The 71,327-nt window shown below is 36.3% G+C and overlaps 6 protein-coding genes, 1 non-coding gene and 1 pseudogene across 10 annotated transcripts in view; 5 read left to right on the top strand and 3 right to left on the bottom strand.

Moving 5' to 3' along the window:
- The first annotated feature begins 5,188 nt into the window (after nucleotides 1–5,188).
- On the top strand, nucleotides 5,189–8,761 carry LOC147280063 (kinesin-like protein KIN-14F). The gene is made up of 11 exons (XM_086252124.1): nucleotides 5,189–5,279; nucleotides 5,318–5,610; nucleotides 6,398–6,496; nucleotides 6,579–6,632; nucleotides 6,748–6,852; nucleotides 7,087–7,168; nucleotides 7,477–7,656; nucleotides 7,745–7,851; nucleotides 8,046–8,186; nucleotides 8,359–8,498; nucleotides 8,593–8,761. Exons 1-11 carry the CDS (start codon nucleotides 5,189–5,191, stop codon nucleotides 8,759–8,761), a joined length of 1,461 nt encoding a protein of 486 aa, XP_086108250.1.
- A 7,675-nt stretch (nucleotides 8,762–16,436) lies between these two features.
- On the top strand, nucleotides 16,437–16,546 carry LOC147280062 (small nucleolar RNA R71). Its single transcript, XR_015123723.1, has one exon. It is a non-coding gene; the product is annotated as a small nucleolar RNA R71 (small nucleolar RNA).
- Nucleotides 16,547–25,273: 8,727 nt separating this feature from the next.
- Nucleotides 25,274–26,967, bottom strand: LOC147280061 (uncharacterized; annotated as a pseudogene).
- A 3,285-nt stretch (nucleotides 26,968–30,252) lies between these two features.
- On the top strand, nucleotides 30,253–50,032 carry LOC147280060 (chromosome-partitioning protein, putative (DUF639)). 4 transcript variants are annotated; one of them, XM_086250438.1, is made up of 11 exons: nucleotides 30,253–30,745; nucleotides 32,494–32,722; nucleotides 33,912–34,059; nucleotides 34,209–34,307; nucleotides 36,850–37,007; nucleotides 38,972–39,137; nucleotides 39,750–39,886; nucleotides 40,350–41,037; nucleotides 43,768–43,880; nucleotides 45,074–45,329; nucleotides 49,590–50,032. In XM_086250438.1, the coding sequence occupies exons 1-11, from the start codon at nucleotides 30,556–30,558 to the stop codon at nucleotides 49,884–49,886; spliced, it is 2,481 nt and encodes an 826-aa protein (XP_086106564.1). In that variant the 5' UTR covers nucleotides 30,253–30,555; the 3' UTR covers nucleotides 49,887–50,032. The 4 variants fall into 4 exon arrangements, with proteins under 4 accessions (XP_086106564.1, XP_086106565.1, XP_086106567.1 ...); XM_086250439.1 differs by lacking the exon at nucleotides 30,253–30,745 and adding an exon at nucleotides 31,587–31,626; XM_086250441.1 differs by lacking the exon at nucleotides 30,253–30,745 and adding an exon at nucleotides 31,587–31,626 and having other exon boundaries at nucleotides 33,904–34,059.
- A 485-nt stretch (nucleotides 50,033–50,517) lies between these two features.
- LOC147280059 (pathogenesis-related thaumatin-like protein 3.5) lies at nucleotides 50,518–52,408 on the bottom strand. The gene is made up of 3 exons (XM_086250442.1): nucleotides 52,347–52,408; nucleotides 51,497–52,157; nucleotides 50,518–51,191 (listed from the first exon to the last, which is right to left on the bottom strand). The coding sequence occupies exons 1-3, from the start codon at nucleotides 52,405–52,407 to the stop codon at nucleotides 51,056–51,058; spliced, it is 858 nt and encodes a 285-aa protein (XP_086106568.1). The 5' UTR covers nucleotide 52,408; the 3' UTR covers nucleotides 50,518–51,055.
- A 4,414-nt stretch (nucleotides 52,409–56,822) lies between these two features.
- Nucleotides 56,823–59,625, bottom strand: LOC147280058 (uncharacterized). Its single transcript, XM_086252123.1, has 4 exons — nucleotides 59,335–59,625; nucleotides 57,523–58,049; nucleotides 57,079–57,187; nucleotides 56,823–56,996 (listed from the first exon to the last, which is right to left on the bottom strand). The coding sequence occupies exons 1-4, from the start codon at nucleotides 59,623–59,625 to the stop codon at nucleotides 56,823–56,825; spliced, it is 1,101 nt and encodes a 366-aa protein (XP_086108249.1).
- Nucleotides 59,626–61,635: 2,010 nt separating this feature from the next.
- Nucleotides 61,636–62,806, top strand: LOC147280057 (uncharacterized). The gene has a single exon (XM_086251855.1). It carries the CDS (start codon nucleotides 61,781–61,783, stop codon nucleotides 62,579–62,581), a length of 801 nt encoding a protein of 266 aa, XP_086107981.1. The 5' UTR covers nucleotides 61,636–61,780; the 3' UTR covers nucleotides 62,582–62,806.
- Nucleotides 62,807–70,923: 8,117 nt separating this feature from the next.
- LOC147280056 (uncharacterized) overlaps nucleotides 70,924–71,327 on the top strand; it is an 802-nt gene continuing 398 nt past the window's right edge. The window contains exons 1-3 of the mRNA XM_086252122.1: nucleotides 70,924–70,965; nucleotides 71,085–71,165; nucleotides 71,250–71,327. The exon at nucleotides 71,250–71,327 is cut by the window's right edge and continues 398 nt beyond it. Of these exons, the coding sequence (XP_086108248.1) occupies nucleotides 70,924–70,965; nucleotides 71,085–71,165; nucleotides 71,250–71,327 (201 nt within the window). The remainder of the gene's footprint in view (nucleotides 70,966–71,084; nucleotides 71,166–71,249) is intronic.

Raw genomic sequence — 71,327 nt, 5'->3', positions numbered from 1 at the left:
CAATCTTCATTTCCACCACCACCACCACCACCACCACCACCACTACCTCTACCACTACCACTACCACTACCTCTACCTCCACTGTTGGTAGGAGTGCCCGATCTTGTGTTGGAGTTGCTTGATCGAGAAGGATTAGTGAGAACTGGCTCGTTACGATGTGTTGACCTTGGTTACATAAGTTCATCAAAACTTTCAGTAGGGCTCACCTCCTCATTTAGAACTCTGTCCACAATGATACCTTACTGATGTGCTTGAGCTGCAATATAAGGATATGGATTGCCTGCATCATCATCTAAATAGAGGGGCCTGATCCACTGATAAAGCTGGTTTCCCTCCACATCATCATCCTTTATAGCAGCATCATATATATCCAGCGGATCATATTCATCGATGCGATCCTCCTCTGCTTTCTTGTCTCGAAGTGTAAGCCTCATGTTATAGTAGCAATACACCATCTTTTCTAACCTACTATATGAGAGCCTGTTTCGTTGTTTGGTGTGTATGAGTGCAACAGTGCTCCAGTTTCTTTCACAACAGTTTCTTTCACAAGCTGATGATGACCCTGTTTGTGATAAAACTTTGATGACTAACTTTCTCACAGTAGGCGCATCATTTCTATACATGACTTACCATTCACCTGAAATGAAAAATTTCTTTGTGTAAGTGTAACTATAGAAATAAATAATTAAGTTAATCTAACTTATACAAGTACGATGTATACTCACTAGGAGACATTCTTGATCTAGCAGTTTTTGCAGCTCGCTCTTCGAATATTTTCCGCGCATCTTTAAAATATGTTAACGAGATACAAATACAATACAAATTATACAATATCAATTAAATATATAATTTAAAACAATCAAATTATATAAAGTATTAATATTTCTCGTAAGGATTTTTATGGGCCTTATGGCAAATTATTTTTACCTCATTTTCAAATTGGCCAACTTATGGTGAATAGGGATCCAATTTGAAGAATACGTTGTGCACAGCCCGAATAAGTTCACCATAATCTCCAACAACAGATCTATATTGATAGCGAGGATTCAAATAATAGGCTGCAATCATGCATCAAGTAAATATAGAAATACATAATTAGTAATTTAGTAAATTAATTGAAAGCTAAATCAATTAAAAAAAATGCGGAACCAAAATAATAAATAAATTATTGGGTTAACTGCTGCATGCAAATCGTGTTGTAACGTTTTAAACCATTGATCGTTGATGATTTTTATCATCCACCGTGCACTATTTTTTTTTCTAGCTCTTCCTTCACGACATGCATCAACTCTTAAATTGATCCCATTGTAGGATACACTTCTGTGTCGACAATACGTAAAACTACGTAGAGAGGTCGTAGAGTGATCAAGAACTATATTTTCAACCATCAATTCTGCATCTGAACGTCGGAAATTGCTACGACCCCAATCATCACTGGTGAACAATTGCTTTTGCCCCATCATCTTACCATACAAACTATCTAATGCAATATAGTTTGTAGCAAATCGAGTGGCACCAGGACGAACAATATCTCTTTTTGTGATCTCTCGCATCTTTGCCAAAAACCAATTATGGTTGTAAATATAATTCGTGATCATTCTGACTTTTTTAATCACATTAGCAACTTGCTCTTTCTTCCCCATCTTTTCAAACATTAGATCAATGCAATGTGCTGCACACGACGTCCAATACACATTGTATTTGTTCGTTAACTTCTTACCTGCTTTGACAAATGCGGAACCATTGTCGGTCACAACTTGAACAACATTCTCCTCTCCAACCTCCGTGATAACATCCTTCAGTAGCCCATAAATATATTATGATCCTTTATGCAATCTGAAGAATCAACGGACTTAAGGAATACCGACTTCCCTTTTGAATAGGCCATGAAGTTTATGACAGACAATTTGGTTGGGCCTGTCCAACCATCGCACATGATTGTGCAACCATAAGTTGCCTAATCGGTCTTCAATTTGTTAACATGCTCTTGCATTTCTTTAAACTCCTGGTCCAAAAATCTGGTGCGTATCTGATAAGGTAAAGAAGGTTCTACTCCTACTCCTGCCTGTTGACATCCTATCACCAAATTTTTGAAATGATGAGATGCTGTTTTTGAATGAGGAACATTTTCATATATGAAGAACTTGTTGATCAAGCGTTGCATCCCATCTTTGATTGACCCTCTAGAAAAGAGATTTTTAACACTCTTTTGGCGTGCTTCAGCTACCTTGTACAAGCTTGGTGCTACTGGAGGTGTTGGTAGTGATTCCCTCATGCATGATCCTCTTTGCATCTGTGCACCACTACTAGACCCAGAACCTTGTCCCCTATTTGGGACTTTATGTAAGTATTCCCTCTGCCATTTTGCTGTTCTAGATGCTCGAAGTGCAGCTCAAAATTCTCTTATCTCTTGAGGCCCCATATCATCATTATGATCTTCATCATCATCACTCAGCTCAATCTGACCTTGTCCTCGAAGCTCTTCCCTGAGCTCTTCCATCCGTTGTATTTTTTTGCTCTTTTGGTGTTGTTTGTGTTGCATCCATGCAATGATGAATTGTTTCACTTATGGTGGGACACTATTGCATCGTTGCACATTGTTTCTAGGATCCAAACCACTAAGGTGGTATTTCAGTCGTGTCATTTCAGCACCCTTCATTACAAGGCCACAATATTTGCATATTGAACCTTGTTTGCTACCCGGTAGTGGATTGACATGATCCCAATCTAGATCACGTGATCTCCCTCCACTGGCCATTGAATTCTAAATTCCTAATAACAATAACAATTAACAAAAGAGTTAAATTCCATATTAATATCATATCAGTATATCACTATGAAATTAATATCATATTAGTTATTGAGGAAATTACAGATTTGGTCCATTTATTTTATACCTAGTTCAATTTTGGTCCACGATCTTTTTTAAGTTCTGTTTTGGTCCACTAATTGTTTCATTTGTTCAATAAAGGTCCAGATTTGTGACTTTAAATCTTTTGGGTTGTGTTTTCTTCAATTATAATTGAAGTATAAGTTATATTTCATCATTTTTTAGTCATAAAAACAAATTTGGAGTATTATAATCTAAGAGAATTGAGATTTGGTGAAATTTGAAAAATTGGCAGTTTTGGGTACTCTACTTTAGGGTCAATTATCTTGAGTTTTAGAACTCCAATTTGAATGATCTTTATATGGTTGTAAAGAAGAAAGGCATAGCTTTAAAACAAGTACATATTTGCTGAATTTGGGTGAGATTTGATAGGGTAAAAAGCAGGCCAAATTTGAGAAAACAAATCTGGACCTTTATTGAACAAGTGAAACAATTAGTGGACCAAAACAGAACTTAAAAAAGATTGTGGACCAAAATTGAACTAGGTATAAAATAACTGGACTAAATCTGTAATTTTCTCTTAGTTATTAACTTATTACTAAGTGCATATCATATTGATATTACCAATTGGCAATTCCATATTATTAATTTGTAATTTCATATCATATTACCAATTCCATTTCTATATTACTAATTTCATATTAATTATTATTTTCATCAAATACTGATCTTGCATCAACAGCCTCAAATTTAGTATAAATAAATAAATAATCGATTAATAAGAATAATATCTATATCAAATTATCAATATGGAATTAAGTTAATTAACTATATCAATATCAAATAAAAGCTAAGTTGCTCTGCAGCATGGCATACACAGAAGTGAAAGAACACAGACTTTTACCATTTGACTATATACTTGTAACTGAATTTTATTTACTTTTTATAAATGATTTTTTTCCTTTTATTTAAAGAAGGTGAATTTGATGTAAAAAAAAAAGAACAAAACCAGTAAGGTGAATATGATGTTAAAAAAAATTTGGATATTGTAAAGAAAAATATCACTATCCTTATCAATAGATAGTTGATTTTTTATAAACAAATATTAAGTATAAATTGTATAACCCATGTTTTTTATGGCTAAAAAATAAGTATAATTTTTTTTCTCTTCATAAAACTTAAACGTCAAATTCATGGAACACTTGTCCTTTACCATTCTTTTTTGGGGTCACATAAATATAGATAACGAATTGGTTAATTTTTTTTTTGTTGATTGCCTTTTTTAATAGATAATGAACAGATGGGGTTTATTGAGAATTTTGTAATTCCTACTTGAGAAGTCTATATCAATTAATATTATTAAATTACCATATATTAATAAATTAATATATATGTATATATATATATATGGATGGAGCCATCAGCCATGGAGGGAGTTGATGGACTGGACTGAGCCATATATAGACTTTCTAATATAATCTACTCTCTTTCTTGATCAGAGATTCAGAATCACAATATTAAGCATCAATATTCAATCAAGCTCATGTACTTACAATTTACAAACCTTGCAGGGGGTCTCGCCGGGGGAGGAAGTTACAAACTTTGCAGGGGGTCACGCTAGGGAAGGAGGCAAGGGGCTGCCGCAGGCAAAGAAGACAGAGATAAGAGAGAAAACTAGAGAAGAGATAGAAATCTTGTGCGCAGGGGAGAAAACAGAGAGAAGAGAGCGATCTGAGTCTGTGGATGAAAATGAGGCTGGGAGTGAGGAGTCGATCAGTGAGGTATCACTGTATCAATAGTCACAGTGAAATTTATACGAAATTCCAGAAAAATACACTTGTAGAGGGGTCGAAATTTCACCGAAATAATATCAAAAATTAAGGGAAATGTGATAAAATTTCGGGATCCCAAAAAAAAGAAAATTTCGCCGAAATTTTTTAAATTTCACTCCTTGCATGTAGCAGATATTGGGAGCGGGTCTAGCGTATGAATTAGTCCTAGAGTTTCTGGCTGGATATATTAGTCCTACAGCTCTAAATGAGCGGAAATAGCCGGTCTCATGGATGCAGAATCATAAGCTCTTGGGATAGGTACCGAGAGCTTTTGAATTCTTGTCCACACCACGATTTTGCTCCATGGATGCATATTGACTACTTGTATGAGGATTTATTGGATAAAGATCGCGCTATGGTGGATATGTTTAGTGGAGGGGCTTTGAAAGAGAAAACATTTGAGGATGCATGGGCGTTATTTGAGACATTAGCATTGAATTCTCAAGAATGGAATAAGAAGAAGAAAATGGAAAAGAAATCAGCTGTGGAAGTTGAGATGGCTGAACTTAAGTAGATGATGCAAATGATGGCAATTCAGGTTTCAAAGTTATCACAAGAGAAGTCATGCAATGAGGTTAAAGTTAGGCCGAATACACCACCTCCTATGGAACAGAGAAGTACTTATTTGGAAGACATGATTGCTGCATTGGCTCAGAGTACAACTTCTATGTCCAACGATACAAGGTCTTTTATGGACAAGACCGAGGAACAGATGAGTGCCACAACAAGAGCCATATCGAGTTGGAAGCCCAACTAGAACAAGTCACTTCAACTTTGGACAAAGTGGTAAAGGTTGTACCAATTCATGATGAACTTGAAGCAATTACTACTTTGAGAAGTGGAAGGGTTATTGATAACAAAGTGGGCACTACTCGAGTTGAAAAGAATGATGATCAAGATGATAATGGGATCGAGATATTAGAGCCTAAACAAGTTCAGAAGTATAAGGTGGATAAGGAAAAAATCAAGCAAGAGGAGGAAGAGGAACAAAAGTAGCAAGATAAGCTCACAGCCACTGAAGCTAGCAAGCAGGCCGTGACTCCTCAACCCATTCCGAGAGCTCCATTGCCTTTTTCTCATCATAGAAGGAATTTAGGAAATAAGGATCAAGAAAAGAAAATTTTGGAGATGCTTAAAAATGTGGAGATTAACATTTCGTTGCTTGATGCTATTCAACAAATTCCTAAGTATGCCAAGTTTTTGAAGGAGTTATGCACTCATAATTGGAAATTCAAAGAGCATGAGCAAGTGGCTTTAAGTGAAGAAGTGAGTGCTAGCTGTTTTGTTAAGGAATCTGCCACCCAAGTTGAAGGATCCAGGCAGCTTTACAATTCTGTGTTTGGTTGAGAATCATAAATTTGAGAAAGCATTCTTAGATCTTGGAGCAAGCATTAATTTGATGCCATATTCAGTTGAGCTAAAAGACCATTTAGTTCAAAACGAATATGTACATTCAATTGAGCTAAGAGACATAATGCAATTTGGTAGAACCAATATTGCTGTTTTCTTCAGGACGAGAATTGCAGGTGTTCTTCACATATTCCAATTTGAAACTAAGCAGGTTTTGACACCTTTCCAAATTAGCAATTTGTTGATGATCATTTTTTGAGTTTTTAGGCCTCTTCAGTTGTAGTTTTTTTTTTTTTTTTTTTACTTAGTTGCGTTTCTCCGTTCCATGCAGGGTGAAGAAATATGTGTTATTGTACAAACACATATAAATGATGTCATGTTGCAGCATCATTCTTTGGCATCTGAGGCGCAAAACTTGGCAGATGTTACATGCAAGCGTGTTAAACTCAGATCGTTGTGTGATGAAAAAGATAAGACACTTCAGGTTAGTGTGATTAATTTTCTAGGATCATTCTTTGCTCTAAATTTTTCTTTAGTTTATTCTAATTGATTTTTAAATCTAACAGGATGCACTCTTAGAACAAAGGATATATGGCCTTGAAAAGATTAAAGCTGATGAGGTATTGACATTTGAATTTGGTGTTGGGATTTTTTTCTTTTTATTTAAGTTTTTAATTTCTATTCTTTTGGTACACAATAGGTAGACCAGTATCCATATTGAGTGTTAAAGTGTAGGTTGATTTGCTTGAGCAAGAACGCAAGGCATTAAAGCTTCGAGTGTTCGAACTTGAAATAAAGCTTGAAGTAGAAGTAATTGACATTCAGCAGAAGCAGATTGAGGTGAGAATTTGCAATGCTCCATTTCCTGCAAGTATAATTTTGAAAACTGAGGAGGTTGTTCAGGGCATGCTTGATCAGTAGAACCCATTTTAGGGTGGAACTCATTTTAATTATGTTGTCCTGGCCTATTGATAAGTACTATCTTATTCTATTGGTTAATCAATATTTATTTTTTTGGCAAATGGTTAAATCTTACTACCTTGTAATTATTTTGTTTATCTTGATTATCTTTAGGAGCTAAAGTCATCTTTTCATGAGACAAAACATGAAGTCAAACAAGCTCATTCAAACTGGGAGGAGGAATTTAGAAGGCTTGGTAATATTCTAGAGATTTGATCTGCCTTGAGAATATTTTTGTCAAATAGAAAAGGGTTCATTTAGTTGTATTGTGTTACTTTTAAGGATTGGATGATCTTATACTTTTTTTTTTGTTGTCTTAGAGCATCACATTAAAGGTCTTTAAGTGACATCCTCTTCCTATCATAAAGTTCTTGAAGAGAACATATTTCTTTATAATCAAGTGCAAGACCTCAAAGGTATCCACATAACCACATTATCCCAACTTAATGAATTATCTAGTATTCAAGGATATGGAGCTTAATCAAAGAATTTGCTTTTTTACAGGAACAATTAGAGTTTATTGCAGAGTGAGACCCTCATTACTAGGGCAATCCAATGGCCAGTCCACTGTGGATTATATTGGAGAAAATGGAAATATCATGATTGTCAATCCCTTCAAACAAGGCAAAGACGCAAGAAGGGTATTTACTTTTAACAAAGTGTTCAGAACAAATGTCACACAAGGTATTCTATTGTTTATTTTGCAAAGTGTATATCCTAATGTTTTTTTCTTCAAAAATTTTTAATGATCTCTCTTCCCTACTATTTGCAGAGCAAATATATGCCGACACTCAACCATTGGTCATGTCTGTTTTAGATGGTTATAATGCATGCATCTTCGCATATGGGCAGACTGGTTTGGGAAAGACATACACAATAGTAATGCCAACCTATTGTAGTTGTGAAAATTGCTATTAGATAGTATTGTATAACACTAATACATACCTCATATATATGCATCAAGTATTATATTATTATATATGTGGTTTCAAATGTAACCTATAGCTTTCAGTTGATTGGCTTATCAAAACATGATTCTTGCTTGATATGAACTACTTGTTTACCTTACACAGAGTGGCCCTGATTTGACAACTAAAGAGACATGGGGTGTGAACTACAGAGCCCTGTGTGACTTATTTCAAACGTCAAAAGCCATGGTGGACATTATAAGATATGAAGTTGCAGTACAAGTGATAGAAATATACAATGAACAAGTGAGAGACCTTTTAGTTAGTGATGGTTCTAACAGAATATATCCTTACTATTCTTATAAGTTTTCTCCAATTTGAGTTTGAATTTAGGTGTTACAGATTCATAAGCTATATACTGTGTTGTCACTTTATAACCTTGACTATTTGTAAATTAAATATACGAAACAAGTCTCAGTTGAATGACCTTAATGTACCTGATGCAACTTTGGTTCTAGTTACCTGTACTCAAGCTGTTCTTGATTTGATGAAAATTGGCCAAAAGAATCGTGTTGTTGGTCCTACAGCTCTAAATGAGTGGAGTAGCCGGTCTCATAGGTAGATGATTTTTATTTCTTTTTGAAGTTTCAGTAGTATTGTTATCTTAAATTATTCTAACTAGTGATTTGTGGGTTTGCAATTTGTTTTGCAGTGTTTTAACAATTCATATATTGGGAAAAGTGTTGGCTTTTGAATGTATTCTAAGGGGTTGCCTCCATCTTGTGGATTTGGCTGAGAGTGAGAGTGAGAGGGTTGATAAATCTGAAGCTATTGGTGAGAGACTAAAGGAAGTGTATGAATGGTCTAACAATAAAAAATAAAAGATAAAAGAACTATTATTTCCTCCAAATTACAGATGCCTCCAAAATGAACTATTATTTCAACTGAATGTACATATGCCTCCAAAATGAACTATTGTTTCCTGTGGCCACACTTGTAGCAGATATTGGGAGTGGGTCTAGCGTATGGATTAGTCCTAGAGTTTCTGGCTGGAAACCTCTCTTGCGCTTTGCCATCATTTTCGGTTTTTCGTGCTTTAGGAGTTGCTATTGCTTGATGCACCCCTTTATTCTTCTCTTCTTGGGGTATTTCATGGACTTTTTGTTTAACACTCAAACTCCTAATTCCTGATCGCCTATCTTTTTCCATTTGTTTCGCCTTCAATGCCTTATTATAAGCCTCATCAACACTCCAAAAAGTCTGCAAGCCAATCTTGTCTTGAATGGATGGTTTCAATCCGCTGATGTATCTCGCCACCCTCTGGTTGTTGGTCTCTGCAAAATTGTTGCGTTCAGCCAGTTGCAAAAAATTGTTCCGTATAACTCTCAATTGTTTAAGGGTCCTGGTTGCAATTAAGATAAAGGCGATACAATTGCTACACATAATCTTGTGGTAAAAAACGTTCCATGAGTAATTCCTTCATCATACGCCAAGTCCTGACTAGATTCTTTCTCTGTCGTTGTCGACTTTTTTGTAAATTGTCCCACCAAACGGCTGCACTACCCTTCAATCGAAAAACGATCATTTTCACCATCCGATGTTCATGAATGTCCATAAGGTCGAAAAACCTCTCAACTTCGTTCAACCAGTCAATAAATGCTTCAATCTGCATGTGCCTATTGAAATAGGATATATTAGTCTTCAAACGGTAGTCATCAAAAGTTTGTCGCCTCTGTTGATTGTTTCCCTGTTGATTATCTTCTTGTCTCCGATTTGGAATTGGTTCATCTTCCTCATACTCATCTTCACTATCTTGTTGATGTCGATTTTGGCCACGGGCAAATCCCCCAGCACGTCTACTGATGTTAATTTAAACCAACCTAAATAATAGATTAATTTAAATCAAATTAAACTCGCAAACGTACGAATCTATTATAGCATAGACCAATAAGAACAAGGTCGTATACACTGAGATTGACTAGAACAATCTAATTATAAAATTATTGCTCAACTAAATCAATAAGAGATTTGATTTGGTTCGAAATTATAATAACTAAATTAAGAAAACAATGACTAATTAAGATTAAAATTAATGAGACGAACACTAAGGCTTCGATTCCACCACTAATCCTCTTAACTCTAGTTTCTAATTATCAATTTATTAAGTGATGAAAAAAATTTCCACACACATATCCATGGTCAGGTACACATGCAATTAATTTATCAAGAGTATTTAGCTATTCTTGTTATAACGCCCCGAACCTCGGGCCCATAAATATTCTGAAAACCTTTTTCCAAAGAATGAGCCATGCACTTAATATAATAAATAAATACGTTAAATAAATCAAAGTGTGAGCCCAAAACATTTATGTAAAATTCACTGTATAAAATCGGTTAAATCAAATTAAAATGGGTCCTGCTGCCTCGACTTCTCCTCACTGCTTCCTCAGCCTGCTAACCTGCAAAATACCAACAACCACACTGCACCATATCCATAGTACACCGGGTCATTTAAGCAAACAACCCGGTAAGCTCACTAGAGCTCGTATGAGTGAAATGACTTAATAATAATTATCCTCAATAATATTCTTAATTCTCATACTAAAAAATAATCCACAATAAAACCTATAATTACTCAAATCGCATAATAATTTCATCAACATTCATCCAAGCATTAGGATAAACAATAGTTCCTCATATTCACATCAATTTTCACCAATAATAATAATCATCATTCTGGCAAATAAATTGCCTAATCTTCAACTACCAACCTCAACCTCAAATCATTCACATCCTAAATTTAATAACCTCAAACCATAATTATCATCACTTCCATTCTCAAGATTCAAGCCTAGACATTACCAAGTCATAGTCAAACCAAATCCTAGCAACATATGCACGCAAGCACACAAAACAACAAAACAAACTATCAAATTTCACTCACGTCGCTCTTTGAAATCCTCCAGTTTTAAAGCCATTTCTCAAATCCTTTCTGAAATCATCTCAAAACTGTAAATCTATTAACGTGTTTGAAATAAACGCTATGCCTTACTGAAACTGTCATTTAAAATGTTTACTTATATAATTATTTTCTCAAAATGCTCCACAGATTGAAACCTCATGCCACACTAGTACCCGGAGAACTGCTGGTCATATACTGAGGTAACTAAGCTCGCCACATCTCGTGCATAGGCACGAGCAGGTAGGTAAGCTCGCCACTTCCCGTGCAGAGCGAATCAATGCACGGGCAGGCAGGTATGTTCGCCACTTCTTGTGCAGAGCGAATCAATGCACGAGCAGGCAGGTAACTAGGCTCGCCACTTCCCGTACAGAGCGAATCGATGCACGGGCAGGCAGGTATTCCCGCACAATCTCAATCACAACATTCCCAAACCATCTCATAACTATCCTTGTTTCACAATATAACACCTCTTGTATTTCTTTTCAGACTCATATCTACATAGGCATCATCATCAACCCTTACTGTTTTGTCCGAACTACACCGAATCTTTTCCGAAGTTGGTTCCTACTCACGACCCATCACTTGTCTGTCACTCAAATCATACTAACATTTCCTCAATAATTAATTTGATCATTTTGTATAATAACTACCTAATCATCATTCACTAACCTCGACAATAAACATTCCTTTTCTAATTCAACGATTATCCTCAAAGCAACTCTATAATTCTCAATTAATTCTTTTGCATCAAATCCTCATTAATTCATTCTCATGGTCCAAATCCTATACTTAGCCTTCCTAATATATAACAACAAACATGCAAAACAGACAATTCATTAACGGTACTCTACATTAAAATCCGATAAGTATCACTCACAGTTTAACCACGTGAAATGACCGAAGTGCCCTTCACGGCACCATTGCTCGTATATCAAATCCAGTAGCATAACGGCATCCGGAATGAGACTTCCCGAACCCGTATACCTGTTAAGATCAGAATACCAACAATTCGATAAACAGGGTTCACAACTTGGTCGTTCAACAGCCGAAATGGGTGGTAACCACCACGCACGGTGGCTGCCCAGCCCCTAACAACACACAAACACTCACCGATACACAAACAGACCCTATAATTGACCTCTGGATGTCCTCGGGAGGCTAATTGACAAGGAAAACCACCCGAGCCCCCACCACCAGTGGCGGTGCCGACGGCGGCAGCGACACAACATAGCCTCGACAGAAAAATTCAGTCCAAAACAAACCCACATTTAGTCCAACAACTCACAAGCAACAAATAAAAGGTATTAGAACAGAAATTGAGTGACAACAGCTCAACCTGGCCACCACACGTGGAGGAACCCGCGGCGGCAGTGAACTTCAAATAGGGTTTTTTTATTCTAGTGGTAATTGAGTCAAACAAAGTACAAAAACATGTAGAGGAGAGAGAGGATCAATTTGGGTACCTTACTCGACAGAAACACCGCCGGAAAAACCAGAAATTGGCCGGAGAAGACAACTGGCCCTGTGGCTTCGTTTTGCATGCTACGGTGGTCCGATGAACGATCGGGAACCACCCATGGACTCGCCGCGACGAGGGGGAGAAGACCCAAGTGGTCCGGCGTCGCATCTTGGCCGGAGACGACAGATTGTTGTCGCTTGGGTTCGATCAGGTTTGGCCTGGGTTTGAAATTTGGCTGGGTTTCTGGGTTATCCGAAACCAAGGGAAGAGAGAGGAAGGGACGGCGAGCTCGGGGAGCTTTCGTCCGCCTCCCTCCGCCGCTGGACGCGCGACCATGCGCCAGTGACAGGACGGTAGTGCTGAACGGGCGAAGAGAGAGAGAGAGAGAGAGAGAGAGAGAGAGAGAGAGAGAGAGAGAGAGAGAGAGAGAGAGAGACAGAGTATCGGGGAGAGAGGAGAGAAAGAGTGTCCAGAAAGATCTGATTTTTGGGTATTTAAAACCCATTCATGCAAAATTACGAAATTGCCTCTCCCTTCAAACGTCCATATCTCTTAAACCGTAACTCTGATTTATGCGTGCTTCGTGTCTACGAACTCGTGAACTCGAGACCTATCCAACGTGCCCAAAGTCAAAATCAAAAGTCCATAAATTTTAAAAGTCAACTTTTGGTCAAGCCCAAATTAAAATAAAAATTAAAAATTAGATCAAAACCCTTTTTATTTCCAAATAAATTCTCAAAATCCTTAAAATAAATTCTCAAAATATTTAAAATAACTCCTTGAAAAATAAGGGGTCTTACACTTGTTTGGGCATAAACTAAAATTATCTTATTGCAAACATATCTATGGTCAGACATGCATAAACAATAGGAAATTAATTAAGCATGGAAGAAAACCATTCATTAATTTGGTCATATTAACAAATAGCCAATTTTAGGAAAATCACATAGACTATAACATTCATCCATGGTCAGGCTTAATAACCACATACACATCCTCATCCATGGTCAAGTTTCTATTTGTCATTAATAATTGCAAACCTCAATCCAATTAAGGTAAAAGAAATCATAATCATACCCATTAGCCAACGTTATACTGCAAATTTTTTTTTTCAAACATAGCCCCACTACCATAACATCATAAACTGCCAAAACTACTTCTTAAGTTTCATGTGGTTGTTATATGCCTCAAATAGATAAAGAAGGAAGTTCTAGTGAATTGATTCAGAGTAATATTGTTTTCAGTATTTGATCAAAGCAAAGCATACTGAGATTATAGAAAAAGAACACAAAACTGAAATAAAAACATGAATTTAATGTATAACTCTCAGAAAAGAAAGAATGGCCAAAAGCTCACAAGGGTATAAGTCTCTACTAATATTCATGTAATTTTCTAATCCATGCAAATTCATTCACCAAAAATTGCATTAATATGGCTATGTGAAAAGTAAAATTTCTAACATAAACATGATGAAACCTGTCTAGAACAAGGATAATACAGAGAACCTAAGCTCACATCTTTATTAGAAAATTGAAATTTCCATATCAATTTCATGTATTTCCTAAATTACATACACCAAGTAAAATCACATTTCTATCATTGTTTTGGGAAGTAATTACTCAACCTTGCAGGCCTCAAGAGACTAAAAGAAAATCTTTTTTGCTGTTTTTTTTTTTTTTTTTTCAATAGTGCAAAAAAATCTAAGTTTAAATTGCCCTGTCCCCAAACTTAAATCAAACATTGTCTTCAATGTAAGTAATATAGAGAAACATGTAGCCGCAATCAATTTTCATAAAGAACAATAAGGTAGAGTTGGAAAGATAGTATCAGGGTGAATTCCATGAGTTGAATTGTTGGAGCTAGTTAACCAATGGAGTGGGTAGCCAGACTATATGAGCTAGATTTCCTTGCAATTTGTAATGGAGCAGCATCAACACTGGTAGAGTAGCAAACTAGAACCTGAAAACAAAAAGAAACACAAAGAAAACTGAATAGAAATAACTCAAAACAAAAGATAAGCAAAAATTGGGTTGCCTCCCAAGAGTGCTAAGTTTTAAGTCTTCATCCAAACAAGGATATAACTATCAATCAACCAAGATCAGCTAAGCAAATATGGGCAATCACATTTTCAGCCACACTCTCCAAGTACGATTTCAACCTTTGGCCATTAATATTGACAGTGTTGTCATCCTTTGGATTTTGAATCTCCACCTTGCTATCAAGATTAGAAGCAATGATGGTTGATTTGAGGTTGACTTTGGATGGCTCTGCGACAAATGGAAAAAGTTTAAAATATGATGGTGGAAGTGGTTCAATTGTAGCTTGAATGTTTAGAATCGGCATAGAGTCGAGCAATGCATTAACTTCACTAAAGGAACCCTCTTCGTCAAAATCCATGCTAACATGTGTTAAGCAAGCTCCCAAAGGATCAAGAGAAGAATTTTATAGGAATGAATCTTGAACCAAACTTTCAATCATGTCAACATGAAGGCAATCCATGGAATTTGGTGGTTGTTGACAAACTTTAAAAACATTGAGCTCGGTTTTCAAATCCCCAACATACAAATTCAAAACCTCACTCCTACAATGTATGATGGCATTTGAAGTAGCCAAGAATGGTGTCCGAGGAGAATATGAATCTCTCTATTTGGATTTTTCACCGATTTAGTGTCTAGGACAATGAAATCCATAGGAAAGATGAACTTGGCAACCTTAATCAAAACATCTTTAACAACACCACGAGAAATTTTGATAGAGCGATCAGCCAACTGTAGTGTTATTGGAGTTTGTTTCAACTCACCAACGCTAATTGCATATAAACAGAATATGGCAACAAGTTTACACTAGCCTCGAGTTCAAGCAACGCCCTTTCAAATGTATGATCTCCAATGACACAAGGGATTGTAGGACTTCTAGGATCTCTAAACTTTTTGTTCTGAATGATTGAGCTTAGATCCTCAGCAAGAAAAATCTTCTTATGGACATTCTAGTTCATTTTCTGTGTGCACATGTCTTTGAAGAACTTCACATAGGATAGCACTTGCTTAATAGCATCAAGTAATGGAATGTTAATCTGAATCGTCTTAAACATCTCCATTATTTCATTGAAGTGAGTATCTTTCTTAGGCACCTTCAATCATTGAGGAAAATGAGGTTGGGGAACATAAGATGGAACTTGAGTAGCCTTTGACAAAATAGAATGCTTCGATGTAGAACCGTCATTACCCTCAGATTGAACACCCTCATTATCCTTCAAGAAAGCTTCATGTTCATCCCTAGATACCTCCACTTGATTATAAACTTGTTTTCCACTCCTCAATATGATGATTGACTTGGCTTGCTCATGATGTAAATTAGAGCCGATCTCGTATTGTCCCTTTGGATTAGTTACAGGTTGACTAGGAAACTTGCCTTTTTTCCCTCTCACTTAGTGCAGCAGTTATTTGACCCATTTGAAGCATTAGCTTGCAGACTTTGTTGGTTGGGTGTCTTTTTGGAATTGAAGAGAGCTCAGCATACATAGATTAAGGGTATCCTCAAGAGAAGGTGTTTTTGGTTGGGCAACAACTTGTTGGAATTATTGTTGATTGACCGCTTGAGGGTAAGTCTGTATTTGAGAATTTCCAGATTGACCCCCTTCTAGACCAAGAGAAATTAGGATGCCTACCCCACTCTGGATTATAAATATTTGAATATGGATCATTAACAGGATTTCGATAAGATTGCACCACGTGAGCTTGATCAGAGTAGTATTCTGGATAAGATGAACTAGATGAGCAAGACTGAGTAGGATGAGCAGGACTTGAGCATATAGCACATACCTCAAACTTTGAAGAACTTCCAGCAAGCATATATCAAAAAGTCAACTTTCTTTGTCAAACTGTCAATTTTTGTAGAAAGATCTGAATTAACTCCTATCTCGTACAAACCACCTTTTTGTTGAGGTTGAGAAGTTCTATTAGCTTGGTTCGAATAGTCCCATTGCAGCTATGAATTCTCACAGAAATTCTCAAAGAAAGTCCAGGCTTCAACCTCATTCTTTGCCATAAAAGTTCCTACACTAGTGGCATCAATCATTTGACAAGTTTGAGGTGTCAAACCATCATAGAAATACTGCACTTGCTGCCATTTCTCAAAACCATGGTGAGGACATCTAAGTAACAAGTCCCTTAAACCTCTCCCAACATTCATAAAAATGCTCATCCTTTTTATGCTGAAAAGTCATGATTTCTCTCATAAGAGAATGAATCATGTGAACTGGGAAGAATTTGTTCTTGAATTTCTTAGACAACTGATCCCAAGTGGTATAGATCCTACCTCCAAAGAATTGAGCCATGTCTTTGCCTTGTCTTTCAAAGAGAATGGAAATAGACGCAATCGAACGGAGTTTGCTAAGAAATTCTGGTACTGGCAAGTTTTACTGATTTCAAAAAAGTCTTTTTCATGCTTATATGGATCTTCTTTGTCAAAACCATAGAATGATGGAAGAAGTTGAATGATACTCGACTTAAGCTCAAATGTGTAGCCATAGTAGCTGACAATACAATACAAGATGGCGAGGCACGCTAAATCGGTGCGTAGTAATCCCGTTTACACCTTGTTTTTTGGGCCGAGGTCACGACCAAGCTCAATTTCATAAGCAAAGCCCACTTATGGTTGAAGTTGAAGCCCACGACATGTTACAGAAAGGCTTGGACTGTCATAACATGTTTAAAGAAAGTTTCCTTTTCGGTCGAGAATCCTTGGCAGGATAGGAGTACTAAATTAAGATAAGGCAAAAATTCAGTGACTTGGGCATAAAGAAAGGAAAAGATAAAAAAGGAAATAGAAGTCCAAAATCAAGTAGGAGATGGTTTCTTAATCCTAAGGGTTGATCACTATATAAAGCAAGACATTAGAAGGAAAAGCTCTCTATCAACACATCTCACAAGTCAATCACAAGCTTTTCAATAACTTAAGTTCCAGATTTCTCCCGGATTTCGGTTTTCAATCTTTTTCAAGTTCTCCAGGCCTAGTTCTTTGTTTTTTGGATCTGCTAGGATTTTTTCTTAGTATTGATTTTTCTTAGTTATTGTTTTTTTTCATTTATGTGTATGCTTTAGAAATTCTTGTTTTCGTGATTAGGTATGTACTACCTAGAAGTTTGAAGATATTGAGGAAAGAAAATTAAAGATTTATATGGTTAATAAAGTTAAAGTAATTAGACAAGACCAAGTGTTATCAAGAAATGAAGTTCTCATTGATAAAATAGAAATTTTGTAAGATTTTCTCATATCCCAAGGTAGGTTAGCTTAAACTTGCAATTCCACAACCTAATTTATATCACATCTCAGCCAACTATATAACAAATCAATCAGCTTAGGCTAGAAAGTTCTAATTATTTACTGCCCGTTTGATTGGTTGTAGGAGGTGTATATTTTTCTTTGCAAAGAACACTTATATTCAAATTAAAAACTAGAAGATGAGTGTATTCAAATGTAGGAGTATGATGTATGATGGTATGTAATTTGAGCATATTTCCCCTTTTAAAAGTTTTTAAGGTTTTAAAAGGAAAATGACCAAGAATAGGTTTTAAGGGGAAATGGTCTTGGTAGAATACCATATTTGTTAGAAAATTTTTATAATTCTATTATCGCATGAGTAGCTTTATTCACTATATGTACATACTTTGAACAAGCAAACATATAAAATGGAAGATGAGTGGGTTTAAGGGTACACATAGAATGCCAACACTAAATGCTTGCTTTATACGCGGCCCTTGACATATTTGGTTTTTTTTTTTATTCTCCTTTAACCCCACTACAACAAAGTTGACTTTTCATGACATTTGATTAATGGAATTTTAAAAATAAATGTCATGAAAAGGTACTATTATGGCGTTTTAAAACAAAACGCTATGGAATGCAACATATAGGTTGTTAATTATGACATTCAAGCAAAAACACAATTGAATAATGAAACAATGACGTGGATACTGCCCCATAAAAATTTTAAAACATGATGACATTTTTTCAAAGCCATGGATACTTTGACTAAACCATGACCACGCACAAATGTCATAAAATTAATGGCAAAAGGAACACTATGACACCCCGAGAATTTTGCCAAATTTATTTTGGACTTAATTCTATTTTTGGTAATTTTTTAGAATTTTTTCTAGAATTATTTGAATTTTTTGTGAGTTATTTTGATTTATTGGAATTTATTTTGAAAAGTTGGGAATATAAAGAAAGTTAACTTGGTGTTATGTAGCACACCTTGATTGGACGATGAGCCTTGACCCAAGCCGAGCCTATGTCCCTCTCTTTTAGGCTGCACTTTCCCAATTTTTTTGGGAAAGCCCATTATATTTTTAAACCTAAATGGCCCAACAAAAAGAACACTCTAGATCCTTTTATTTTTTGAATTAAATTAATTCAAAAAAAATTATTTTTATATCTGGCCGGATCTAAATTCTTCCACTAAATCCTAGCCATTCATCCTAAATCAATCATAGCCATTGAATTTACCTCACCCACCTATAAATACCTCTCCACTCCATCATTTTCATTCACACCAAACTTGAATTATAAGAGGTTTCTCTAGAATGTCCTCTATTTTCTAAGTTAGAAAGCTTCTTTCTCTAGCTTTACTTTCTAAATAATTTTTTTTTTCTTTTGATCATAACTAAAGTTCTAGAGGTCCGATTGGCGAACCGTTTTCGTTTATGCACTCGTGGTGATGAGCTCTATCATTTAGGAGGTTTCCGTGCCAAAGCTCTGCATAAATTAGGCTTCGACCCCGAAAGCCTTAGGTAATCTTTTAACCCTAGTTGAGGTTCTGTTAAAATTTTCTTAGATTATTCTCTTGTTAATTATACTCTTTTTGTAAGGGTAAAAAGGTCATTTTACGTGACTCTCGAGGAACGGTTCGTTTATTGGTCGATCTCATGAGGTGGTGGTGTTTTACGAGCAAACTAAGGTTTTGCTCGAAACTTAGGTGGGTGAACCACTGGCCTTCTGTCTTGTATGATTTGCAGGAAATGCCTGTATATTTATAATTGAGATATATTTCTTGATTCTGTGCCAATCCAATTATACGGATCGTGTGGTTTGGATTGATACTAAATTACATTACCATTATTGCGTTATTGAATATTCTGATCAATATGTGAATTGATGTATACATCTACACTCTCTGTTAATATTTTAATGTATCCTAATTTGTGAATGGATTTGTATATTGAAATGGTACCCGAGACCGATGTGATGGCACTGTAGATGCCGGATTGCTCTGTTGATTGAGCAGATATGTGATTGTACTATGGACGACATGTTTAGTTGCCGGTTATGCTTTGTTGATGGGGTGGATGTGTAGTTATACTCTGACTATATGAATCGGCATTTGACTTGCCAGTTACGCTCCACTGATAGGGCAGATGTGTGATTGTTATATATTTGTAAGTGATTGAACTGCAAATCATTGAGTTAGGGGTTAAAGACTCCACTTGTTTGACTACTTGTCCCCTTAGCTATTAGGCTAAGACTTACACCTAGTAAACGTATTTATTTGTGTTATTTTTTAATCAAATAGGATTCATAATTAATTTTGTTGGACATTTTGGCTAGTATGTAAACTGGTGTGTACATTGTACTTGTTTGGATGTATTTGGAATTTTAACACACTCGCGACAGGCGTTGATGTCTCAAGTATTTTCAGGGCAAGTGTCTTTGATACATAATTGTTGCCAAGATTGGCTAAAAGTGAATTTTGGTTTGTTTGGATGTGAGTGTGTGGGGCGTGCCACTATTGGGCCTCAAACTAGACTCAATAGAATTGGGATGGTGATATTGGAGTTTTGCGCCTAAATCTGAAATCGAATCAAAATGATTGTGAAGCCGAGCTAGGAACCAATCTTGGCCTAGGTTCTTTTTAAGCCTCGGCGACAAGGCCTTTAATCGGAATCGGAGTCCGAGTCACGTCTCGGCCTCCTTAGAACGGTGTTGTTGAACTCGTGAATGCAATGATGAAATCGGCCAAAAAGATAAAAGTAGCTATGGATGATGAAACTATAATAAAACTCAATGTTATCGTTGCCAATCAAATCAACCTTAATGTTAAAAAGAACAATAAACAAAATAAACATCTATGTATTAAGTAAAGAACTTGGACAAAAATTGAAATAAAAACAATCAAATTGCATGAAACAAAAATGCATAAAATAAATCGATACCACAATGGGCCATTTCTTGGCCCGAAATCATCTTCCTTCTCCTAGTTTGAGTAGGACTCGAACTTCTGATATTTTTTTTTAGCGGCCAATTTTTGTCATTGATGAGGATTGAAATTCTTTTCATAGTAGGAGTCCTTGCTTGATTCGTATTGAGTTCTTGTCCAACTAGGTAACTCGTTCACCAAACTTTCCGAATTCTTTCCAAAGTTGGATTCTAAGAGGATCTTGGATTGAATTTCATCATTAATGAGGATAAAAATCATTTCCATTGTTGAACTCATTCCTTGACTTGGTTCCCTTGTGATCTTGGACTCATTTTTCGGAGTTGGTCGCGTGAATGAGCCGTGAAAATTTTTACCAACCCTTTATTAAAATATGGGCTCATCCATTTCATGGCTCTGTCGTTGGCCTTAAAAACTTTCTTTGGATCTTGGGCCATATCTACCAGTAATCCTAAACAATCATTGGCCCTTAAACCACAAATTAAAGGGAAATGGGTCAAAACACCCATTGGCCCACGATGAGTTAACCATCAATTCTTCTTGGCCATAAACTCTTGGCCAATGAAACAAGGGCATACTGGCCAACTATTTTTTGCCACAAAACGAGTAAAAATGAGCTAACAACATTTTCTTGTCCAAACACGAAAATTGGCCAACAAACTTACTTTTAGGCCAAAATAGCCCAAGTGCTTTTTTTTGGTACAAACAATGCTTTTTTTGGACTGCAAGAACTAAAGAGAATTGGATAATACACTCAATAACTGGATTAATTAATACATAACATTGTTATTTTATGTGTTGTTAATTAATTGGAATGAACTAGGGCACACTCTAGAATTTCATATGAATTTTTGTTTGTTTGAAGTGTGATCCCACAATTGGCATAATCGGACATCATATTTGATTTAATAATTACTCGGTTATTATGGTAATAAATGTCTGTTTGAGAACTATTTGCTGTGATTGTATGCTTTTGCACGTTTCTTAATAAGCTACGTTTCTGGTGTTACTATAGTCAATATATGAAGATCTGATTTTTAATATAAAAAACTGTTACGGGTCTAATCAATAGGAGATTATCTAGACTCTCTGGTATCGTCAGATCAACGGAGGTGTCTTTGGTCTGATATCCACTGTAAAGTATTTCTAAAAAGTAAAAAAGACTCCGTTAATTGACTATAACATAGGAAAACGTTTTTTATTTAGAAATTGTGTTCTCAATGGATTGTTTGGGCCGAGTTATAGTTTGATGGGCTGGTTGGGTCTAGATTAGTTGACAACCTAAGAGTAAGAGGTTACGATGATGACCTTGGGTTTCGATCCCCTAAACCTCTAAAGGGGTATTACGGACAGACTAGTCGATCTTTCGTTAGGGAGGCCAGTCTAGGTGGTATTTAACAAGAAATGAATACTCTCGCTACTAGTTCAGTATTTACTGATGACTTGAGGAAAGAGTAGTTGGCGAACATAGATCGGTCGTCGGATCATGGGAGATTGGTATCCTAGTGGACCATTTAGGTCGGTTGATGGTGCCTTTTTGTTGTACAGGCTATGTTCTTAAGGTGTGATGACTCTGTGGGCCCAAATTGGGTAGTATGTTGGTACTTCATGGTTTCAGGTACTTTGAATCTACTTCAGATAATTCAGGTATGCATCATTCATATGCGTGGATTGTGACTTGTACTTGTTGAGCATTATATATGCTTGTTATGATGAATGTGATAACCTAGGTTTCAAATTCGGAAACAGAATTCCTAGGATTGTATTTGGTTATGTGCATATCTGCCATGATATATGAAATTTTTTGGGTAATTTAGTACATGTCTAAGCATGTGTTGATTTCTCTGACATGAGCTTTATAGCTCACTGGATTTTTCATGTTACTCGGTACATCATTCCATGGTGTAGTAGATTGTTTTGCAGGGTAACTGGGATGAGAAGGCAGAACGAGGAAAATATGATAGTGAGCGCTTCAGTGGGTAGATGTGTCTTGTTTGTTTTATATTTCGACTTATAAACTATTTTACTATTGTTTTAGGCTCATTAACTATTTCTCAAATATCTTTCGAGGTTATTTTTATTTATAAGTGACTCTAAGGGGTTGGTCTTAAATTAATCTTTCAAAATGAGTTTCGACTTATATTCCGCTGCTAATTTCAACTCTGATCCTAGCCAGTTCTAAAATACAAATGTTTAACCTTTGGAAATATTGGGGAATATAACACGAAAATATTTTCAGAATAGATGTCGTTGTGACGTACCCAAGTTTTGGGGTGTCACAAGCATTGTCATGGATACTTGAATTCTAGGGCATTCTTTCAACGCCATGGAAAATTTGGCCAATTAAAAAAATATTAGCCAAAATATTTGTCTCCAATGCGTGCGCGGGACTGCAAATTTTGCTGAAATACAAGCCTTACCTACCACCAAACTAGCCACACACTCTCACAATTTCATCCATCCTCTTCTTTTTCTTTTTCTTCTTCAACATTGAATGTGTTCCTCATTCTCCTTCTTCGTGGTGGTTACAGAATTCTTCGAGGATCTTCCACACCGCCATTTCTGTTCAATATGTCCCTCAGCTCCTTCCTCACCTTCATCGACCTGGCTCTCACCGTTTCTCAGACGATTTCATGTTCACCAACATATATCCATCCTCTCACTATTTCTCTCAAACTCTCATGTTAAGCTTCAAAACCTTTGAATGGTGAATGGTGTTGGAATCTCATGTTTCTATATAGACCCTTAACTGTATAACATATCTTACTTTCATCAAATTTAGAGGTTTGAGACACCCAGTTTGGAATAGACAACGAAAATGTTGTTGTGAAAGTATATTAGGAGAGTAATGTACTTACTGCTAGCACTACAAAAATACTGCACAATAGCAACCAATATTTTCCTAACTCTTAGTCTCCTTAAGCAACTCTTGTAAGTTAGTAATCTACTTAGTACATCCATTAATGTACTGATAGTTGTACAAAATGAGGTGGCTTAGAGGCAATTGGAACTACTCTTTAGCTTTGGTGGCGGCCTAGGATGAAAACTCAGTTTGACGTACGTTGACAAGATGTAGCCCCACTAAAGTGTTAGGCAGGTGCATTTCTAAGGCACCATCTTCATTTTCGTTTGTGTACTAGTTGGTTAAATTATTTAATACTTACTTTGTAGGCAACTAGCAAATAAACCATGCTTATTGGTTGCTTCTATACTAACGAAATTGAAATGAGTTGGTTTTCTTAATCACACTATAACGTAACTAGTTGTTGATGTAAATAAAAAAATTTATTGCTCCTATTACCAGAAACTGAAATTTGGTTTAGTTGTAAAAGAACTCACTTTAATTTGGACTGATTGAGAAGGAAGACTATATAGCATAAAAAAAATTCACACCAAATAACTGAATGAAGAAGTTGGGAATATATATATATATATATATATGGGAGGCTTCCAAATCGGTCCTCCAATTTCAAGTTATAGAAACTAAAACCTTATGCATTTTAAAATTCTAAATGAAATCCAATGTTACAGTCAGCACTCCACGTCAAATAAAAATGGACCATTAGTTTTTAATTTTTACAAAATATGCTACTCACCTCAGAACACCCCAATCCACCTGAAATATGTCGTTCCTTATTTTATGTGTAGCGTATCATGTTTATGGGAGAGGGTTTATGGATAGTGTATTACATTTATGGGAGTGGGTTTTTGGGTAGTGTATCACATTTATGGGTTTGGAAGTCTTCCTAAGAGTGGGTTTTCAATATTGAATTCATTAATCATAGTTTGAAGCTATGTAAGTACCAAACACAATTGATACACCATTTTCATATATGTTGGATCATCTGCAGAGGATTAGGCATGGGTTCAAAAAAAGAATCAAGGCGAGCAGTAAAGGTTTGAATTTTTTTTTAAACCATTGTTATTGCAAAAACGAATTTTTGGTTGTTTATTTGAACTAATTTTGTGTTTTTCTAAAGTATGAGTGTAAGCCGATTTGGGGGTTCAATTAAATTTGTGGACGAAATTATAAGCCAGCTTCAGAAGTTCAAGAACCATTCTATTCTGAATTATGATGGTGTTTGCATTTTGAATGTGAACCATGTGAATCCTATTTTTTTCTTTAGACTAGCATATAAGAAAAAGAATTTGACCTTATGGTAATTTATCGGTTTGCTTTGTTGTAGCTGTTTTGAAAATTGTTGCAAAAAGATGCAAACATCAATATATACAAGTTTTTGTTTTTTATGTGATATCTAATTTTAGTATTTTGCCTTTAATAATTAGGCTTGTAAATAGAATGTAGGAACTTTCTTTGAAAGTTGTCCAAGGAGATTGGAGAACCTGTACTACAATTCCTTGTTCAACTTGAAAGCCATTTTGTTATAGACAATAAATGATTTTTCAGCATATGGAAATCTAGCTGAATGTATTACAAAGGGAGAATTTGCTTGTCCAAAATGCAAATAAGACTGTGTATATGGGTCATAGGCGGTTTCTTGTACCAAATCACTCATGGCGCAACCACTCAAACTTACCATCAAGGTTTTAAATTGCTAACGCGTAGAGCGACGTGTTTTAGGTTAAGCTTTATGAGACGTAAGTTTTTTGAGACTCGAATATTTATAATAAACATAAATATAATAATATAACAAAACATAATAATAAAAGTCACTCAACCATAATTTTGAACTAATTAAAATTAAAGAATCCAAAGAAAGATCATTCACAATCACAAAAGACAAAAGAAAATACACTTCATTCATTCCACTCCTCCTCATCATCAAGAAGAGCACCACCCAAAGGATGAAAGTAAGATTCATAATTCAAAAGCTCGTCCATGAAATTTAAATCATCTTCTTCAACAAGCCTCCCATTTCTTGGGGCCTTGCTTTTCCCTCTATCATTACATAGGCATAAGAATGAAATATGGCAAACTTAAAAGACCATTTGATGTTAAGGTGAAAAATAAACACCCACTCCAAATTTCATACTCACTTGAGCTTTCACCACTTTTTCGTTTATATGTAATAGGAGCACGAGGTTGAGGACTAGGAATACTGGGATTAATGTCACTAGTAGGAATAGGATCACAAGGAATTGGCTCTCTAGTTGGTAGTCTACTTTCATATGTTGGAATTGGCACATTCCTTATGGCACCAACATCTAAAGCTTGTTCTTACTCCTCAAGCTAATTAGGTTTGATTGGAAGAACGAGTTCTTTTCTCTCGGTTATCCATTCATCATCAGAGTCAATATCATCCACTAATATGGGATCAACATTTCTTATCCTTCTAATGTTTTGTTCCCTCAAAGCAAGATTGTACTTGGCAAAGACTAGAGAATTTAGCCTCATGTGTTTAAGTCTATTTATTCTCTTTGTATGGATCTAAATCAAACATTAAAACATAAAAATTATAAACGTACATTTAAGGCTAAAAAAAGTGACATGTTCACTTTAAGATTTGGAAAACAACTTTACCAAGTCAAATGTGCTCCAATTCCTCTTACACCCAAATGCACTACAAGTAAGGCCAAGAACTCGAATGACAAACTTCATCAACTCAGGTGTCTCCTTCCCATAATGCATCCACAAACTCACTAAATGAATCAAAGAGTTATACTCTTAAGTTCTTATTTCTTAACAATTAAATTACTAAAAGTTAAAGAATATGCTAGAGAATTAAAACCTGGTTAGTGCTTTTTCTTAGATTTCATTGCCATATCACTTCCAAATTGTTCTTCTGCACGATCATACATGTCCAACTGGTAATCAGCATTAACACGGTCATCTCCTTCATCTAACATCCTATCTATGCAAGCATATAACCCATTCCTCACTTCTTGAACGTTTGAGAAAGATTCTTCATAACACAATTGTGGATTCAAATAATAACCCGCTACATGCAAAGGTTGGTGAAGTTGTGGAGTCCATCTATTGTCTATTCTCTTTCAAATTGGTTTATACTTTTTTTTTCCACTTTGCCATAATTGAATTCAATCTTCTTTTTTGCAGCATCCATAAGTTCATAAATATACCTCATGGATGGTCTTTCTTCTAAATCAACCTCTCTTAATATAGAACTTAGTGGCACAACACTTTTGATGCAAAAGGTAATATAAGGCCAAAAGTGTGCATCAAATAGTATATTCTTACAAGCCACAATACCTTCATGGGTTTTGGCATACTTACTCTCACACCATTCTTTGGAGGAAAACATTTGAATAAGAGCTTGTCTTTGCTTGTACGTGCTTTGAAGAGTGAGAAAGGTAGTGGCAAAGTGTGTTACAGCTGGACGAATAATCTCCGTATTATTGGTGAAGCTTCTCATCAAAGCAAGAACCCATGCATGCCCGTAGATGTACTTCGCTACATTCTTAGCTTTTCGAATAATATCATAAAAAACTTTCATCTTGCTAATATCTTCTAGCATTAGATTAATGCAATAGGCTGCACATAGGGATGGGTCGGTAAACCAAAAAAACCAATGCAACCACCATTATCGGCCATTTCGTTCCAACAGAAACCGATCCGATAGGTGACCGCATCGTCAGTGTCGGTAAGTATACTAATTCGACCATAAGCGGTGATGAGTGCGGTGTTAAACATTCATTAACGTTGGTAAACCGCTACCGACGGTATATATGTATTTAATTTATTTTTATTTATTGCTAGATGTTTTAGTCAAGAGCAAGGTGTTGATTATGATGAGACTTTTAGTCCTATGGTTAGGCATACCACAGTTAGGACCATTCTAGGATTGGCAGCTCATTTTGGATGGAAATTACATCGATCAATTAGATGTTAAAAATGCTTTCTTACATGGTCTGTTGAAGGAAGAGGTCTATATGTGTCAACCAGGGGTTTTGAGGATTCCATTCATCCTACTTATGTGTGTAAGCTGGCAAAATCATTATATGGTCTTAAGCAAGCCCCTCGAGCTTGGAATGAGAGATTCACAGCTCATTTACCTTCTTTGGGATTTAGTCCTTCCTATGCAGATCCATCATTGTTTGTTAAAATTGTTGAGTCATCTCGAGTTTATCTACTCTTGTATGTTGATGATATCATCATTATTGGAAATTCTGAGAGTGATATTCAGCTAGTTAAACATGAGTTACAAAGGGAATTTGATATGAAAGACCTTGGGGATTTACATTATTTTATGGGCTTGCAGATTCAATATTTGAATGATGGTTTGTTTGTTTCTCAACAGCAATATGCCAAGGAAATCATACATAAGGCAGGCATGGATACTTGTCATACTCATGTTACACCTTGTCAATTTGGTGTGAAGCTTTTAAAAGATGAGGGTGCTTGTCTCTCTGACAGTGACATATCTCTTTATAGGAATTTGGTAGGGTGCCTGCAGTATTTGACATTCACCAGGCCAGATATTGTTTATAGTGTCAATAATGTGTGCCAGTTTATGCAGAATCCTACAGATCAGCACCTCATAGCAGTCAAAAGGATCTACATGGTACATTGACCTATGGGATTACATACAAAGGAGGAAGCTCAAGTTCTGCTACCTTACAGAATGCTACCTTGCAGGGCTACTATGATACAGACTGGACATGTGTTTCTGCAGGATTGTTTGATACTTTGCAAGCCTATTGTGATGCAGATTGGGCATGTGACCCTAATGACAGAAGGTCTACTACAGGGTTTGTCATTCTTCTTAATGGCTCTCCTATTTCCTGGTGTAGTAATAAGCAAAATGCAGTCTCTCGCTCCTCCACTGAGGCAGAATATAGAAGCATGGCAGATACTACCTCAGAGATCTTATGGCTTAAGAACTTGCTTGCAGATTTGCAAATTTCTTTGCCCTCTACACCTATCTTATATTGTGATAATATCTCTGCATTGGCACTTACATCAAATCCTATTCATAACTCCAAGCTTAAACACATTGAAGTGGATATTTATTTCACTAGGGAAAATGTGAAAGCTGGTTCTCTGGTGTTACAATTTGTCTCTTCTGCTGAGCAGCTTGCTGATGTCTTCACCAAGGGCCTTTGCTCACCTCAACATTCCTATCTTTGTTCCAGCTTAATGCTTGGACCCAACCATCAAGCTGAGGGAGGGTGTTAATATTAGTTAGTAATTAGTTAGTTGCCTTTATTAATAGACTGCCAGGTGTAATATTTTGGTTGGTTCTGTTAGCAAGTCTTAAGAATCAGTTTGGTTAGCTCTGGTTATATACCCATCTTATGTACAGTTCACGCATTATTCATTCATTCATTACAGAAAATATATCAATACACTTTCAGATTTTTCTCTCTAAATCTCTCAAGTCTTTACAAGCTTTTAATCAAAAGCCCGTAACTCGGATTGACGCATAGTTTGCGTCTATGAACTCGTGAGCTCGAGATCTTTCCAACGGGCCCAAAGTCAAAATCAAAAGCCCAATAATATGAAAAATCAACTTTAGGGTCAAGCCCAATTTAAAAAAAAAATTAAAAATAAATCTAAAACCTTTTATTTCTCAAATAAATTTGCAAAATCTTTAAATATATTTTTTGAAATAAAACTTAAAAAAATATAGGGTCTCACACCTTTGAATGGAATGGTATTGGAATTTCCATTCCAGCGTTTGGAGCAATTATGGAATCGAGGTTAGGAAATGACTTCGATTCCCATTCTGGTGTTTGGTATGTAACGACCTAACCCAAATTTCATAGAAAATTTAAATTCTTATTCGTAATGGCCATTTAGAGGTGTAGTGGGAAGTTGAGTTGTGAGACCCCGTATTTTTTCTAAGTTTTGTTTTGACAAGTATTCCAAATATTGCATGTGTTCATATGTTGTTGCATATGTTCTTGTAGAGAGGGTCTTGGAGAGTCAAGGAGCTCTAAAGACTAATATAAGGACCTGATTTAATAGAATAATCGTATATTTATAGTAGTGTTTCTCTGTTTTAGACTAGAAGTCCTCTAGTTAAAACCAAAAACTAAAATTTAAATATGAACTAAAGATATAGAGAGTTTTTGGAAAATGTATTGGTAACTGGAAATTTTATTACATAAATGGTGTATACAAAGTATGAGATACAGTTGAAAGCTATTACAAGAGATATCTGATGACTTGAAGAATCGTACTGAATAATGAAAAGCTTCCCCTATTTATAGATGCTGAATTACAACATAAATTGATGTTTTATGCATATCTGCTCCCTTGTTTTCTTATATTTGCTCTTCACGTGATATGTTGTTGCATATAGGCTGTGTTTGCATCAGCACTTTTTATGTTGTTGCATGTGTTTATATGTTGTTGCATATGTTCTTGTATTTGGCTTTTTACTAACTTGTTTTGCTGCTTTTGTAGGCTCAGATAGAAGTGAGGCTTTACTTATCTTCTTGCACGTGTGGTCTTCACGTGCTAGTGCATCTGTAGGAGTAAGTTATAAACTATGTGAAGTAGTAGGGAACAAAAAAGTTCTTACTTGATAAGGAAATAAGTGCAAAAAAGGGTAGATAAGGAAATAAAAAAGTTTGTGTCACTATCAGTGGGTTTTATTTGTAGTGGGCTTTATTTGTCCATAGACCACTGCAGAGGTATTCACCCTAAAATTGTAAAAGGGGCATTTGATTGGGTTATTCAGTGAAATTACCCGTCTACCAAGTGGGTAAGGTTTGGGGTTAGCTCGTAATTGACAATCTTACGTTGGAACTTGGAAGCTTGGAAGTTGGAGCTATCTGCACCCGTTAGTCCATTATTTAATCACCAACATTCAGCCATACAAAATCTAGCGTAATTTACTATCTTATGCACACCACATGGTGCAATGTTTATAGGCCAGGAACGCAGCAACAGAGTTCGCTCGGTGTATGCTAAGCTTCACTCTTCATCTTTCTTTGTCTTTCTGTCCCACTTGCCCAATAGTTTGCTCAAACAGTCTCACAGTAAAAAGAGTTCCTAATTGACCCACAAAAGTTTCTGCGACTTCTGAAGTTCTGTGAAGAGTATAGACCACGAACTCAAAGCTTCAATCCTGAAAAACAAGACCCATTTGAGAGAAAAAAAAGAAAAAAAGAAAATGCTGTCGAAAATCTCAGCTACCCACTTTAAAGCATCACCAGCTGTACCCAGTTCTGGGTTTTCTTGGCATGGGAGTCTGAATAGGTTTGGATATTGTGCAGGGAATTCTTCAGAGTATCATAAGTCTCGGTTCAAGATTGTTGGACAGTCTTTGGGGGATAGGTGGAAGCTCAACGACATTGATGCTAGTGAGTTTTTTCTTTTTACTTGTTAATATATATTTTGTTAATTTTCTTAATTCCTTGATGAAGCAAAATTGCGGGACTTAACTTAGCCTTGGTGAAGTTATAGCTAAATGATATAAACCAGAATCCAGAAGTCACCACTTCTTGATCCACTGATAAGTGGATGAAAGACAAAGACTGAAAATCTCATACAATGCAATTTTATGTCCCAATTCGTCGTCCTAGATAGTGAAGGACTATAAACTATTGTCTTCACGAATTCCCTTCAAATTTGAGTAAATTGTGATTGAACTGGAAGTCATAGAGAAGCGTTCCGATAAAAAGAAACAAAAAAAAGAACAAAAAAAAACTATCGACAAGCTCATAGCTTTCTCATTTGTCTCAATTTGACTGTTCAAAAGAACGATTGAACTGCAAGACACAGAGAAGCTTCCTGCTTTTTGACAAAGAATGAAGAAAGAAAAAAAGAAAAAAAGAAAACCAATCTGGGTGTCTGTAGCTTAAGGATGTGGTATGGTGCTCTAAAAATAGTGTATTAGTTAATAACAAAAGCTAGCATGTAAGTGGGCGTCTTTGGGGTAGCCACTTACCATTTTGCCTGATTTTCTTCTTGCTCTGTTATGGGATTGTTTTCTGAATTGTATGCTGCTCTATGGTGAGCTGAGTAATTTATACTTGCAGAATTATAAGTTTTCGAAGAATACTTGACTAGCTTTTAACATTCTGTTTGCTCTTATTTTTGTGTAATACATTTTTGGGACATGAATGAACTTAGAGTTTTGCAGCATTTGCTTAACCATAGGATTTTGTGATGCAATCTAACCCAAGGTGTGATGTCTAAGGTATCTAGGAGTGATTCCTAGAAGCCTACTCATGTGACACTAGTAAGTTTTTTCTGTACGGCATGTGATGCTAGTAATTTCTATCATTTTCTTGTAATTTTCTCCTACTGTCTTTGAATTTTCCTATTGTTCTTTACCTATGAACAATTTACAGCAAACATAAATCCCAAATTAATCAAACAGTAGCATTCTCACACATTTATCCTTCTTGTCCTACATCAGTATGTTAAGTCTTAACTTCCTATGGAGAGTAATAAAGTCACAGGAACCTTAGGCAGAGGATTTCTCACCTTTAGAATGGATTGTAAAACCATTTATCCTCAGTTTTCTGGTGGATCTGTGGTGTGTCTATGTAGCCACTTTATGTCAACCTGTCATTTTCATGCTGACATAAGAATAAAACTTGAAGCATTCCCAGTTCCTTTATATACTAGAATTTAAAAAGTGTGCTCATTCGTGTTTTCTGCACACCACTGAGCATGTCTCTTAAGGGATATGATTTTCCAGGGTAATGCCAATAATATTCCTCTGCCACTGTCTCCAGCTGATTGTCAAGGCATAGATTCATGAACCTTCTGGTTTCATAAAGTGTATTCTATTACAAAACAACTTTTTATTGTCGTTGTGTTTTAAAAAATAATATAATATAGAATATATAAGGCTCCTGAATGATGTAAACATCTTCTAATTTAGAAAATATAACCGTAAAATGAAAAAGAAAAGAAAAAGTAAGTAATTTGTATGTTTAGAATGTAAATGAAAGTATAAGGAACAGAATGCACTAGTACCTTTTTTTTTTTTTGTTTCTTTTTGGTCTAAGTAGGATGCACTACTACCACTTATTTCTTACCATACGATTTTTTTAACTTGTTTCTAGTTTTAGCTGTCTAAATTCTTTTATCTTGACAGATGCCGTGCAAGAAAAGTTGAATTCATGGCTACTGAAGACCCAAAACTTTTTAAGTGAAGTGACTTCTCCACTAGTAAAAACTGGTCAGACTAGGAAGCCTATCACCAGTGATGCCTTTGAGACACAAGATGTGGAGGACTTATTTATGGCAGAACAGACAATTAACAGCAGAACACCAAATGGAATTCTCTCTTTAGCTGCTATTGTATCTATAGAGCAATTTAGCAGGTGATTTTGTTTGTTAAGTTATTTTTGCTTGAATTTTTTACAATTGTGACTCCCATGTAACTTGGTTGTTCAGTTGCAATATGAATTTTATCCTGAGAGGAGAACTGATTCAGTATAATGATTACAATTCCTTTTTGCAATATGCAAAACGTTTTATTGCAAAGTTTAAAAGGATAAAGAGCCATCATACTACAATGCATTTTGTTTTTGTCAATTACTACAATGCACTTGAGGATCCCGTTTAAAAAGCGGACTATATACATATATAGATTCGATTAGGTGTGGCCGAACGGATGTGCGAACATGCCGCCAAGCGCTTAGTAGTATGTTTTTTACAACGGCCAAGCGCTGCACTGAGCGCTCCGCACGTTCGCACCCGAATGGGCCTATATATGTACAGACCTCTTCCATTAAGAGATCCTCCAATAATTTTATTTAAGGGATCCCTCATGGGGCCTACTCCATATAGTATTTCAAAAATCCGAATAGTCTAATTTTAGATCTCTATTCAAAGATCATCCTTGCAAAAAATTAGGCAAATCGAAAACCATTAAGCTATCTAATAGTTTTTCAATGAACAAAATATTTTCGATAAACAATTGAAATGATGTTAATCAAACGGGTAAATGCTTCCTGATTTAGCTAATTTTTTGCAAGGATGATCATTCAATGGAGACCTAAAATGTAGACGATTCCGATCATCAAAATACAATGTAGAGTGAGCCCAACAATTGATCCCTTAAATAAGTGTTATTAAAGGGATCCCTCAATGGAAGGGCCTTATAGTGTAATGTTCTCTTGCCAAATATCTGGCATATAATTTTACCAGACTCTCAATTTGGACCCTACATTCAAACAAGACTCCACTGAATCCATGGTCTAGATAGGCAACATAACAAGCGAGACTCTCTAGCAAGAATTATTTTTTCTATATTTAATGTCTGTATACATTTATATGTACTACTGCACAGCATTTGTATACATGACGAACACACTTTTGCTTTCATATTTCCTGCCTCTGTTTACTCTTATATGGTTTATTCTCATATTGCCATAAGTTTTTACATGCATGGCTGGATAACCTTTTCATTTGTCTAGAACTTCTATTATTATGCAAGAGCTTGGTTTTATATGGTTATCATACTGATATAATAATTATCATTTGACTCTTTGAAGTTAAGATCTGCAGGATGAATGGATTGACTGGGAAGAAAATGCAGAAAATATTTAAAGCACTTGTTTCTGAGTCTACATATAATGATGCCCGTAATTTGGTTGAATATTGCTGCTTTAGGTTTTTGTCAAGGGATAGTTCTGATATTCATCCTTCCCTCAAGGTTGGTAGTACTTAGTGCAAGTGAAACTCATATCTTATGCCATATTTTTGCACTAAATAAGAATTGGTTTATCCATGTCGCTTTCTTGAATGTCTCATATGAGATTTGGATTTTCTTATTGTTTCTGGATGATATTGGTCCATCAACAGGAACCTGCATTCCAAAGACTGATATTCATAACAATGCTTGCATGGGAGAATCCTTATCGAGAAGATCTTGCTGATGGTTCGGAGAAAGCTTATTTTCAGGTTCATTTCTTCGGTTCATCTATTTATTTAAACTAACCTTTAGAACATAGTGACTTTTCTATGATCGTATAGTAGTTATCAAATAAACAGTTGCATTACGCTTTGATTTGAAAATGCATGGTATTTTGACTATGACTATCAGGAGTTAGAGCAAAATAGTGGATGTGAACCATTTTTAGTATGGATCTTTTGCATATATGTTTTGTTAGTATGTCCTATTAGATTATATAAGATATGAATGATATCATGCTCTGTGAGACAGTTAGGATAGGTCAAGAGGGACATGGCATTCTCAAAGTTCACAATCTGCTTGGAACTTAGATAGCTATTTATCCGATGAAGATGATGGTGCTAATAGTTTCAAAATCAGTGTGACTCATAATGATTGTCAACTCCAAGGGCATGCTAGAGGAGTACTTTATGCGCAAATGGTTACACCTACATGGTTCTATCCCGTGTAATACATAAGAACTCTGCATAATTCATGATAGGGGTTTTTGGTGATTTCATAAACTATTTTGTTTTTTTTTTTAAGGAACTTTTTTTTTTTTTTAATGATTATGACTATTTGCTTATCTTATTCCTTTTTGGGTTTAATTATGTTATTGGCGAAATTACACTGCCTTCCCTGCTATGATTAGGGTTTTTAAGCCTTCCAATCTGGGGCGAACTATGTAGATCCTGCGTTTGTCTCGTTGTGCTTGGTACTTGAAAAGATTTTTTTTAATTTTTAATTTTTTTTTGGTGATTGCTTTCGCTTGTTGGTGTGTATTTGGGCTAAGGAATTGGGTAGTTGAACTCGAATTCCACTAACTGCTGTGATACCGGTTGTTAGGGAATTTACTGCACCAAAAACCCTAGCCCAAGATCACAAATTTAATCACATCAAAACAGTAATGAAGAACACCAAAATATTAAGCACAACCATGACAAGAATTTACATAGTTCACCCCAAATTAGGCTATGTCAATGAGGATGATACTCTAAAAGAGATGATGAAGATTACAATTTGAAGAAAAAATAGGCTCTTCCTCACAATAAAATATCCTCTCTTCCCTCAACCCAAATTCTTAGTAGAGAATCCTCAGTTACACCTAAGATTCACAGGCTAAAAAATCCCCATCCCTGTCGCTAAAAGCTCTCACAAGAGCGTCTCTCTAAACTCTAAAAGTCTCTCAATGACCTCTTTTAAGTGGTGTCTTTCGACTTTAGAACTAAAGGCCCATTCACAAGCCGCAGTCGGAGTCCCAAAATGATAAAAGAGTCTCAAAACATTAAAGAATCTGTTAAAAAACTGGAAACTTGAATAATGAGGAAACGTGCCCAGGCCGTGCGGTTCAAACAGCTTGAGCCACCGTTCATATACTCATGCAACACAAGCTTTTTATGGAGATGAACAGGGCATCTATTTGAGCTTGTGGTTGACGTAGGGTTTCATTGTGTGTTATTTTACTAACCTTATGTATTTATATCGTAGTTCTCTTATAACTTTGATAAGTTTAGCAATTGATATTATGTTGTACTCATGATCATGAAGTGCAAATAAAAGGGCTACTTTGTAATGTTTGAGCCATTAGTACATAAATCATTTAAAATACCCAAATTAATGCACTTAGAAATTAAAAAAGTCATAACTTATGACACCTAATATATTGATTATAGGACATAAAGAGACTCAAGACGATAAATATAAGACTCCAGAACAGTGGACCAAATGCATAAATTGCATTTATTAAGTACAAAGACTGAAATCATGTGGCACTTGGATGGACTATACTTTGAACTTGGTTCCTGGCCTCCTGCATTATCCTTGAGATATGTCGTTCCAGTTGCTTGTACTTGATCCTCTCACCACTAAGTTTGCATCCCACCCGTTTGCTTGCAGCCCATATTTTCTCCTAATGACAGCATTCCATAGTGAATCCCTTTCTGATGGAAATCTCCATAGCCATTTTCCCAAAAAGGGTGTTATTTCTCTTCAGAAAATTAACAATCCCCAACCCTCCTTTTCCCTTGGTTTATACAATCTTGTCCCATCTGATTAAATGATCCTTTCTACCCTCTTTTACTCCAGCCCACAAGAAATCTCTTATCAAATTTTCTACTTGCCTTTCTGCTCCCACTAGAATCTTGAGTAGAGGTAAGTAGCATGTAGGTAGGCTGTTTAACACTGATTGCACCAGTGTTAATCTCCCTCTCCTGGAAAGAAAGGCCTTCATCCATCTACCCAATCTCTCCTCAACCTTTTTCACCACCAGGTTTTATGGGCTTTTGTATCTTCAAATTCAAGGAAAGTTCTGTTTTGGTCATTTTACTATACTGGAAGGATGCAATGACTTAGGGTAAATCACATGTGTTAGGGTTTCTCCTTTTTTTTTTTTTTTTTTGGAATATGAACATGTCTTTGTATGTGTATTAACATTGTACTCTGATTGTTTGTTGAGTGGATCTTTGTCCGCTGAGATGTAAATTTTGTTAGTATATATAAAAGTTTGTTTCTTCTAAAAAAAAAGTATTGACTTATTTCTTGCTGGCATTGCAGAGCAAGCTTGTCAGAGAAGAGGCTTTTGTTCGTATGGCTCCTGCTATTTCTGGTGTGGCTGATAGGTCGACAGCACATAATCTATTTAAGGCTATTGCTGGAGATGAAGAGGGCATCTCTTTGAGCTTGTGGTTGACTTATGTTGATGAACTTCTCAAGTGAGTTTCATTGTTTGTTATTTTACTAACCTTATGTATTTAAATTGTAGTTCTCTGATAATTGCGATAAGTTTAGCAAAATATATTATGTTGTATTCATGATCATGAGGTGTAGATAGATTAAAATTCTATGTGTATGTACAACATTGTAAAATATTTTCACTACTTTTGTAAAGGAAAAATTGCACTTTTGGTCCGTGTAGTTTGAGCCAAGTTCCACTTTTGTCCCTATTCTTTCAACTGTGCCGATTTTGGTCCTGTATTATACAAAGTATTGCAATTCAAGGACACGTCAACATTTCCGTCCGTTAAGTCGTCAAATCTGTCCTTGGATTGCTAACGATTTGTAAAGTACAGAACCAATATAGCGACCATTTGTAATGTACAGGACCTAATTTACAACAGATTTGACGACTTAATGGATGGAAATGCTAACGTGCCCTTGAATTACAACGTTTTGTAAAGTACATGACCAAAATCAGCACAATTGAAAGTACATGGACGAGAGTGGAACTTGGCCCAAACTAAAGGGACTAAAAGTGAAATTTAGCCTTTTGTAAAATATGAGCTTTTTATTTTGCCTTTTTCTTTTCTTCTTTTGTTTTTTTCCTGAATACCTAAAGTGGTAGAAGAGTCGGCTCAAGAACAAAAAGGTATTTTATCTCTTTTGTATTAAAAAAGGTCTTGAACAAAACTACCTGGCTTCTATGAATAATACCTGAATTATGATTTTGGGATCAATTTTCTTCTATGGCTCTGATGACATTGATAGAAAGAGTTGTCTTGTGATAGCCTTAGTCTCTTACATTCTTTCTTTCCCTCCTTTATCATTTGGCCATGCTACTGGAGCCCTAACTGATATCATTTGGCATTCTTTCTCCCCCTTCTGTTTTACTATTATCTTGTTTAACTTTTATACCCTCATAAACCTCTGAATTGGTGGTTTCTACTCCGAGGATGGAGTTACAAACAAACCTCAACAGACGTGTTGTGATTGGCAAGAAGTCTTTTTTCTTTTTTGGCTCTTTCAAGCTTCTAAAATGCTACAACTATTTCTTCCATTGCCATTCATAGGTTTACATCATGTTGAAGCCCTTTTCTTGTAGCTTCAACTATTTCGCGAATTTTCTCAATAATAGGAGTTTGTGCATGACAAATTTATGATTAAATTTTGAGGGTTTGGTAAACTTTTGTTACTGGAAATTATTTTTCACAGATACATTGAATAAGTTCTTGGTAAACGAAATATTTTTCACAAATGCATTGAATATATTCTTGTTGTGGGCTGCAACTTTTGTTACTGGCTTCAACTATTTGGATAATTTTCTAAATAATAGGAATTCGTCTATGATGAATTTATGATAAAATTTTGAGGGTTTGGTGAACTTTTGTTACTGGAAATTATTTTTCACAAATACAATGAATATGTTCTTGTTGTGGGATGCAACATTTTTTTGCAAATGAATTTGTACTGTCTGTGGGCAGTGAGTATATAAATTATTAGTCTTTTATTTTATTCATTTTAGGGCCCGTTTGACACTGCTTCTTAGGAAGAGCTTATGCTTAGTAGCGCTTCTTCTTAGAAGCACATATAAATTTTTATAAAATTCTAAGTGCTTCATGCAAAACAACTTGGAAGGGTTTCCTGAGGAAGCACATATTCTCAAAAAACCACTTAAAAGAGCTTGTATAACTCAGAAACACTTTTATTTATTTTTTCCAAACGCTACCAAAAGCGCTAACACTAATCTGAAAGTGTTTTTGGCAGTTCTAAAAGCAGTGCCAAACGGCCCCTTAGTCTTGTTGTGGCCTATTATCTGAGTTCATACCTCTTTTTATTTATTTATTTTGTGACTTTTATGCATTGTGTTGTGATGTCTCACTCTCACGTGTGCACCTGTTAAGTTCATAGACTAATTCATTTTGATACACTCTAGGAAGGTCATTGTATTATTTTTATGTAGGGTTCATGAAGGAAGAAAATCATACCAGATTCGAGAAAGTCCCAACCTTTCTGAGGAGAGAATCTTATGCATTAGTTCCAGCAGGAAGCGGCCTGCCCTAAAATGGGAGAACAATATGGCATGGCCAGGAAAAGTTACTTTAACTGATAAAGCAATGTATTTTGAGGTAATTAATCTTTGTAGGAGTTCCGTATTCTTGCATTGACAATTGACACGACACTATTTAATTGGTTTGCTATATTGGACCAAGTGTTGGCTGATTTGGTGTTGTTAGGTTTAGTGGGGCTTGTTTGTTTTCCAGATGCCGTGTTCCTGGTGGAATTTTTGTCCATCTTGTTTTTGTTTTTTCTTCATTAATAAAATTGTTGTTTCTTATAAAGATAGGCGGTCATTTCCTTTGACTTGTACCTTTACTTTGGTGATGCCAGAAATGTAAGTTATGAATATGCAAAATGGATATCATGCCAAAAGTTAGAATTATTCTTCCTTGACTTAAATCATTTTTTCCCTTTTGACATCGAGAAATATATGTTCCAAGTTCCCATTTCATTTTTCACAAAATTGGAAGAAAAAGCCCTTGTCTGTGCTTGGTAATTGTGAAATTGGGAAAATAATATTCATTCTCGTTCAAATTAAATCTTGTCCTACAGAATTATGACTCTGATTATGCTTTCAAATGTTTTATCTGCTTCTAGTTGTGGTTTCTTCTTTATTTCTATATGTTCAGTTGGAGCTTTTCTCATCTAAAATCATTCATATTTTTAACTCTCTGTTGCAGGCAGTTGGCTTGTTTGGGCCGAAGGATTCTATAAGATTGGATCTTACAAAACAAGGGTTACGGGTTGAGAAAGCAAAAGTTGGACCTATGGGTTCTGTTCTCTTTGACTCTGCAATCTCTGTATCATATGGTCCCGAGTGAGTAAGCTTCTTCAGACTATGTTCTATGGTTGTTGTCTGATCGTTTTAAGCTTTCTTGATGTGTCTTTGAAAGTGGACTTCTTGTCCACTATTATGGAATCTCTCTTTTGCATAGTAATAAAATCAGTGTTCCTTCTCTCCCCCTCCTGATATTGAAGAATATTTTCCACAAATTCAAGTTTTATAGAGAATGGTTATGCAAAATGAATGTTATGGTGTTTTAAAGTTTGAAAACAATAAATTGGCAGTAGTAGTTTGACAATTACAAGGGTATTATTTGTAGTTTACAAGGGTATCTTAATCTTTTATGTAATTCTTCTATCAGCCAAAATCCTAAGGTTTGAATTTCTGTTAGACCCGTTGAGGGTTTGTGTAATCATGTAAGTATACAGATTCTTTTTCTTCATTCTTTATATTCTTAAAGAGCTATATCATCTATTTGCTAAATATGTTGATACAGATCACAAACATGGGTGCTGGAATTTGTTGACCTGGGTGGAGAAATGAGGCGAGATGTCTGGCATGCGTTTATTAGTGAAATTATTGCTTTACACAAGTTCATCCGTGAGTATGGACCAAAGGAAGTTGATGAATCGATATTTCATGTTTATGGTGCTCACAAAGGGAAGGAAAGAGCTATGACCAGCGCCATTAATAGTATAGCTAGACTACAGGCTCTTCAATTTATGAGGAAGTTACTAGATGATCCCACCAAACTTGTTCAGTTTACATATTTGCAATATGCACCCTATGGTGATATTGTATCTCAGACTCTAGCAGTAAATTATTGGGGTGGACCACTGATATCAAAGTTTATTGAGGCAGACAACCCACCGGCTCAGGGAGCAAGGCCATCTAATGGAATAATTGAGAGCAGTAATCACGTGTTTGACATAGATGGTAGTGTTTACTTGAAGAAGTGGAAGAGATCTCCATCTTGGGCTTCAAGTGCCTCTGTTAGCTTTTGGAAGAATACTTCAATCAGACAGGGGCTAGTATTAAGTAAAAATCATGTTGTTGCTGATTCGGCTCTTGTAGAAAGAGCAACACGAACATGCAAACAAAAATGGCAGGCAGCTGAAACAACTCAAGCTACAATTGATGCTGCAACCCTTAAGGGTATACCCAGTAACATTGATCTATTCAAGGTTGGTAATAAGTTCTGTCTCCATGACTACACCCTCTACTTTCCCTTACTTTCTTCACTGCACAATGAACAACACTTTTTGGCTTGGCAATAGTTTTTTGAAGAATTTTTGTTTTATAATTATATGAGCAGACTCCTATTATTCTATACTCTTCTGGGATTCCTATGTTCACTTTATTCTTTTTCTTTTGGTAAACTACATTTTTGGTCTCTGTGTTTTGACACGAAATCAATTTTGGTCCCCATGGTTTAAACCGTCAACAATCTTAGGACAATTTTTTATTTTTTCTCGAATTCGCATCAAATTACAATTAAAAATTTGTTTAAACTCAAACTCGTGGTTTAACTCAAGGATGACTGAAAATCATGTAAAAAGACTTGAATTTGATTTTCAAACAAGAAATCAAAGAAATCTCAAACTTGGAACCTAAAACCTCAAAATTTTGTGACCCTCGATTTCTCTATCAAATAAACACGGAAATGAAAATGAAAATTAGTTTTAGAAGCCCATAAGATGGTCGTTCAATCCCCCATTGAAATTTTCCCAAAGAACAAACAGATCATTATTTCCAAATTGAAAAATATGGATTTTTTGAATTAACTCATGAAATTCCATAATTGTCCTAAGATTGTAAGCAACATGAAACACAAGGACCAAATTGATTGTCAGTTTTTAAACCACAGGGACCAAAATTTATTTCAGGTCAAAGCACAGGGACCAAAAATGTAAGTTACCCATTGTTTTTGGGCCAATGTTTCGCTCTAATCGGAAGCTTGTAATTTTTATGTAATTTGCAAGGATGTTGTGTTTGGAAATATTTTCAATATATTTTTTTTTTTGGTAGTTTTTTCTAATCATTTTTCTCACCCATTGTAAACTGATTTATCCTTTTAGAGTAGGGTTCTCACCATCCACATTGACCACTATTGAGCCATAGTTGATGTGAAACCTCTCAGTGCTAATTATTTTGTTTTCCACTTGAATTAGCTCTTTCAAGTCTTTGTATGGATTCATTATTATTATTTCTCTCTATCGTCTTGTGGAGTGTTGGCTGTGTTGTGGGTGATTTGGTTGGAGAGAAATAGAAGAATCTTTAAAGACTTTAAGGGGTGGAGTCCTCTTGGGATAACGTTAGGTTTTGGGCATTCTTATGGTCTTTGTATCGCCAATATTTAGAGAGTTTGCGGTATCGGTCATTTTGTTGGATTTGAGAGCTGCAGTTTGATAAGGTTGTTTCGGTTTTTTCAGGAGATGTAGTTTCTGTTAGAGTTACAATCTGTGTTTTGCTTTGTTCTTTTTGAGAGCAAGGGTTTTTAGGTGTCTTGTTGTTTTCTAGATGTAGGTGTCTTGTCAACTTTCCTTGTTTTTTGTAATCTGATTTTGCTTTGATAAATTTTGTTACTTATCAAAAAAAAAAAAAAAAAAAACAAAGTAGCAGTTCTTTCTATCAAATTCACTTAATTAGATTAATCTGAAGATGGAGATATCTGAGAGTAATCCTGTGCAAACATGGATTTCATTTTTCTTTCCTTTGTTTGGATTACAAATGGCATTCCTTATTTTGTTGTGGCTTGACTTCTACTTTTACATTTCAGTAACATTATGTTGGGCTGTAGTTGATATAAATGTAAGGTCTGATAATATAATATGCTAAGCTTGTGATTATCAGAGAAGTATTAAGACCATTTATAATTCAGCTTTTTCTCGAATTTACCAACTTTTCAACTTGCTCTTTTCTTTTTTCCTTTTTTTTTTTTTTTTTCTTTGGCTTGTTGCTCTGCCACTCAATGATTCTGCTTGGTAGCTCTGTTCAGAGTCCTTCCATGGATGCACTCTACCACCCTGGATCCCATTGCAAAACATGATTTTGGAACAAATTTAAAATGTTATTGTAGAAGTCAACCAGAATGTTGAAAAAAAAAAAAAAAAAAAGATGAGTATTTCACTCATCTAGTTGGCTAAAATTTTATTATATATCTAATTAGAAGTAGTTAAAAGTTGCAAGAACATTCTTTTATGTTAATGATTATACTAAATAAATTATTTATGTGACAATGTTGGAATCCTATTCCTAGTGGAAATATTTTGAAATTTATCTATGGATCTTATATGAATATCTAGATCACAAGCATTATATGGGTTAGGGTTTAACTTAAACCAAAACAGTACACTTGGTCTTCCACTGCCAAGAACTCCACACGAACAATCGCGTTGTTCTCCACATCCAAGACTCCTTACTATCTTGTTTACTACTCATAGGATTAAGAGCCTAATGTCCTTATCAATGTATGGAGGCAGTGTTTTGATTACTATTCTGATTATGTTTTATTTTAAGTAACAAGCATTTTTGATTCACACGTCCCTCATGTATGTAATAAATAAACCACTTTCTTTACTTAAAGTTTAACATAGTTCCCATGCTTTCCCTTTATCTCATCAATATTCTACGTCCACAGTATGAATCATAAAGTAATTTCATTTAACTAATTGTTTTGAGGGCATACTCTCTATCTAACAATAATCTGTTGCATTGCAAGTGATTAACATGGTTTGATTAATGACAGGAAACGATAATTGGCATTGTGAAGTTGCAGCATGTAGTTTTTCTATTTTTATTTTTTATGGCATATGTTTCTGTAGACAATTCTTTTGGTTGTTTTCTTCTTATGTTTGAAACATAATGTAACAATAAAATAAACAATGTTGCTGATGGCATTTTCCTTTCTGCAGGAACTTCTGCTTCCTCTTTCCATAACTGCCATGAATTTTGAAAAACTTAGGCGCTGGGAGGAGCCATACTTGACTGTTTCTTTTCTTGCATTTGTCTATACAATTATTTTCAGGTAGGTACATTTTCTTGGAAAAGTTTCTGTATGCATTATCCCTAGAAAGTTGAGGAGTGTATATGGTTGTACTTATATTACTTGTTATAGAGATGTTGATCTATATTTCTTTATGTGACCATTGACAGGGAGATGTCTGATGACTATGGTTTTGTAACGTTATCCCTAATGTTTTCCTTGTAAATTTTTTGTATTGATAACTTTTCATTTTGTTTTAATTTAGGTTTGATTTTTTAAATGTTTGTTTCTAAATTTGTGTCTAAGGCCCAATTGGTAGCCACACCTCTCTTCTAAAGAGGAGATTCCAAGTACAAATCTCCCTTCTTATAAATTTGAACAGATCAATTTCTTATTTGCTAATATGTTTGAGAAACAAACCTGTTTCTAGATGCCACTGGTGTGACCACTACCAATGTGTTCATATATTCCTCTTCATGGGGAATTCGAAGACAATTGTGTTGGTGCACCTTTCCTTTTTCTTTATGCAATTCTGCATATTTTTGTTGTGGCGATTAGATCCTATATTAATTTTGAAGAATACATGATTCTATAAATTGATATAAAAACACCTCCATTGGCTCTAGAAGTTCGTTAATTTAATTTAGATAGTATCTTTTGTGGAGTTTCTTTCTAAGAGTTTTCTTGTAAAATATATAGGGTAATGTTCTTTGTCCGAGAGCTTTTTGTCACTATCTTTCTTCCTTCACTCTAACCTACTTTTTGAGTACTCAACTCAACATGAGATTAGAGTGGACAATTCCTTAATGTGTCAAGCTCAGTCAGCTAAATGTGCTCCACATCACCTAATATAATTGATCCATGTGTTGGGCTTAGTCTGGCCACGCTCGAGGAGGCATGTTGAGAATATAAAAAGCCCAAATTGCTTATGTAAACCTTGCACCTCTTTTGAGCCTCCTCACTCATTGTCAATTGGTGGAGTTGGATATCCAACTTTAACATGGTATCATGTAGTATCTTTTATCATATAAAATCATTGTTTAGGTGAAGCGGCTGTCTTTAATAAAACACCAAACCTACTTTCTAAAATCTCTTATCTTTCTTCCTTAAATCTAACATACTGTTTGAGTACTCAATTCAACTGGCCGGTTTTTTCGTATGCGTTCTAAATGGTGCCACTAAATTTTGCACACTATGATTTTACGTTGAGCTAATCTGTTGAGATACTTTTCCAGGAATTTGCTGTCATATGTCTTCCCAACAGCATTGATGATTTTGGCAGCTGTCATGCTGACATTTAAGGGGCTAAAAGAGCAAGGCCGCCTTGGACGATCATTTGGAAAAGTTACTATCCGTGATCAGCCTCCTTCTAATACTATTCAAAAAATTATAGCTGTAAAAGATGCCATGCGTGATGTGGAAAATTATTTACAGAATCTGAATGTCATGCTTCTGAAAATACATACAATTATCCTTTCTGGTCAGCCTCAGGTATGTATTTATCATTTGAAGTTTGCAATTAATGCAAATCGTTAGTGTTTTGATGTCACTAAAGATCTCTCTGGCGCATTATGGTGTTTAGATCCCTTTCAACAAAATATATCATCTTCCATGGTCTTCCTAGAATATATATGTATATCTATATACACATTTATATATAGGCTTAATATTTGTTTTGCCACCTAAAGTTTAATTTGAATCTGACATTACCACCTGGAATTTATTTTGTCCCACTTTACCACCCATAAGCGGTTTCCGTGTCCCATTTTACTCTTTTCCATCAATTCCGTTAGCCAATCCGTGAAAATTGGTGACATGGCATCTACATGGCCATTGTGGGCCTATTTTTTGCCTATGTGATGTCACTTGTACAAAAATTTAATAATTTTTTTTAATATTTTAAAACCTTTAAATACAATTGAAAATAAAAACTGGAAAAAAAAAAAAAAAAAAATCCCAACAGCACCCTCTCCTTCCTCCCTCCTCCCCACCACTCCCCACCCCCACCGAGCACCCCCCACCCCGTCTTTGAGGTGCACATCCAATTGCGCCCCTGTCGGAGAAGAGTGCAGCAAGCAAGTTTGAGTTTACGAAAATGAATTGCCCCTGTAATTTTAGTGTTCGTTTTGGGTTTTTTTCACCCATCGTTGTCCTTCCTTTGACCTTCCGTCAAATTTGAGTTTTGATGCCTGGGTTTTGGGGTTTTATTGTTTGAAATAAGTAATTTTGTGATTTGTATTCTATCTTTTATGTTCTTCCCTTCTGTAACAAAAGCTTCAACATTTGGGAAGCTTTCCATGGTTTCTCTGCAATGGTGTACTCAATATGCAGAAATGGGGAACCTTGGTTTCTTCTTCTTTTTCTTTTTCTTTTTTATTCTTTTATTCTTTTTATTTTTCTTTGGAGGATCAGTGAGAAATATGGTAGCTCAAATTAGAAGAGGTAGCAGGGGTTATTGCCCCTGAGAAAGTGGTACCAGACGGGAGAAGGAAGAAAGTGGTTCTCACAGGCAGGGTTGTCCAAGCAGTGGGTTATGGGTTTTTTAGTTTAAATCGGGTATGGGCAAATTGGCATTGTTGAAGTTGGGAGGGAAGGGTGGTGGGGTGGGGGAGGGGAGGGGTGGGGAGGAGGAGCAGGGGGCTGCTTTTGGGGTTTTGTTTTTTCTTTCAATTTTTTTTTAAATATCATAATTTTTTATTAATTGTTTTTGTCCAATTGGAAGAAATTGAATGAAAAGACAAAAATGCCCTTGCCACGTCACCAATTTTGACGGATTGGCTGACGGAATGGACGAAAAAGGGTAAATTGGGCTATGGAAGCTACTTATAGTTATGGGTGGTAATGTGAGACTTGGATTAAACTTTGGGTGGAAAAACAGATATTAAGCCTTATGTATATTAACCGGAGCTCCCGACTATATTAACGTCAGGATCCACTGCTGATCTATCAGCAGAGGACTCAAATCGATCGATGTGCAATCTTTCAACTACCAGAAACTTCTTGCTTCAATTGGCAGCCAATTTGTATGAATCTTTTTCCAAATTTAGATTCCATTCTCGACATGGTTGCTTACTTTAGGATGTTGAATCACTGTTTAAAACTTGGATTTTTCCTAACATATAAGTGATGAATGGGTGCCGATCGATCCTTAAGAGAATATATTGAATTTACACTGGCTGATTGATTGACAGCCTAATCCAGATAGTTCCCAATATTAGCATCTGGTTAAGAGAAATTATATATATATATATATATACATATACATATACATATACATATATACAGACCCCTTCTATTGAGGGATCGGCCCGTGCTATTGAGGAATCCCTCAATGTATACAGGCCCCTTCTATTAAGGGATCCCTTGTAGGGTCCACCCCAAATTGTATTTAGACAATCTAAGCCATCTATCTTTTAGGTCTCTATTCAGAGATCATCTCTGCGAAAATCACCCAAATTGAAAATCATTAAGATATCTAGTTTTGATCAAATAAATAAATAGATTAACATAATGTTTCAACAAACACTTAAAATGATGATCATTTAATCAAATGGTTAAATGATTTCCAATTACCTAATTTTTTGCAAGGTTAAACATTGAATAAAGACTTAAAAATATAGGCGGCTTTGATCATCGAATAACAATGCGGAGTGGGCCCACAAGAGATCCCTTATTTACCCTTTAATTGAGGGATCCCTCAATATATATATATATATATATGTCTTTCTCTTCTTTTTGTCTCACCGTGCCTTCTCTTTCTCAATGTGTTTTCTTTCTTCTTAGTCCTTAACTCCTTATTTTTGGAACAAGCTTGGCCTATATATGTGGTGTTAATGGTATTGAAAAATTCTATGCATTTGTTGTAGTATTGAAATTAATTCGAGTCTGTATATCCTTTACTTTTGATTCATGTGCTGGTTGATTTTAAAACCAAAAACACTCATTTCAGTTTATCTGCTCGTGAGTTTTGAAAGCCATTGCAGTCATGGATTAAATTTTTAGAATACAATTTTATTTCCTTGTCAACTCAATTTTAAGACCCATCGCAGTTTTAGATTAAATTGTAGGAATAGAAGGTTCTTTTGAATTTAGTTTCTCATGAACTTAAAATCCCATATCAGTTCTGAATTTCAGATGTTTAAAATAGATTTTGGGTATTGTTAAAATGGCCAGCAGGAAGCACTAGTGGAGAAATATGAAGGAGAAGAATAAATAATAGAAAGTAAAAACCTATTAGAACTTGTACACGGAAGGCAAAATGGAGATATTTAAGAGGGAGAGAGATCGAAGCCATTGTGAGAGACAACAAAAAAAAAGAAACGAAGGCGGTCTTTCTAAAGCAAAAAATGAGAAACTAGGCCCCGGCACTGGCTGAAGTTGCCGACCCGGCTTCTGCCTCTATCAGGCGGCGTTAGATATATTTACCATCCGAAAGAGGAAAAAACGGGGTCTTTGTCTAAAAAAATTCCGGGGTCGTGAGAGAGCAAAAAGATGCACACCTATTAGAACTTGTACACGGAAGGCAAAAGGGAGATCTAGAGAGAGAGAGAGAGAGAGAGGCTGTCAGTTAGGTTTTATTTATCTTTTAAGGATGCAAAGCTATAAAGCGTAGGATACATCCAACAATTTAGAGTTAAGAGCTGGTTCTAAGTAAAATACGGATGTCTAGAAGTGAGAATCCCCCCTAGATATACATAAAAAATTCTCCAAAACAGACATCCGCATTGCAGACGTCTTGGCCATATGAATGCCCCTATACTTTTTTTGTTTTTTGTTTTTTTTTTTAATTTTATTTTATTTTGCGGTTGTCTTTGCTTTAGGACAAGGTTTATTACTTTTGGATGAAAAGTTGGGTTTTGGCCCTAAAATCCTAAAACACCCTAACAGGGGAAAAAAAAAATTTGTGTGCTGTTTGGACTGCGGATGTCTCCTTAAGAGACAACTTGTGTATATAAATATATATACATATACACACACCCGCACCTTCATTCTTTCTATTTTCTCTTCTACTTCTACTTCTTTGTCTCTCTTCTTCCATCTCTTTTTCCATCTTCTATTTTATCTCTTTATTTCCCTCTTTTCCTTCTTAAAATTTCTTCTCAGTTCTACACCTCCTTGCATTATGTGAGTGGATCTATGCTATGCTTCGGGTCCATTTTTTTAGTCATCTTTTTAATTATGTGTATATCACCAATTAATGGCCTGGTGGCTAGTTGGCATTGGTTCAAGCCTTGCTTTATCTTTTCCAACCAAGAAAGAAAGTGCTATTATCTTTGCAACATGAAGTTATGGATGCTTCTATATGAATCATTTTTCCAGACAAATAATAATAAGAGAAGCTCAAGAACTCTGCCCCTTGTCAATGCAAACATGCCATTTAGGAAAAACAGTTAATGCAAATGAAACAGTAAATTATATTAAGGGCAGGAAAGGGGTGGGATTAGTTTCATGTATGGATGGTAATTGTACCATTCTCTTGGTACTTTATGAAGAATGGCCTGGTAACATTGTAAGATATGTTTGATTTGACAGATACTCTAGGCGACCTTTCTGACTCATTAGATATTGTAAAGAAAAAATGGTTAATATAAATATTTAGATCGTGTTAGTAGGCATGGATGTGTTTGGTATGGTTAAGTTGTCATGTGAAATTGCTTTCATTTTGGTTCTTTTATGAGTAAAATTATTTTAGTGTTCAGTTTTAACTCTGGTTGATCAGTAACGACTCATGTTGGTTTAAACTTTTATCAGATAACCACTGAGGTTGCACTGGCGTTGTTATCTTTTGCGACCGTTCTCCTCGTTGTCCCATTCAAATATGTTCTTGCCTTTTTTATCTTCGATCTGTTTACACGGGAGCTTGAGTTCAGGAGGGAAACGGTTAAGAGGTTCATAAATTTCTTGAAGGAGCGTTGGGAGACAGTGCCTGCAGCCCCTGTTGTTGTATTACCTTTTGGAAGTGATGAGTCCATACCAGAACCTGATAGAAAGGAAAATAAGGACCCAGAAAAATCAGAAAAGAGTCCTAGCAGCAACAATTCTGTATAGATCCTTATTATACGTGGTAGGTTCATAAATTGAAATTTAATACTACCTCAGTTATGGAGAAAGAATTATGATGACATTTTTCTCATTCCATTATTTGTACCGAAAATGGAACACATTTAGTGTCAATTTATTTCTTCTTCACTCAATTGCATTGTTTGAGTTGTTTACATAATGGCTCTGACTAGATCAGTCCTAAAACCTGTTATTTATTCCACAAGAGAAACATGAGAGAGAGAGAGAGAGAGAGAGAGAGAGAGAATCATGTACTAATTAAGCTTTCATCATCTTACCATGCTGCATGAACCTAAATGCACAGCACAAGAGAGGATTTAGATTGTTTGCTCAGGTTCAGATTCTTCTTATCATCTTACCATGCTGCATGAACTTAAATGCACAGCAGGAGTGGATTTAGATATTTGCTCAGGTACATAAGAGAATAAGAAAACTATCAGATTCTTCTTATTGCCTCAGTATGTCCTTGTTAACATGGCCAGCTGATTTGGATCTCATCCAGGTGAAACCTATAAGCTATTTTCTTTTGCAGTGTTTCCTTTTACAGTTTTGTAAGTTGTATTTTGGTTATGCCAGTGAGGTGCATCATACATTTTCCTTATGCCACTCATGCATCACACATATTTTTTTTTTTTTTTTCTCTTATGAAATGATTTGGCATTTTTGTATGGTTTTGGTTGTTTAGCTTCTTATGAAAGGGTTTGGCATCTTTGTTTGGTTTTCATGCATGTTACATGAAAGACGTGTTCTGGGCATCTACTGGAATTGAACTATCTGAGTTTAGCTCTGCAAAATGATATGTCTTCGAGCTCTATTTTATCTTTTGAAGTGTAGTTTAGGTAAAATAGTGTATCTAACTGCATCTTTTTTCTAATATGCTCATGGTGGAGACATTCTGTAATCACTTTCATGCCTAGTTGACCTATGCCTGTTGTCCAGTTAGCATACAGATGACATATAATAAGGTAACATATCATATATCACTTAATTCACATTGGAAAACTTTAGATGTTTTCTCTTTGAACTTGTGTGGTAAGCTCAACACCAAAAAAAGAAAAGAAAAAAGAACTCAACACGAAACACAAAAGGAGAAAATAATGTAAAATACAGCTGCAAATTACAAATAGGAAAAAGTGAATGACAGTCTGCAGAATTTGCTAAAACATAGTCTGGAAATTAAAAAGCAAGGGTAGTGCGAGCAGTAATGGCCACCATCTTTGAGAGAGTGCTTTTAAGTCCTTTGATCCATTACAAACAAGCTGCTTATCATGGTAAGTGCACACCGTTTGGTTCCTAGGTCCAATTTTGATAAATTAATGAGAATTGTAAGTGCATGCAATGTATGAATCTGGCAAATATTCTTTAACAGGTACTGTTATTTGTAAGTGCTTAAACATAACATGTGTTGTATTAACCATGTGCTTAAACATTTTAAACGCTTGGATGGAACATGTGTTTTATTAACCATGTGCTTAAACATTTTAAACGATTGTCATCCAAGCTTTTAAAATGTGATAAATCTGTTATTAAACTATTAATTGCCTAGTGTCAATAAAGTACTAAACCATTTTCATTTGGTTTAAATGTTATCTTCTTACCTTGATGCACAGAAGGTGATAGTGAAGTCTCCCCCAGAGCATGTTATAATACTGGCAGGGTCATATGCAAAACTATATGCTGCAGGGCAAGCTTGTTTAAAACTCCTTGAGTAATTAGTTGGTAGACATGTCTCAGGATTTCCATACATCCCTCTACAGCAGTACTCGTCGGTGTTGAACACATTGCATGCGCTCCGACAAGCAATGACTGTTCCGTTGGCCTTATCTGCAAGCTCTGGTGGGCAATTTTGCCTCAAATCTCTTTCGCAACCAGCAGTGCTGCAATTTCCTTTGCCATTAGTAGGTTTAACTAGTATAGGCAAATTAAAGCCATCCACCAGGCTAACATCATAGTAATCAATCTCCCCAAGAGTAAACTCTGCAATTGAGGCAGGTGGGCTACCAGGGTCTGTACAATTGATGGTGGTGCCACAGCTACCTGTTTGGCATGTGCCATTACCATTCTTGTCAAAATTGCAACCAGTTCTAGCCCATATTCGGCCATTCCAATCAGCCGCAGCAGTATAGACTGCAGATTGGCTTGGTTTCAATGTAAAACCACTGCCACTGAAGTTTTCACCGTGTGTTATCCCAGGCCATATCGTCTCCTTGCAGTAATTTACTACGGTGAAGGTCTTTGCACTTGCATATAATTCACCCCCTAACCGACAATGGGAAAGAAGTTTGTAAGCCTAAAAGTGAAAATAATAGCCTTTCACAATAAGAAATTGCAATCCAAATGTTGAGGCAAATGATTGTGCTCCAACATTTTATTCCACAAAGATAAAAACATCCCTGAAATTTTGTTGTCACTTAACAACTAAACTGGGCAATAGAAAGAATATTTCACCTGATGCAATAATAATGTAGATGAACAAGGATCTAAGAAGAGCATTGACATGGTAAGCCATCTTTTGCTTCTTTATGGTGGTTTGACAGTACAAGAGTGAGAGATGCATATGTGTACACACACACATATATATATATATATATATATGAACTATAAAGTAAACTAAGAAAGAATGCGTGTGGGAGAGAGTGAATCCCCAAGTAGTGACAGCCAAAAAAGGCTTCCTCATATGATACCTTGCCTCAACCTAATGCTATACTGACCTTTTAATTTATTTTTCTTTTTTCGACCAAAAAATAAAATCTATTTTTCTTTGTGTGGAGGGACTTCACTTTGCACAGAAACAGACCAACTAAATTTGTGTTGGTTTCAGGAACAAAATTTTGTAAGCGGCTCAAATCCATCGAAGAGACGTTAAAAAAACCGCATGCAGCAAGAGTCCTGCTCGAGCGTGAGGGAAGGATGCTCGAGCATCCAGAGAGAGTAATAGAGATTTAACTGAGCCCTTGAATTACACCACTTCATGGACTTGAAAGTCCGTCGAGGACTTGGGTTGTATGACTAAAGAGTAAAGAGGCTAAGTAATTTTTTTACCTTTTACAAACTAAGCCTTATGTCTTTTAAAATTATAACTAAACTCCTATAAATGTATGGCTGCAAAAAAAATTTCACACATTCCAAGCGCCGAGCGCTCAGCATTTCATTTTTGCTTCTCTCTTGAGCGCTCGGTGCTGGTTTAACATACAGTCTCCACAGACTTCATTCTACACTCTAGAAGGGTAAGAGGTGAACCTGTACTCTATACCCTCAAAAAGGGAAGAATGAAGCATTGACAAGCACTTGTTGCAGCGCCCAGCTGTAATAAAAAAAAACAATGCTGAGTGCTCAGAACCATTGTCAAGCGCTCGAAATTGGATATTAAAAAAAACAGGGAGACGTGACAGTGGTCAAAGGGGTTTTATTTAGAATTTTTAAAGTCATAAGTCTTTCGTCTGTAAAAGGTAAAATTAAAATACTAAAATGAAAGTTTTCCTTAAAATTTGGATTAAAAATGTTAAATATAAGGGAGAAAAAACCTTTTTTTTTTTTTTTACTCCATGAGGTGTACAACAGTGGACCAGTTACCTCCTTCATTAAAATCACTTAACGTATTTCTATTAACATTCCAATCAAACTTTTTTCTGTAGTTAGTTAACATACTGATATGTTGGAATGACTCGATCGGCTTCAAATAAGAATGTATATATCAGAAAGTATTACTTAGTGCAAATGAAATAATGATCCAAACAATTTTTCTCTTGCTTCTGTGAGCCCTTTGCCTTAACCCCCAGAATCCTACGCAACAGGAAGAAGTTCAACTGCAAAATCAGAGCACAATCTTCAGCTCCAATATTCTCTGCAGCTTGTCAAGTTGAAAGCATTTCAAATCATTATTCACAGCAGTTTTTCATCAGCAAGAAATGTTTAGCTCAAGATAAGAAAACAAAAAAAAAATCCAACAAGAAAAAATAGACGATACCAAACAAAAACAGAACACTACCACAACCTACAAAACCAAAAAGCACATAACAAGCACAAAAGCACAGCTACTTAGTTTTATCAGTGTTCACAAGAAACCATACAAAGATTCTTGGAGCTACCTTAAATTAAACACAAAAGTTAGAAATTAGATGAGAATTTAAAAGAAAGTTCTGAAACATACACCATATACTTGGGGATGAGTTCGTGGGGAACTCAAAAGAAAAAGTTTTTGGAGAAAGAACTGAAGAAGATTCAAAGAAAGTTAAAAAATAAGGAAGAGAATATAAATTGGGAACATAAAATTAAGAGGAGAGACTAACAACGACAAAGTTCTACACTCGTATTATAGTCTAAAGAGTGAAAATTGGTTTTGGTACTTTGGCCTAATGGAATGACTAAAGCCTTGGAAGGGAATGACTAAAAGGATAGTGTGGGCTATTAGGCTATTTTGGGCTAAAATACTACCTATTATATATGGGGGCTATGCCGACCACCCTTTTGTGCTGAGTTGACCATCCTTACTTAGTTCACCACCTACACTTAAAATTTTTTTAAATTCTGTAAAGTTAACCACCCTAATATGACAGAATACCATTAATTTTACAAAATACATCATTTTTACTATCTAAACCCACCTACCCCACCCAAACAAACACACCACCAGTATACCACACCCCTGGTCTACACAGACCATCTGAAACTAACGCCGCCGCTTCCTCCTTCGCCGGTCCTCCCCTCCGTCGCCGGTCCTCCCATCCACCGCCGATTCCTCCTCTGCAATTTCAGGTGCTTGCTTTCTCCCTCTTACTCTCCCTCACTCACTCTCGGTGTCAACCATGTTTAGGCTTATGCAGATCTGAAATTTTCGGGTTTAGGGTTGTGTAATGCATTAATATATATTTTTGGCCTACCAATTACACATATATTTGATATTTTAGAGAAATTAGAATAAGATTTTGAAAGTGGGTGTCTGCAAATTAGAATCTAATTTCGAATTTCATTCGGTACTGGTGTGTCGAAATTTCTTAATTTGTTCGACATCTACCTGTCGAATTACTTCCAAATATTCGACAGTATACTTCCGAACAGAATTTGGTGGAAATGTGTTTACAAATTCATTCCATAGTTCAGTTCCGAATTATTTACATGCATTCTGTAGATATCCTCCGAAATATCAAATGTTATTCGGTGGGTCTCTGTCGAATGAAGATGTTGATTTAACTATTGTTGGTTTCATTCGACGGGCATCTGTCGAAACTTTGATATAGGTTCGGTGGGTGTTTGTCGAATGAATCTTAATATTTCGATGGACATCTACCGAATGGATTTGAAATTTTCGGTAGACATTTGCCGAATGGCATGAATATAAAATATTTTTACATACGCTTTTCTCTTATTCTATATTTCATGATAACTTATATGCTCTGTATTCTAAACATGATTTCAATTTTTGAATATAGGTATGGATAAGAAAGGGGCATCTAGAGGTAAATCTTCTCGAGGCGAAACTTGTAGAGGTAGATCTTCTAGAGGTGGTGCTGCAAATGAAGATCGAACACGTCCTACAGCTTCAGAGAGGCATAGGAAAACGGGCAAAACTATTTACCAAGAGATGAGGGATGATGTCTAGCCGGAAGAGAATGTAATAGAAGATAACAATAATGATCTAGACGAGCCTTTCCCTGGAGGTCCCACTGATATGTCATTGCTTAGGAGCTTCAAAAGTCACATTGCTGCTTCTATTTAGAAAAATGAGGTATTAGAGATTATACATAATGACTTATATAATTTAAAATTTTTAAACTATATAGTTTGCGATATTGTAATTGACTTGTGGCTTGTTTTTGAAAATAAGAACGTGAGCCCCTAAGTTGCATGTCCAAAACAACAAAGCTGCGCACATGGGACTTGTGGAGTAGAAATGATAATAACAATGTGAAGGGGTATGTGAGAGGATCTGGGCTCGAACCAATGGTGTCATGCTCGTACCGTACTGTTGATAAGGTAGTGGTCTCAACCTTTGTTGAGAGGTGGCAGCCTGAGACTAATACTTTCCATATGTCATTCGATGAGATGACCATCACACTAGATGATGTGTCAAACATTTTGGGAATTCCGGTTGTGGGTTTATCACTTTCTACACCCCTTCATGATCATATTGCATCAAATTTGTTATTGAGAACATACTTAGGGGTGAGTGAGGCAGATGCCACATCGGAGTTGGATAACTATTCTGGTGAGTATGTGCGTCTCGAGTGGTTACGGTCGAGGTTTGGCCATGTGTGTGATACAGATGATGATGAGCTAGTGAGGTGTGCTGCTAGAACCTATTTATTGTTCTTATTGGGATGTACCCTTTTTGCCGATAAGACTGGCACAAGGGTATAAGTCCAGTATCTAAGATTACTTACTAATCTCGACACCGCTAGCCATTATGCATGGGGTGTAGCGGCCTTATCTTGCCTGTATCGGCATTTAGGTGTTGCTTCTAGGTCTAAGGTTAACCAAATGTGTGGATATATGACCTTGTTGGAGGCATGGGTGTACGAGCATATGCACCATATTGTTAGTCCGGGTTATGACATAAATTACTTAGAGAGTAGCGCCGCACTCGGTAGTGATCACCCGCTTCCATGTTTAGAAATTTTTTTGATATGGCTGTCATTTTATGGACATGAATTATAATTGGTTGGCAAACATGGATTATGGACAAGTTGATTTTAGGTAAATGTAAGAAAATGGTGGCATGTAATTTGTAGGTAGCATGTATTATAATGAATTATAATGGATGCATCAGTAATTTTTAGGTAGCATGTATCAACCACAAGGGCCAAAAGCACATATTATGATTGAATGGGACAAAAATTTCAAAACCACATATTATGATAATATTGTGCATGGGTACGTACGCCATAAAGGTTAAAAACAAATCACTAGGTTTAATTAAGTTGAAATTCAATCATTATCAAGAGACACAATTTCCGGCGTAGGCACATCACCATTAATTCGCTTGAACTCCTCAAGGCGATTTTGATATCCAATGTACCAACCACGTGCGGCATACGCGTCGGCATTTTTATGCCAATCTTCTGAAATAGGTGGCATAGGATGGCCCGGGGACAAGTGTATCTACGCATATTAATTAAGTGAATAACTTAGTAATGAAAGTTTTTCTACTATAAATTTACAATTATACAATATATAGCCGTACCTGTACAAAATGATCACGGTTGACAAAACCAATGCAAATCTCACGAAGCTCAACGTCTTGATGTGCTTGTGAGTGTGCATATAGTGGGAGACACGTAAGGCATAACGATCTACATAAATGGATCACGGTTACACCATAACATGTGGCGATAATATATCCCATCTCGGGCATGGTCATCCAATGATCTCTGGGTGCATGAGTGTCATCAAAATAATCAAGTACCCTCTGAAACTCAATAACTCACTCTCGCACATAAAAAACTGACTCAAACAAAGCCGGTATATGTAGTAGTGTCTTGGATAAGTCTGTGCGTAGCTTTCGTCAAGCATCCACTCCAAAACTCATAGCTGCAGCTACAACTCTATATCCACAATTACCATCTGGTAAGACGTCAGTTACACCAGAAATAACGGTCTCATAATGGGTTGAAACTGGTCTATATACCGATGTGGCTGAGCAAATGGAATGGGCGAACTCGTCTTCACTTTGTTGGCCCGTTTTTTTAGTTTCTTTTTTGGCGAGCTACAACCAACGTTGCCAATGGACGGTGAGGGTGATTGACTGTCACAACCCGAAAGTACGTACTCAAATGCGAATGACAAACGCCAAGTAGAGGTTTCAGCTTTACTTGGGCGGCCCCTAGTCTTGGTCTTCACTTGTGGTTCTCTTTGAGTAATGGAACTTGGATTCATGAGCTCTTCTAACTTCAAACTTATGTGATTCTGGGTGTCTGCATCTTGCTCTTCCATCCATTTTATTAGTCTATCTACTGTGGCATTAACTGGAGGATTCGAGAGTTTTGTGACCTCCGGTTCCTTATTGTAATCCAACTCTCTCCAATAAGGATGAAGGGAGTCAAGTGGAATAGGCCGGTTACGTCGTCTATACGACAAAATCTCATGTGCACATGGCAACTCGTGTATCCGACGAATGGTGCAATCACATGGTAAGGCACCTCCAATCCATCCAGGCTTGTAGAATATGAAAGAAATGAATAAATTATTGGTAGGAACTAAATAAGTGTTTAATGCGTAGAATTAAGGTTAGTTAGTGAAGGTACCTCCTTATCTCACAACCAATTATATTTAATGTTGTATCTGATACATAGCCTAACAATTCCTTCATCTCCTCATGTTTCTTTACACTATGTTGGATAAAACAACGGCTTTTCTCAAAGGATGCCTTAATGTGTGTATGCTGCAACTCTATCAATGTATGAATATGCTACCATGATAACTCAAAACTAAGCTGATTGGTGCCAAGTTCCTTCTTTAGCCATGAATGTGCACTTTCAGCCCTGTTCTAATTACAAGAAGTTAGCTAGTATGTGTGTCTAAGCATATAACAAGTTAATGATAACAAAAATAGACTACCTGTTCGAAGTGGTGTTACCAAGGTGTATACAAGCATCTGTCTATGCAGCCACAAACCTCTCCTTATAAGGTATCAACCAACTATCCTTAATGTACTTAATAGCTCCCGCGTATGAACAAAAGTTAGTTTCCATGTCACACAAATGACTCACATACTCATCCTCACTCTCCGATCCAACTAAACAATTTCAAGCACTATTAAACTTCTCCCAATGGTCAACCATACCAAACAACTTCTTGCAATTTTTCAACACATTTTTGCTAATGTGTCATCTACACAATAAATGTCTGGCACTAGGAAACACTTTAGGGATTGCAGACATGAGTGCTAGTTCTTGATCCGTGACAATCACGTTAAGAAGACAGTCATCATTCAATAAAGACCGTAATCTACCCAAAGCCCATGTATAATTATCCTCATTCTCAGAACATATATAAGCGAATGCAACAGAGAATGTCATGCTAGTGGAAGTCACACCCATAATCTCAAAAAGTGGCCAACGTTACCTATTAGTCTTATAAGTGCAATCCATTATCAGTACATGTGGAAATGCATGTAATATATCAACACTCTCAGGATGAGTCCAAAATAGGTCAGTCACAACATCACCAGAACTTCTATGCCACTCAACATAATTATGTTCTCTCAGCTTAGTTAGCAATACTTGCATCTCTGATCAACCGGCCCTCTCGATGACCCTATGTCTTTGTCTGGCATTGTATACTGTTTTGATTATTGATGTATTATGTGGATTCTTGCTTTTATGGTCTTCAATATATCTTTTGGTTTCACCAAAGTCTTGGACAAAGCCACTAACAATGAATTCTCTTATTCAGTTAATCTGCCTGCGAATGAATGCCCTTCAATATACTCTGAAAGTACATGGTTATGCACTCCACATGCAACCTCCAACTCCCATTGATCACCACATCCAGTGTTCACCGCCTTCAACGAGAATAGACATCCACATTTCTTCGAATGAGTGTCCTTAGAGTCATCAGAAACTGGTTGCTTACGGCGAGCAGGATCAGATGTTTGGTTGCCTGAATCTGACTTTGTTGACTTTCTTGATCTATTTGGCTCATATTGACCATTTCTCTCACAAGCAAATTTGATCCAAGCTCTCTTACCACGAACCCCGCCTGCATCAGACCTTCTAATGACAATTACCATATTGTTCCTTTTTCCTTGTGAACGAATCCAACTAACCATTGAATCCTTACTTTGAAACACCTACACATGACAATTATATTATTTACAATTCAAATTTAGGTATGCATAACTCATAATTCTCGCATTTTCCTTCAACTATACTGAGTTTCGTGGAAGCACCCACTTGCTGCTCCTATTTAGAAAAAAAAAAAAAATTTATTTTGGTCCCAGTATTTGACGGGAAACCACCGAAAATATCATATATATTAGGTGAATAAGTACCAAATATACTAACATAGTTCGGCACTTAACTACCGAATGAAACAATTAAAAAAACCTATACATTGGCCATTCGGAGAAAAAAATTAGTTGTGTCCCAGTATTCGACGGGAAACCACCGAATAAATCATATATATTCGGTGGATAAGTACGGAATATACCAACATAATTCGACAATTGCCTACCGAATGAAACTATAAAAAAACTATACATTTGCTATTCGGTGGCTATCTGCCGAACGGTTGTATAAACTTCGGTGATAAACCACCAAATAGATTGCAATTTTTCGACGGGCATCAGTCGAACAAATGTGTAGAAAATTGACATTACATTTATAAACGGTGGATACCTACCGAAATATGTATATTTATTCGGTGACCATCCACCGAAATATACAATAGATTTCGGTACTGGTTTACCGAATAAAAACGCGAACTGATAGTTTTTCAGCCATGAAAAAATACATAAAAACTAAAAAAAAAAAAACCCAAACTTACTTCATTTGATGACTCCAAATTGTCGTTCTGAGTGTCCATCTGTCAAAAGTGGGTGATTTGAATACAATAAATTTGTTTACAGGAACAATCTATGTCTAGAGTTTGGTTGAAGATGGTGGTGGTGGTGGTAGAAGAGAGTGGAGTGTTGTTTGATGATAGTGGTATACGTGGGTGGAGCCAGTTGATGGGATTGTTTAAAACAACAATCTATATCTAGGGTGGAAGGTTGAAGATGGTGTGGAAGGTTGAAGATGGTGGTGAAGATGATGGTAGAGTCAGCTGGTAGTTGAAGATGGTAGGGGGTGTAGGGAGAAAATATGTTCTAAAAATATTAGATATCCTTTATGGTCAATTTGCTATAGGGTATATATGTTTTTTACTAAATTACAATTAGGGTGGTTAACTCAGCATAAAAGGGTGGTCGGAATAGCCGCCGTCATTATATATATATATATATATATATCTTGTTTCAAAAAGCACAACAGGGTTAACAATATATTCCTTATCCTGAAATTAAGGATCCAAACTTTTTGTATTTTCGATCACATATGTATAATGAATATATTGTTTGATTATGTGATTAATGAAAACTCACATTCACAAAATCTACATTGGACTAAAGTTGGGAATAGATCACCAGATGCTGACACTGTCTCCACTCTCCACTACTTTGTAATTTGTTATCTATCAATGGTGGAAATTACCACGTCTTAGAGTAGTTAAAATGATTAATTTGATGCGCGGTGGTTCATAATTAAAATGAGCACAACAGAAATCTTAACTCTAGAACGACAATTAATATCCTTAATTTACTTTGTTGCTAAAAAGAAATTTCACAAAAGTAGAAGTAGAAAGCTACAAATGTATATATACTCTACTTTTAGACGTTCAATGTAACTCAACCACTTGATAAATTTGACTCAACAAGTGAGACCCCAACTCATTAAAGGCTACGGGTACATATAATTTGAAAACTAGCTTGCCCATATTTGTTACGTGTGGTGGAAAAACTGGTGAGAGCTAGGGTTTTAAATAATTTTATCAAACAGAAATAAATTATAATGGAGGGAGGTCGATCAGGTAGCTAGGCGTTGGTTAATTCATAAAGGTTTTATTACACTTACTTACTGCAGAACCAACTGCTGCAGAGCTGCTAGCTGCCTTTGGGCCCCCACACATCATTTCAGAAGGATGGCTTGTGCTACTACTTAGCAAGCACAACACTGGTCCTATGCTTCCCGCACTTCAACACTATCACTTGTCTAGTTCTTCACTTCAGCTCCTCCCAATAAACCTTCTAAGTTGTATGTTTCAACCACCCTCTTAATTTCTCTCCACCACCACCACCACCACCACCACCGACAGCCGACAATCTACGGCAGCTGCGCGTGAGGGTCACCATGGACGCGAACCTCAAAAGTACCTTCCAATATTGGCTGGTGAATCACCCAACCATCCTCCACTTCTCATTTAGCCCAGGTGAAACCCCATTCTCCACTCCACTTTTTCTCACCCTCACAGTCCTCTCCTACCTCTCCCTCACTTTCCTCCTCTCCCACCTCCCTCTCCCTCTCATCAAACCCCGCCGCCTCAAACCCATCACAGTCATCCACAACTTCAACCTCCTCGTCCTCTCCTTCATCATGGCCGTCGGTTCCCTGGTCACCATCTTTTCCCACGCGCCCTACCCCTTCTGGATCATCTGCTTCCCGCCCAAGACCCCACCCAAAGGGCCCTTCTTCTTCTGGGGCTACATCTTCTACCTATCCAAAATCTACGAATTCATGGACACCTTCCTCATCATCCTGAGCGGATCTTTTCAACGGTTGACATTCCTTCACGTGTACCACCACACAATGGTGTTGGTCATGTGCTACATTTGGCTTCACACATCACAGTCCTTGTTCCCGGCGGTGATCGTAGCGAACTCGATGGTGCACGTGGTGATGTACACGTACTACTTGCTGTCCACGGTCGGAGCTCGGCCCAAGTGGAAAAGGTGCGTGACAGAGTTTCAAATAGTGCAGTTCTTGGCCAGCTTCGTGGGACTGGTTTGGATGCTCATCTACCATTTTAATAGGGAAGTCGGGTGCTGTGGGATCCGAGGGTGGTGGTTCAACTTCGTCTTCTACGTCTCTCTTTTGCTTTTGTTTTCCGACTTCCATGCTAAGAATTATCGCGCCTCCAAGAAAGACTTGTGATCATCTCATCCATATTGTTATGATCGATGATCATTTCATTTTAATTTATTTTATTATGTTATTGATTTTGCATTCAGATTTCAGTTCGATCTTTTTCTTTTTTATTTAACAATGGGAGTACTTGAACTATAGATCTTCGATCCTCTTTTTGTTTTTCTTTCTATATATTATAGATAAATATATATATATATATTAATGGATTGAGTTGTCTAGTATCCATCCAAATTTCTTGGCCATTATTGATTTTTTATTTTAGTATTCTGATAAAAATTCAAGCATTATAATGTATTTTTTTGAAATTTGTTATTAAATCCTGAACGGATATAAACGACATAAATTAAAAACCCAAGATTGTGAAAATGAAAAGAGAAGCCATGCACATTTATAAATGAAACGACATATAGCTACCATAGTTATATGGATCATTTATTCTTACTGAATGTTGTTGGTGTTGTGATCATTTATTATTTAACTTGTATATATGTAACTGACGCTAGCTTCCAAATTGCTAGCTTTTGGGATGTTTTGTTTCATTTTGAGGTGCATGTTTCGCTTGATGGTGTGGGTGCAGTTAATTAATTAACAAATGGCGCCACCAGGCCAGCCATTTATTGCTTTAAACTTAATAATATGGAAGATGCTATTTGTCCCATGCAACTATTTTTCCTAATTTGTGCTTTCTAATTTAATTACCTGTCATCAATTTACTTGAGTTTATTTTTTTATTTTTAGGATTTTATTATTTATTAGAAAATGCTAGAGAAACCGTATCTTTGTACCATCTCTCTGATATATATATATAAGTGGGCCCCACTTGTATTGGTGAATCTCACCTTTATTAGAGAGATGGTACAAAGAGACAATCTCCCTAGCTAGCACTACTCTTATTTATTTTGACGGGCCATGCATGAATTATTTCTTGTTAAATATCCTACATCGTCAAGATACAATTGGTTTGTACAATGTACAAGTTTGGGGCAATCCTCCCTTACAAGCCATTTTAAGGGTAAGCTAGGCTCATGAGGCTTTGATATGGTATCAGAGCCTATATATATATATGGTGTGTATTCAATATAGTTGATTTGTACAATGTATAATCCTTGGGCAATCCTTTCCTTACAAGCTGATTTTAAAGGTGAGTTAGGTTCATAGCCCATTGTGTGTATTCCTAGGCATTTTGGACAAACTTTTGGGTAGCTAAAATGTCTATCAGGGCCTTATTACTCATCACCTCCTAATTTATGCCTTGATAGTTGCTTAGGTATATAGAATAGAATTGGGAATTGAAAGATCGAGGTTGGAAGTTTTTTGTACATAGTTTATACTTGTTTAGATGAGTATTCCTGAGACTGATCGATACTGAGAGTATATCTTAAAATGATTAGATAGGTTATTAATTTTTTGGTGGTGGTGGTGGGGGGAGCCTTTTTTTTTTTTTTTTTTTTTTTTTTTTTTTTTTTTTTGAGAATAAAGCAAATCATTGTATTAAAACAGCCAAAAAGGCAGAGAGAATACAAAATATGAGCCTAAAGGCTTACAAGAAAACAAAAACCCACAAAAGTGGAGCAGAAAAGCCCACAGAAATTCGAAGATCTCATAACATCGGCATCGAGCAGATACTGTAGCCATCAAACGGAGCCAGAGAGGCACCGTAGGAATTAGCGAACTAGTCGCGTTTGGGTTCACGATCCTACCAACATCTCTAAGTCGAGGCTGACAATAGCGCAAAGTGGCGGATGTGGCAATAGTAACCGGTGGAAATATGACCGGTACCGGCGAAAATAGTGACTCCCTAACACCTTGTGATGAGCGCCAGAGAAAACCTGAAAGCATCAAAACACAAAACAAACCAAAACAAACAAAATCTGAAAAACTCTCACGAAGAGAGGTGGAAAAACTCTCACAAGGAGAGATGAAAACACTCTCACTTATTGGGATGAGAGTATCCCAAAGGACAAAAATAAAAACACAGAAAAAGGAAAAGAAAAACAAAAGAGAGAGGGGCGAGGGGAGGAGCAGTCTGTGAGAACACAAAGGCCGCCCCTCCCCCATGGAGAGGTTAAGGAGAGGAGAGAGTTTTTTCTTTTGGGATGGCGGCTAGGTCATAAAATGTTTTTTCTTTTGGGTGGTGGGGGGAGCCTTAACGACCCAAAATGTTTTTTCTTTTTCTTGATAGGTCATAAAATGTTTACAAATTAAGACGCATTCCTTTTATGAGAACACATACCTAGCTACTATTAGTATTAATTATAACACAAAGACCCAAAATGTTATAATTGCACACGTATGATCTCAACTGTATATTCATGTACTTCACCTACTCAATTTTTTTTGGCCACTTACTCCACCTACACATTGAATGACTGGATCCGGGTAGTGTAATTAGTGTAGGGCATATGCTATGATTTTTATTTTATCTTTTTATCAAAGGGCATATGCTATGATTGATACTATTTTTTCTAATATCCTTAAAATATTTCTTATTTATAATATTTAAATGAGTCATTTACAGTTTAATTCATTTTATGAAAAATCTATAAATTAATATTCTATTAAATTATAACAATTGATTTTAAGGTTCAAAAATATTGTCCAGCTATCACATTAGCGTATTATATTCCAAAATTACCCATAATATTATCTTCAAATATAGGATTTTTTTTTTTTTAAAGTCTAGTTCAGAAAATAAAAGAACAAGTCGGCCCACCCTCAACAAACCAGTGACAAGCCGCCACTTTAATAAAGCGCATGTGACACAGAACCCACTTAGCACTCGGTGAACAATACCAAGTGCTCGGCAATTGTCACTGTGCAACAGTGACTATTTGAAACTGTATAAAATAATAATTATAGATATACCTTTTATCAATCTAATCTTACATAAACATGTCAAAAACTAATGTAGTAAACATAAAACACAAAATTTAAGCTTATAGAGTCACATTACTCGCGTTATAATGTAAAAATAATTGTTACTAATTGTCACTATTCAATTGTGGCAATCTACCTAGTTTTAAAAAAAAAAAATACGCATAGCGCTCGGCAGGATGGCGATGAATAACCTTTGGGCTTACTAAAGAAAAAAAAAAAGGAGACATAATAATAAAATTCAGCGATCAAATTAAAAATCAAGTAATGCCAAGACATTGTATATCTTGCCTAGCTAATTTGAGGCAAAACTTAACCATATGCTTTTGATAGCACTAAAAAAAAAAAAATTATATATATATATCCTTGGATAATTTATTTAGTAGAAGAAGAAAATTAGAGATATATTGCTCTACTCTATTTGGAATTAGGGAGTGCAACGGCACCAACTGGAATTATTCCTACCAATTACCTTAAATCTAGTTATGCTTTCTTTAATTTCCAGAGATTTTTGGCACATATATAGTAATCTTTTAATTCTGTGTGGTGGCATATATGAACCATTAATATATAGTTAGTGATATATCGATCAGTACGATTCAGTCATTACTGTGATTATTTCTACCACCATTACTTATCAGACCCTCTGTGTTTACTGATCAATATATTTGTAGTTCATTTGAAGTCAACAAGATCAAGGCCCACCATTACATATATATTTAATTATGAGTTTGAATATGATGTGAGAGTACTTGCACACTCTTAGTCGAGTACGTTGGGCAGATGGAGAGGTTAGCTAGGATGCATTAATTTATTTATAGCAAAACAAGGAGAAACAGCCAAACAGGTCATGATGTATATGTAGCTAATTAAGAAGCATAAAGAAAAACACAAAGAGGTAGATAAGGTGAGGAATGAGGAAATTATTAAGCATATAATGCATGGCAGCGCATGCACATGCATATATGCATATTTGGATGACTCTTCTGCATCATATTGAATGATCTCCACTAAGTCAATAAAAGGTTGCTTTCACACATGTTACGTACAATATCCCTTCAGGAACTTAATGCTGGCTTGTCAGGTTCGATCGAGTAGCAGCTGCAGCTAATTACACTTCTACTATCACTACAAGAAAAACATATTTGGGCGATCACACTTTGGACGACGAACATATATTCGTCGCCCAAAGCAATTTAGGGCGACGAACAAGAACATTTGTCGCTCAATGTTATAAAGGTTTGGGCGACGAACACATCAGTCGCCCAAAGAAGGTTTGGGCGACGAATAACACGTCCCTCGCCCAAAGTCACTTTGGGCGACGAACACATCTCGTCGCCTAAACATACGCGACAAACAATTAATTGAGAAATACATTGGGCGAGGAATATACATGTTCGTCGCCCAAAGTGTCTTTGGGCGAGGAAAACGTAAATTTGTCGCCCAAACATACTTTGGGTGACAAACTATTTCGTCGCCCAAACTCATTTTGGGCGAGGAATATACATATTCCTCGCCCAAAGACTCTTTGGGTGACGATATTATGTTCGTCGCCTAAACTATGTTTCGGCGAGGAACTTGTTGGTCGCCCAAAAGGTCATCCTGTTTTGTAATAATGGTTTGGGCGAGGAACTTCACATTTCGTCGCCCAAAGTTGTTTTGGGCGACGAATTGTGAGGTTCCTCGCCCAAGATAACTTTGGGCGACGAAATTTGTAGTTCCTCGCCCAAAGTAAGAATACTTTTTTGTTTACAATTTTATATACGTAATAGCATACGATACGATTGTATTTCCAAAGATCATAACCATTCATTTTTTAATTCCTCACTCAAGGATTATCCATGCAAAAAATTAGCTCAATCGGAGATGTAGAAGTTAGATAACGGTGGTTGAACTTATGAACGATTGTAAATTTTCTAATACGAATCGAAGTATGAGATGAATTCCGATTTAGCCGATTTTTTGCAGGGATGATCTTCCAGTATAAAAGAATAGAATGAACGGTTCCGATCGTTGAAATCACATTGTAGTCTTCACAAATTGTTGAATCGCCAAAATTTCTACCCAAAAGTTAATATAATTATACTCTTCAAGTGTATTTGTATGTAGAAGATCACTTTTGTATTGTGTTTTTAACGATCCGAACCGATCATTCCTTAGTGCCTCACTCAAAGATCATCCATGCAAAAAATTAACTCAATTGGAGATGTAGAAGTTAGGTTTAGCATTTAGGATGTATGAACGATCTTGATTCTTATAATAATAATCGAACGGGTAGATGAACTCCGATTGAGCCGATTTTTTCCAGGGTTGATCTTTGAATATGAACATATATGAAGAATGGCTTTGATTGTGATAATCACGTTGTGGTCTTCACAAATATTGAAGCTACAAGGTTTTAACGAAAGAGTTGATATAATTTTATTCTTCAAATGCAAAAACCACTGATTTATATGTAGAACCTTATATGTCGATTGTGTTTTTAACGATCTGAACCGTTCATTTATTAGTTTGTCACTCAAAGATCATTCCTCTAAAATATTAGGTCAATTGGAGATCTAGAAGTTTGGTATTGGAGCTCGAACGTATGAACGATCATGGTTCATAAAAAAATTCAATTTGGGCGACGAAATGTAGCTTTGGGCGACGAACAGTGCGTCGCCCAAAGTATGAAATTATGGCGGGATAAAACGGTGCCCTAAAGTCAACGACTTTGGGCGACGAATTCATGTTCGTCGCCCAAAGTGACTTTAGGCGAGGAATTAACACATTCGTCGCCCAAAGTAACTTTGGGCGACGGAATCATGTTCGTCGCCCCAAGTATCTTTGGGCGACGAACGTGTTAATTCCGTCGCCCCAAGATACTCAAAGATCATCCCTGCAAAAATTTAACTCAATTGAAGATGTAGAAGTTAGGTAACGGTGGTCGAATTGATGAACGATCGTGAGTTTTCTAATGATAATTCAATGGCTAGCTGAATTCCGATTTAGCTGATTTTTTGCAGAGATGATCTTTGAGTATGAACATAGAAAATGAACGGCTCTGATCGTTTTTCACAATTATTGAAATGACAAGGTTTCAATGAAAGAATTGATAAAATCGTGATTATATATATAACATCGTTAAGTTATTTTATATTTGTATATATTTAAAATTATAAATATAATTTAGTAATTAAGTTAAAATTTAGAATCTTATCATATATTATTAAGTATACAATATTATTATAATGATTTATTATATATATATATATTTTGGTAATATTAAATATAAATTATAAATTTGCAAAAAATGAAATAAGGGCTATAAAAAATAAATTGGACTTTGGGTGACGAATTTATAAATTCGTCACCCAAAAATACTTTAGGCGACAAAATTATTCCTCGCCTAAAGTCACTTTAGGCAACGAATTTGTAAATTCCTCGCCTAAAGTCTCTTTGGGCGACGAATATGTATATTCCTCGCCCAAAGTCTAATTTCTTTTTTACGTGCGAATTTTACTAAAAAAATTGGCGGGGCATTTCGCGCAAAAAATTTAACAGACTTAGGCGACGAATATGAGTTCGTCGCTCAAATGGACTTTAAGCGACGAATAAATTATATTCGTCGCCTAAAATCCATTTGGGCGACGAACTCATATTCGTCGCCTAAAGAGTTTCCATTATACCCCAGATCTGCTTTTCTTCTTCTTCTTCTTTTTTTCTCTTCTTCCTTCTCTCCCCTGCCATCTCTTCTTCCTCTCCCCTGGTTCAACCCATCTCCCTCCCCGACCACCCATCTCCCTCCCTGACCGCCGCCCTCCCCACCGAAACCCACCCCACCCGCTCCCCGAAACCTAACCCAGACCCAACCACCCGCTCCCTCCCTGACTGCAGATCCCCGCCCAGCCCTAGCCCTACCCACCCATCTCCCTCCCCGACCACCCATCTTCCTCCCTGACCGCCGCCCTCCCCACCGAAACCCACCCCACCCACCGAAACCCAACCCCACCCGCTCCCCGAAACCCACCCCACCCACCGAAACCCAACCCCACCCGCTCCCCGAAACCCATCCGCTGCTTCAACCCAGACTCAACCACCCGCTCCCTACGTCCCCACCGATCCCCGCCCAGCCCCAGCCCCGCCGTCCTCGCCGATCCCCGCCCCAGGCGCACCGATTGTGTTTTTTTTTTTTGGGTGTTTTTTGTTTTTTTGGTTTTATGTGTTATGTGGGTTTTTTTTTTTGGGTGCTTTTTGTTTTTTTGGGTGTTTTTTTGTTTTCTGTGTTTTCTGCTCATTAGCTTTGGCTTTTTTTCTTTTTCAGGGGATCAAGTGCAGGTGGCCAGGGGAATCGTAATACCTAGAAAAATTTTTCAGGTCAGACTTATGACTCAATCGCTGCTTTAATGTTATTTGGCTAGTGTTTTTAATTTTTTGTTCTTAAATTTGTTTATTAGTGTTGAATAAATTAGTTTAATCCTGATCATTGTTCTTAGGAAAATTAGTTTGCTGATATTTTCTTATGCTAGATAACAAATTAGTTTTCATATAAAATTAGTTTGTTTTATATGTTTTTTAATTATAAAATTTATTAGGTAGTTTGTATGTAGATTAGTTAGTTTGTTAGTTTTTAAATATAAAAACTAGTTTAATTACAAAATGTAGATTAATTAGTTTGAGAAATATAATTTAGTTATAAGGTGGAAGACGATGGAGTCAGCTCCCAATGATGTAGTTCAGCCATCCTCGAGTACTGGGAGCCCCTCTATGCCACGGAGGGCCTGTCGATCTCACCGCTCTAGTCAGGTCACCGCTTCCGCTTCCGCTTCATCTACTGCGACGTCATCCACTGCGACGAGGGGACCATGTAGTGGGTTGAAGTCCTCTCGGATCGTGCGCAGTACTGGGGCGCGGATTCTAGTCATGTGTGTGCAAAACGGCCGACGACCGTTAGATCCTAACGTTGACAGTTTGTTCTCGCACGATGTGGGGGCTATTATCTGTGCCGAGTGCGCCATGGTTGCAACCACTTGGAAAAAATTGCCGGCAGAGATTCAACACAAAGTGATCCGCTCAATCTCAGTGAGTATATAGCTCAATAATTAATTCAAAACGATAAATTTGATCATTTATAACAATCTAATATTTTTTCAGATTAACTTTGACATTCAGATGGATGATCCGCTCACCGTCACGTACATGACAGATTTACTCATCAAGTCCTACAAGCAGTGGAAGCATGAACTACACGTGTATTTCAAGGGATTTTCGTCGGCAGTTGAGGCATTGGTGAACCCCCCTATGGAGTTGGTAGAGCGGTCTGACCAGTGGCATTTTTTGTGCGATCATTTCATGAGTCCGTCGTTTTTGGTACGTTTTATCATTTTTTGTGCGATCTTTAAAAAATCGATTATTGTTTTGTTATTTTATTATTGTATGTATACACTAACACATTTATAATTTGCTTAATATTTAACAGAAGAAGTCGGTCGCCAATGCCAGAAACCGGAAAGAGAAGCCGTTTAACCATCATAGTGGTCCGACGCCCATCTCATATCGAGTGGAGTCGCGACGTCGGGTACGTCATTATTTAATTTAATACATATATATTCTTTAATATTGGTTGGGTCTTTGACAAAATTATTTTCTTTTTCAGCGTGGGTTGCAATTCCCGGAGATAGACACTTTCGGAGATATCTATGTTCATCCCGGTTGTGATGCGGCCAAGGCAAAACATGTTAGTTTTTTATATTTTAATTTTTTTCACAATTTTTTATATTTATTTTTCTAATTGGTTACTTGTATATATAACATTTTGAAGGATGAGATGGTGGCCAACTCGAGAATATATTTGGAGAGCTTGGCCGAGCAGCACCCTCCGGGTACTCCGTTGGAGTCG

The sequence above is a fragment of the Dryas octopetala genome, chromosome 7, assembly GCF_963921425.1.
Source record: "Dryas octopetala chromosome 7, drDryOcto1.1, whole genome shotgun sequence".
NCBI lineage: Eukaryota > Viridiplantae > Streptophyta > Magnoliopsida > Rosales > Rosaceae > Dryas > Dryas octopetala.
Note: the sequence above shows the minus strand (reverse complement) of the source record. Positions and strands in the feature narration are given on the sequence as shown.

Excerpts from the sequence above, each read along its gene's own strand:
- LOC147280057 (XM_086251855.1), top strand. The coding sequence starts at position 61,781 with ATGGACGCGAACCTCAAAAGTACCTTCCAATATTGGCTGGTGAATCAC.
- LOC147280060 (XM_086250438.1), top strand. The coding sequence starts at position 30,556 with ATGCTGTCGAAAATCTCAGCTACCCACTTTAAAGCATCACCAGCTGTA. Across the intron at positions 34,308-36,849 it reads CGGAGAAAGCTTATTTTCAG|AGCAAGCTTGTCAGAGAAGA; the intron begins GTTCATTTCTTC and ends CTGGCATTGCAG. Across the intron at positions 41,038-43,767 it reads GTAACATTGATCTATTCAAG|GAACTTCTGCTTCCTCTTTC; the intron begins GTTGGTAATAAG and ends TCCTTTCTGCAG.
- LOC147280063 (XM_086252124.1), top strand. The coding sequence starts at position 5,189 with ATGGCAATTCAGGTTTCAAAGTTATCACAAGAGAAGTCATGCAATGAG. Across the intron at positions 5,280-5,317 it reads ACCTCCTATGGAACAGAGAA|AGTACAACTTCTATGTCCAA; the intron begins GTACTTATTTGG and ends GCATTGGCTCAG. Across the intron at positions 7,852-8,045 it reads TGGGAAAGACATACACAATA|AGTGGCCCTGATTTGACAAC; the intron begins GTAATGCCAACC and ends TACCTTACACAG.
- LOC147280059 (XM_086250442.1), bottom strand. The coding sequence starts at position 52,407 with ATGGCTTACCATGTCAATGCTCTTCTTAGATCCTTGTTCATCTACATT. Across the intron at positions 52,158-52,346 it reads CTACATTATTATTGCATCAG|GGGGTGAATTATATGCAAGT; the intron begins GTGAAATATTCT and ends ATTGTCGGTTAG. Across the intron at positions 51,192-51,496 it reads ATCACCTTCTGTGCATCAAG|GAACCAAACGGTGTGCACTT; the intron begins GTAAGAAGATAA and ends AATTGGACCTAG.
- LOC147280058 (XM_086252123.1), bottom strand. The coding sequence starts at position 59,625 with ATGGTAATTGTCATTAGAAGGTCTGATGCAGGCGGGGTTCGTGGTAAG. Across the intron at positions 58,050-59,334 it reads CATGTGGAGTGCATAACCAT|CCTGGATGGATTGGAGGTGC; the intron begins GTACTTTCAGAG and ends ATATTCTACAAG. Across the intron at positions 57,188-57,522 it reads CCATTTGCTCAGCCACATCG|ATCGTTATGCCTTACGTGTC; the intron begins GTATATAGACCA and ends CCATTTATGTAG.